The following is a 71,974-nucleotide window of genomic DNA, read 5'->3' as shown; positions in this document are numbered from 1 at the left end:
TGAGTTGGTCCCACCCTTTGCAGCTATTCTTCTGGGAAGGCTATCCACAAGGTTTAGGAGGGTGTCTATGGGAATGTTTGACCATTCTTCCAGAAGCACATTTGTGAGGTCAGGCACTGATGTCGGACAAGAAGGCCTGGCTCACAGTCTCCGCTCTAATTCATCCCAAAGGTGTACTATCAGGTTGAGGTCAGGACTTTGTGCAGGCCAGTCAAGTTTCTTCACCTCAAACTCACTCATCCACGTCTTTATGGACCTTGCTTTGGTGCGCAGTCATGTTGGAACAGGAAGGGGCCATCCTACTAAATAACAAATTAAATATAATATAAAATAAATTTGTAAAAATGGGACTACAATGTTATGTAAAACCAGAATAGATGATATATGTGTTCATCTATAAATGGCAAATGAAAAGGCATAAAATTAAAATAAATATATATATATATATATATATATACATACATACATATACACACACGTTCGGCAGAAAATGTTTTAATTATAACTCAAAAAAACACATGTAAACGCATATAGATTTCTATGTATTCAGCTGTTATCTATGAAAAATGTATGTCAATGTCAATATTATGTCCATGAGGTGACAGGGTTTGCATTTCAAAAATCCATTTTGTTTCAAGCATTGACACTGCTTGTCGTTTATGATTACCTCTCCAATGTGGGCGAATTAAATCTATGCCCATAAATTTCATCAGTGTGGGATCTCTATGATGATAATGTCTAAAATGTTTCGATAGGGAATGTTCTTTGAGTCCTATTTTAATATTATAGACATGTTCCCTAAGTCTGTCCCTTAACCTTCTAGTTGTTCTACCAATATATTGTTTCTGACATGGACACTTAAATAATAAACTACATGCATACTACTGCATGTGATAAGGGACTCCACATTATAAAGTTTGCCTGTGACACTGGATGTAAAATCGTTAATCGTTCTTTTCCAAATGCCATTACACTTACAAATCAAGCACTTATTACAAGGATAGAAGCCTTTCATTCCAAAAGAAAAAGAGATATTAGTTAGTGGATTTATGATGTTGGGTGCTATTTTGTGTCTCAGAGAGGGAGCTCTACGAAAAGCAACTTCAGGTTTATCAGGCAAACTATTACCCAGGACAGGATCATTTTTTAAAACTCCCCAGTTTTTTTCTGAGAATTCTAGTAACTTCTTTATATTGTACAAAACTAAATACTGCATTATTTATTTATCTTATTCACATTTGAGGATATAGGGGTTCATCCTTTAATGCTAGCTGCTTGAAAGAATTGTGCGTTCGCTTGCTACCTATTTATTATACTGTACAGGACTCTATTTACTAATTAGGTGACTTCTGAAGGGAATTGGTTCCACTAGATTTTAGTTAGGGGTATCAGAGTAATGGGGGCTGAATACAACTGCACGCCACAAATTTCAAATTTGTGTTGGTCTATCACATAAAATCCCAATAAAGTCATTTTTTTCTTCTTTTTAGAATCATTATTTGTAAATCTTGGTAAATGTTCAAATGTACTGGTAGTTGTAGTGGCAGAGTCTTTGGTCCTATCATTATTCTCCTTATTTCACATTGTTCATGATAGTTAGATTTAAATCTTTCCTTTTTATTAAGTTAAACTGTTATAGCCTACGTTTATTCATCTTTGAAATCACTATTTCACTTTTTTCTTAATGGGTCTTAACTCAGTTTTTCTTAATGGGTCAGTCCACTCAAAACTAACATTTAGGTTAAAGTGATATTAAAGTGTTACTAAACCCACAACAGTACAATCAGTCTGTATATGCAGTAAAGCAAGCTTGTTATACTCACTGTGGAACCTAAGGGGTTAATCCTCCGCATTGTGTAAAAAGGATGTTTGATCCTGTCTTCTCTGATCTTCCCCTTCTTCTACTGTCCCCAATCCACCTGCTGATAGTACAGAGCCTTGGGGGCAAACTGCGCATGCTCATTTTGGTGTGTATTGCTAGAGTTTTTTTTTTTCCATTGGGAGAGTGCATGCGATCAGCACAGAGCCAATTAGCACTGTCCAGAGGGTCAGGGGTTATGCAGCCTCATAGACAATCAGGGGAGAATGAAAACTTCTCCTACATGGTTTAACCAGTGCTCTGCTGGCCACTGATAGAAGTCACACAACTGCTCTAACTGCTGATGAGAAAAGGTATTTAGCCGTTTATATTTACTAAAATACTTGCATTTCCATGTTCTGTGTACTATGGGACACCAGATATAGTGAATGCAGGGTCCTGGGTTTAGTAACACTTTAAACCCTCAGTTTTTAAGCACTTTCAGCAGCTGATTTATTCATTCAGGGTCCTTTCACACGGCGCAGACCTATTTAGTGGATCTCTCCGCTGATCCCCGCTGAGCAAGCGGATGACAGGTCTGTGTCTGCTCTGCTGCTGCAGAGCAGACACAGAGCTGCTCACTCTCCTCAATTGGTAGTCAGGTAAAAATGGACTGCTTATCTGTTTCCATCCAACCCGTTCTGACTGACAGAAGGGGAATTAGATCCCCAACTGTGCATCAGATCAGATTGGATGTCGGCGGGTGTAAACGGACACATGTCCATTTACACCCGCCACTCTATAGAGGATAATAGAGGCTCCGATCTCATCTGCCTGAAAAACGGGCAGGCAGATCCGATCGGAATGTCCATTGGTAAGAGGCCTTACAAAGTACACAGCTTTATCTTTTAATTCTTGACTATGTTCCTGCTTGAGCTGGTGCCATGATTGCTTCCCCAGGTTTCCTGTTTCAGGGTGGTTCCCTTCACTTGCAGCATCCTGTGGATTTACCCGTCCATGCTGCGACTACAGCTGTGTCTCCTTATACCGTGTGCACCAATAGAAATACTCAACCCAATGCCGCCAAGGTATGCATCCCACAAAAGTGGAGAAGCACAGACCCATTTTCGATTGGATAGCAATGGTAAACAGTGGTACGTGGTAAACAAGATCAATGACATAGAACACTTGATGGCCACTACTCCCCACCTAGCCCCCCCCCCCTATCTCCCCCTCATCTCTTCCCTCCTCTGACCTCGCAACCGCACTGCCCCCCTCCACACCCAAGACCCCGCTTACCGTAACCCCACCAGCTCTGCACTCCTTCAGCCCCGCTACCACGGAGGAAGTCACCAGGGTCTTCTCAGAAGCCCACCTCACTACCTGCCCCCTGGACCCTATCCCCTCTCGACTCCTCCAGTCACCCCCCTCTTCCCTCATCTGCTCCCTCACCCACATCTTCAATCTCTCCCTCTCTACCGGCGTATTCCCCTCCCCCCTAAAGCATGCGCACATCACCCCCATACTCAAAAAGCCCTCCCTGGACCCCTCTGACCCAAACAACCTCAGACCCATCTCCCTGCTGCCACTCACTTCCAAACTCCTGGAGCGCTTAGTCTACAACCGCCTAAGCGCCCACCTAACTGACAACAACCTCCTTGATCCACTACAGTCCGGTTTCCGTCCCCTACACTCCACCGAAACCGCCCTCCTCAAAATCACCAACGACCTACTAACCGCCAAAGGCGACTACTCTGTCCTCCTCCTCCTGGACCTCTCCGCGGCCTTCGACACAGTTGACCACCCCCTCCTCCTTAATAAACTACTCTCCCTTGGCATCAGAGACACCGCTCTCTCCTGGTTCTCCTCTTACCTATCCCGACGCTCCTTCAGCGTTTCCTACAATGGTGCCACCTCCCCTTCCCTCCCTCTCTCTGTTGGGGTCCCCCAGGGCTCTGTCCTTGGACCCCTTCTCTTCTCCATCTACACCTCCTCCCTTGGCAAACTCATACACTCCCATGGCTTCAACTACCACCTCTATGCTGATGACACTCAAATTTACCTCTCCACCCCCCACCTCACCTCCACTTTCTCCGCCCGCATCACTCACCTCCTAAACGACATCTCTGACTGGATGTCGCTCCATTTCCTCAAACTCAACCTCTCCAAAACCAGGCTTCTCGTCTTCCCTCCTGCCCGCGCCCCCCCCCCCCCATCCTATCCATCACTACTAACATCACCACCATCAATCCCGCCCCGCAAGCCAAAGTCCTTGGAGTCATTCTGGACTCTAACCTCTCCTTCCAACCTCATGTCAAATCACTTACAAACACATGCAGACTCCACCTCCGCAAAATCGCCAAAATAAGCACCTTCCTTACCCCAGACACCGCTAAACTACTTGTACACTCCCTGATTATCTCACGCCTTGACTACTGCAACTCCCTCCTCACCGGCCTACCCCAGTGCAGGCTCTCCCCGCTTCAGACCATCCTCAACTCAGCGGCTAGACTCATCCACCTCACCACCCGCTCCACCTCTGCCACCCCCCTCTGCCTCTCCCTCCACTGGCTCCCTATCGCCCAACGCATCAAATTCAAACTACTCACCCTGACCTACAAAGCCATTCACAACACTGCCCCTAACTACCTCACCGACCTTATTCCCAAGTACCACCCTACCCGTACCCTTCGCTCTTCACGGGACCTCCTTCTATCTTGCTCCCTGGTCTCCTCCTCACACGCACGTCTGCAAGACTTCTCCAGGTCCTCCCCCATCCTCTGGAACTCACTACCCCAATCCATCAGACTGTCACCTTCCCTCCTCACCTTCAGGCGCTCCCTGAAAACCCACCTCTTCAGGGAAGCCTACCCCACCCTCACCTAACTGCTGCTCTCCTTCATTCCTCCTACCACTCCATCCCCCACAGACACTTCCTCCTGTACCACTACCCCCTCCCTCCTAGATTGTAAGCTCGAAAGAGTAGGGCCCTCTTACCCCTCGCGTGCTGTTTGTAGTTGCTGTAATGTTTCATGTATTGTCCCCCCCTCTATTGTACAGCGCTGAGCAAACCCTTTGGCGCTATATAAACTCAATGTAATGTAATGGCAGCTCTGAAACGTAAATATGAGCAGTTCCATAAAACATGGTATTACCGGCACCATTTCTATTAATGGTGGTACTATTAATGGTGGTACTATTAATGGTGGTACTATGCCTCATATCACACTACCCTGATCCCACGGGCCCCACAGTAGAGGTATACGAATGTTTCGTGTTCTCACAGATATCCTCTTAGTCCTCCCTATGGACTCCAGTTTCTCCCACCCAAAAAACCCCACTGGCCCTCCACAGTGCCTGCTGAATTGGCCAAATTTCAATCCATGTATGGCTATCTTTAGTCAACCTTTCTTACTAGGATTCATGTTACACCCAAAATTAGGGTGTAACATGAACCATGGTCATAGTCCGGACAATACCCTCCCCGACCTCTTTTCTCACTGAATCTGGATGTTTCCTCCCTGTAGCAGGCTTCTGTCATGTTTTGAATTTGGCACATCTGCATCATTCAGTCACAGAACCAGTCACAGGAATATGTACATGAAAAGACTACAAGTCTCATCTGTCACTATGGCAGAGGTACTCTTAGATCTCAATTTCTTTTTTTTTAAATCTGAGCCTTTAGTATCACTTTAATGGATGACAGGTAGAATGATGTCGCCACATATGTGCTATATTGATCAATCCTGAAGTACTGACTAATTTCTTGAGGTCCAAGAATGTCAAAATAGTACAGATATCCCCCAAATGACCACTTTTTGCAAAGTAGACAGTCCGACGTACTTCATAAGAGGCATGGCGAGTTTTTTTAAGTTGTTTTTTTTTGTCAGAATTTTTCGGAAAATTAAAAAATGAAAAACATTAATTTCACTATTTTTTTTTTACATACTGTCACCAGTGCAGTACAGCGTCATCATATAACTGGCATGGCGGTGATCAGGGACACTGACTGGTGACAGTATGAGAAAATATATATATATATATATTTTTTTTTTTTTTACCATAGTAATATTGTACTACTTTGGGGAAGTGATCAGTATTTTTTTTTTTTTTACACAATTTGCTTATAGCAAAGAATTACTTTGCTATAAGCAACCATTTACCTTAATACAGGCTTTTTTTTTTTTTGTGCTTATCTGTGATTTGGCCACAGCTAATCACATGACATGTGCATGTGATTAGCTGTGACCATTCACAGCTAGGCAGTAGTATACAATGGATGGCATGAATGAAGCCATCCATTGTATACAACTGTCATGTGACCTGCTGTGATCACAGCAGGTCACATGGTACCGGCAATGGGGGCCGGTACTCAGATCTGTCATCGGCCGTGTCCGAGGTACATGGCTGGTGACAGATTGCGCTGCTGCGCGGCTCTGCAAGAGCAAAAACTGCACATGCCAGGGAGTACGCCATATGGTGTCCACCCGGAAATCTACAGCATTTTGCCGGCCGCCAAATGGCTATTGGCTGGGCGGCTATTGGTTAAAGTGATCCTAAAGGCTCAGATTTGAAAAAAAAAAACAACAAACATGTTATACTTACCTGCTCTGTGTTGTGGTTTTGCACGGAGCAGCCCCAATCCTCCCCTTCTCAGGTCCCCCGCCGGCACCCCTGGCCCCTCCCTCCTGCCAAGTGCCCCCAGAGCAAACCCAAGCAGACTTGCTCCCAAGCCACCACTCTGTGTATCCATTCACACACAAAGCTGCAGCTTGGCCCTGCCCCCTCTCTCTCCTCATTGGCTCACTGGCTGTGATTGACAGCTAATGACTCCCACTGCTGCCAATAAGGAGAGAAACTCCCCGGAGAGCCAAGGCTGTCATACACATTGCTGGATCACGGTGGGGCTCAGGTAAGTATTGGGGGGCTGAGAGGGCTGATTTTTTTTTACCTTCATGCACAGAATGTCATGCCTGTATTTACAACCACTTAATTACTTCCGTCATCTCCACAACCGAAGGTCTGTATCTCAGTATGAGCCTGTGGCTGGAGGATGAGTCTGCAGGGACCTATGCATTATGGGTGCAAGGTTTTGCAGGCTTTACTGCAAAAATTAATAAATTTATTTATTTTTTTAACACCTGCCTGCCCGGGGTATAGTAGCTTGGGCTGGGCGGGACACTCCTCGTTGTGACTTGGTGTCATATGACATCCTGCCAAAAGGAGCCCCTCACATGGCGCGATCTGTCACTGGCTGTGTCCATGGGACATATCACTACAGTGGTCCGTAGCCAGTGTCATGTGACTGCTGTGACCAATCACAGCAAATCACATGTCAATTGTATACAAAGGATGGCTTTCTGTCATGCTATCCATTGTATACAATTGTGTTATTAGCTGTGTTTGGTCAAAGCAGTCACATGGTACAGACAGGGACAATCACAGCCCAAAAAAAGACTGAACGAATCGGTTTTATTCAGTAACAATGATTGCAAATATCAATTAAATACATTGATATTAGCAATCATAATGTGTAAAAACAAACAAAAATAAATCCTGATCACTTGCCCAGAGTCGTTCAATGTTACTATGGTAACATTGTATTGCTTTGGTCACAGTGTGCTGAAAAAAAATAATGTAATAAAACATACAAATATTTGAAAAAAAAAAATATTTTTTTTTACATACTGTCACCAGTCAGTGTCCCTGATCACCGCCACGCGAGTTATATAATAACTCTGTACTGGACTGGTGACCATATGTAAAAAAAAAAAAAAGTGATTTTTTTTTTAATTGTAACAAAAAATGACAACCTCCAAAAAACTCACCATGCCTCTTACTAAAATACCTTGGACTGTCTATTTTCCAAAAATGGTTAATTTGGGGGGTATTTGCACTATCCTGGTGTTTTCGGGCCTCAAGAAATGAGATGGGCCATCAGTACATCAGGACTGATCGATTGTCAGATCTATCTATCTATATATATATATATATATATATATACATACACCTTGGTTTGTGAACTCTATAACTTTCCTACAGACTAAATAATATACACTAATTTGGGTTATTTTCACCAAAGAAATCTAGCAGAATACAATTTGACCTAAATTCATGAAGAAAAGTTATTTATTTGCAAACTTTTATATCAGAAACTATGAAAAATGCGGGGTGTTTTTTCAAACGTTTCAGGCTTTCTTTATTTAGCAAAAAATTAAAAACTCACTGGTGATTAACCCCTTCCCGCCAGCGCCTCCCAGCCCTTTAGGAGTTTCAGAAGCCGGCAGGTGGGACGGGGTTTAGGGATCATGTGACCGCCGTGACGCATCGTCACGGCAGTCACATGATCGGGAAAGGTCCCGATCGAAAGAGCAGACCGAGACCTTTCCGTGAGTACCGGACGTGTGCTGAGAGCGCGCAGGGTGCACGTATGTTTTTGTTAATTGCACGCAAATGTGCGGCCGCTTGGCATCTAGGCCCAGACACCGGGAGGCTGCACATGAAGAGGTTAAATACCACCAAAAGAAAGCTCTATTTGTGTGAAAAAATTATAAAAAATTTTTATGGGTACAGTGTTGCATGACCGCACAATTGTCATTCAAAGTGTGACAGCGCTGAAAGCTGAAAATTGGCCTGGGCTGGAAGGGGGTAAAAGTGCCCGACATTGAAGTGGTTAATCAAAGTCAGTACATTTATGTTAAATACACACACACATTCTATGTATATATATATATATATATCTTTTACTGTACTCAGCCTCCTCCAAATTCCTCTTTTCTGCTGTTGATCCGAATTTTTATTAGAGGATGGCTACACTGGTTCTCCATGGTCCCACTGTATGTAGTAATGTAGACAATCACTTGCCTGACGAAGGGGCCCTGTGTGGCTCCAAAACATTGCCTTTTGTTTACCATGTGACAACGAAATAAAGCTTTGGACCCATATTGCGGAATCCTTGGTGGTGTGGTGACATTTCATCACTTCCCCTAAAGGAGGTTCAAGGGACCTTCATTACACTTAAGGCCTTGTTCACACAGGCATACTATGATGTGCAGCCAGGCGAGGGCCTGATTTACCTGCATGAGGATGTGCAGGCAGTCCCATTGATGTCTATTGGGATGTAGCGGATACATTGACACAGCTGTGACATCTGTACGGGTCCTGCACACAGTGTGCGTTGTAGCCGTGCACGTGCACAGATGTCAGATTGGGAGCAGTGGCTGTGTCCCAGTAGACATCAATGGGGCTGTCTGCCAAGGAATGCACAGAACACCCATGCACCAAGTTCATGGCCCAATGATACTACAGGTGTTGTATGATGCTATGGATGTATTTGGACACCTTCATAGCAGTCTAGGCACTGCCTGTTCTGCCTTTCTGTGAGGTAACATTACACAGTGCAGCTTTGTATCCCCCTCATGAACAAGGCCCCTGTCCTGGATATGGTGTGGAGGGAGTACAGTGAAGTAGTAGGGGGGTGCGCTGTGTAGGAATGGAGTACAGTTTAGTAGTGGGGGGGGGGTGCGCTGTGTAGGAATGGAGTACAGTGAAGTAGTAGGGGGGTGCGCTGTGTAAGAAAGGAGTGTGGTGTGTAGGGAGTACAGTGAAGTAGTGGGGGGGGGGTGCGCTGTGTAGTAATGGAGTACAGTGAAGTAGTAGGGGGTGCGCTGTGTATTAATGGAGTACAGTGAAGTATTGGGGGGGGGGGGTGCGCTGTGTAGGAATGGAGTACAGTGAAGTATTGGGGGGGGGGGTGCGCTGTGTAGTAATGGAGTACAGTGAAGTAGTAGGGGGTGCGCTGTGTAGGAATGGAGTACAGTGAAGTAGTAGGGGGGTGCGCTGTGTAGGAATAGAGTGTGGTGTGTAGGGAGTACAGTGAAGTAGTGGGGGGTGCGCTGTGTAGTAATGGAGTACAGTGAAGTAGTAGGGGGTGCACTGTGTAGTAATGGAGTACAGTGAAGTAGTAGGGGGTGCGCTGTGTAGTAATGGAGTACAATGGAGTAGTAAGGGGGGGTGCACTGTGTAGTAATGGAGTACAATGGAGTAGTAAGGGGGGGTGCACTGTGTAATAATGGAGTACAATAGAGTAGTAAGGGGGGTGCACTGTGTAGTAATGGAGTACAGTGAAGTAGTGGGGGGTGCACTGTGTAGTAATGGAGTACAGTGGAGTAGTAAGGGGGTGCACTGTGTAGTAATGGAGTACAGTGGAGTAGTAAGGGGGGTGCAGTGTAGTAATGGAGTACAGTGGAGTAGTAAGGGGGTGCACTGTGTAGTAATGGAGTACAGTGGAGTAGTAAGGGGGGTGCACTGTGTAGTAATGGAGTACAGTGGAGTAGTAAGGGGGGTGCTCTGTGTAGTAATGGAGTACAGTGGAGTAGTAAGGGGGGGTGCAGTGTAGTAATGGAGTACAGTGGAGCAGTAAGGGGGGGTGCACTGTGTAGTAATGGAGTACAGTGGAGTAGTGGGGGGTGCACTGTGTAGGAATGGAGTACAGTGTAGTAAGGAGGGTGCACTGAGTAGGAATGGAGTACAGTGGAGTAGTAAGGGGGGTGCACTATGTAGTAATGGAGTGCAGTGTAGTAAGGGGGTGCACTGTGTAAAAATGGAGTACAGTGGAGTAGTAAGGGGGAGTGCACTGTGTAGGAATGGAGTACAGTGAAGTATTGGAGAGGTGCACTGTGTAGGAATGGAGTACAGTGGAGTAGTAAGAGGGGTGCACTGTGTAGAAATGGAGTACAGTGTAGTAAGGAGGGGGGGGGGAGAGCACTGTGTAGGAATGGAGTACAGTGGGGCAGTGTGGGGGTGCACTGTGTAGTAATGGAGTACAGTGTAGTAAGGAGGGGGGGTGCACTCTGTAGGAATGGAGTACAGTGGGGTAGTAGGGGGTGCACTGTGTAGTAATGGATTACAGTGTAGAAAGGAGGGATGGGGGTGCACTGTGTAGAAATGGAGTACAGTGTAGTAAGGAGGGGGGGGGAGAGCACTGTGTAGGAATGGAGTACAGTGGGGTAGTGTGGGGATGCACTGTGTAGTAATGGAGTACAGTGTAGTAAGGAGGGGGGGGGGGGTGCACTGTGTAGGAATGGAGTACAGTGGGGTAGTAGGGGGTGCACTGTGTAGTAATGGATTACAGTGTAGTAAGGAGGGATGGGGGTGCAGTGTAGTAATGGAGTACAGTGTAGTAAGGAGGGATGGGGGTGCACTGTGTAGTAATGGATTACAGTGTAGTAAGGAGGGATGGGGGTGCACTGTGTAGGAATGGAGTACAGTGGGGTAGTAGGGGGTGCACTGTGTAGTAATGGAGTACAGTGGGGTAGTAGGGGGTGCACTGTGTAGGAATGGAGTACAGTGGGGTAGTAGGGGGTGCACTGTGTAGTAATGGAGTACAGTGGGGTAGTAGGGGGTGCACTGTGTAGTAATGGATTACAGTGTAGTAAGGAGGGATGGGGGTGCACTGTGTAGGAATGGAGGTAGCGGTGGGCAGGCTGGCACAGTGTAGCAGCGTCCTGTCAGCCCCCACGTCTCCTTTGTGTCTCCTCTACACACAGTCTGCTTGTGTCTCCCTCCTTGTAGTAGAGGTCTGCCCTCCTCCTCCTCCTTCTCCTCCATGTCAGTACAGCCAGTCTCCCTCCCTCCCCTCTCCCCAGTGCTGCAGCCTCCTCCTCCTCCTCCTCCTTGTGTCTGCCAGCTCCGGTGCCTAGCTAGCAGTGTGCCCCCCCTTCCCTCGGTGCCATTCTCTGGGGCTGGGCATCCCTGGATGCCCGAGGGACGGTCTGTACTCAGCGCACTGCGGTCTCCAGGGGGGCCGTGCAGCCACTGCAGCAGGTAAGAGCCACCCTCGTCTACTGCACGCTGCACCCTGCAGGGGGACACTGTGCCCGGGCTCCCCTCACACAGCCCGGCCTGGCTCTCCCTCCGATCCCATACCGCCATCTTGCCTGCCCTGCAAAGTGATCATGTCTGGGCTACAACTGCGTGTAGGGAGGGCTGGCCACAGCACAACATGGAGAGGAGGCACACTGACACCACGGAGAGGAGGCACACTGCACGCAGCATCTACCTGTACACAGCATCCTCCTGTACACAATGTAGCAGATGACAGGTGGACACTGTTGGCTTACACTCTGCAGGTTGGATTGGCTCCTGGCTGGGCATTTTATTATCTGCACCTGGATGTATTGCCTAGAAGGCAAAGAGTAGTAGCCCATAGCATCACATAACCTATAGTAACCTATAGCAACAGTTAGTAGCCCATAGCAACACATGATCTATAGCAACACTTAGTAGCCCATAGTAACACATAACCTATAGTAACAGTAACCCATAGTAACCTATAGCAACACTTTGTACATAGTAACTTTTAACAACACATAATAGCTTATAGCAACACATAGTAAACTGAAGCAACACTTAGTAGCCCATAGTAACTTATAGCAACACTTAGTAGCCCATAGTAACATATAGCAACACTTAGTAGCCCATAGCAACACATGATGATCTATAGAAACACTTAGTAGCCCATAGCAACACACAGTAAACTATAGCAACACCCAATAGCTCATAACAACACATAGTAAACTGATGCAACACTTAGTAGCCCATAGAAACACATACTAATCTATAGCAACACTTAGTAGTCCATAGTAACCTATAGCAACACTTAGTAGCCCATCGCAACACATGATGATCTATAGCAACACTTAGTAGCCCATAGCAACACATGGTGATCTATAGCAACACTTAGTAGCCCATACCAACAGATGATGATCTATAGCAACACTTAGTAGCCCATAGCAACACATAGTAACCTTTAGCAATACTTAGTAGCCCATAGTAACCTGTAGCAACACTTAGTAGCCTATCGCAACACATGATCTATAGCAACACTTAGTAGCTCATAGCAACACTTAGTATCCTACAGCAACACACAGTAACCCAGCAGAACATGCACAGCTATACCTGCCATGCATTACTGCACCTCCATGTAGAAGACAACCAGAGGGCTGCACACTGCTTTACATTGCATGTACAATTCAGGCTGCACCCTGTACCTTTACATTGCTTTCTCCTATACGCAGTGTAGCAGATCACATACAAGTGCAGACATATACACACTGATGGTTTGCAGTCTGCAGGTTGTATTAGCTCCTGGCTGTGTTTATTATTTGCAGCTGGATTTAGTGACCATATGGCAGAGAGCAGTAACCCATAGCAACACATGCTAACCTATAGGAACATGTAACCCATAGCAACACATGCTAACCTATAGGAACATGTAACCCATAGCAACACATGCTAACCTGTAGGAACATGTAACCCATAGCAACACATGCTAACCTGTAGGAACATGTAACCCATAGCAATACACAGTACCCCATTAGAGCATACACAGCTATGTCTGACATGTATCGCCATGTAGAAGGTAATCAGAGGACTGCACCCTGTAGCTTTCCATTGCATTGTCCCATATACACAATGTCGCAGATCACATGAAGTCTGCAGATCACATTGGCTCCTGGCCGGATGTATTGCCCATAAGGCAAAGAACAATAACCTATAGCAAAACATACACAGCTATGCCTGACATCCATTACTACACCCCCACATAGACGGCAATCATCAGATGTCTGCGTGCTGCTTTACATTGCATGTACAATTCATTCTGCACCCTGTAGCTTTACATTGCATTATCCCATACATGTTCCTTTACACAATGTATCAGATCACATGCAATTTGCAGGTTGTATTGGCTCCTGGCTGGAAGTATTGCCCATAAAGAGCAGTAACACAAAGTAACCTATAGCAAGCCATGGCAACATTTAGCAAGCTGTAGCGACACACCATAACCCAGCAGAACATACACAGCTATGCCCGACATCCATTACTGCACCTCCATGTAGAAGGCAATCATCAGAGGACTGCACGCTGCTTTACATTGCATGCACAATTCAGTGTGCACCCTGTACCTTTACATTGCACTGTCCCATACATGTCGCAGATCACATGCAGTCTGCAGGTTGTATTGTATCCTGGCTGGATGGATTGCCCATACGGCAAAGAGCAATAACCCACAGCAACACAATGTAGCAGATCATATACAAGTGCAGACAATTGCACACTGTTGATGTGAAATCTGCAGGTTGTATTGGTTCCTGGCTGTGCCTTTTGTTATTTGCACCTGGATGTAGTGCCTATAAGGCAAAGAGCAGTAACCCATAGCAACACTTAGTAACCCATAGCAACACACACAGTAACCCAGCAAAATATACACAGCTATGTCTAACACCCATTACTACACTCCCATGTAGAATCTGGTAATCATCAGATGGCTGCACGATGCTTTACATTGCATGCACAATTCAGTCTGCACCCTCTAGCTTTACGCTGCAGATCACATGCAGTCTGCAGGTTGTATTGGCTCCTGGCTGGATATATTGCCCATAAGGCAAAGAGCAGTAACCCATAGCAACACATAGTAACCTATAGTAAGCCATAGCAACACACAGTAACCCAGCAGAACATGCATTATTATACCTCCATGTAGAAGGTAATCAGAGGGCTGCACACTGATTTACATTTTTGCATGCACACTTCAGTTTGCACCTTGTAGCTTTACATTGCTTAACCCCACATATATTGCTTTACAGATCGCATGCAATGATCCTGTTGATTTGTAGTCTGCAGGTTGTATTGACTACTGCCTCTACCTTTTACAACTTGCACCTGGAGGTATTGCCCATAAGGCAAAGAGCAGTAACCCACAGCAACACATATTAGCTTATAAAAACACTTAGTAACCCATAGCAACACATCATAGCTCATAGTAACCCATAGCAACACATCATAGCTCATAGTAACACCAACCCATAGAAATACATGGTAACCCATAGCAATACATACTGGTAGATTTGCTAAAACTAGAGGGTACAAAACCTGGCGCAGCTGTGCATGGTAGCCAATCAGCTTCTAACTTCAGCTTGCTCAATGAAGCTTTGACAATAAAACCTGGAAGCTGATTGGTTTCTATGCAGAGCTGCACCATGCAGTTTTAGTAAATCAACCCCATAGTAGTCCATAATAACAGTTATTAACCCACAGCAACACATAGTAACCCATAGCAACGCTGAGCACACTGTAGCCCATAGCAGCACTTAGTAACCCATAGCAACACTGAGCACACTGTAGCCCATAGCAGCACTTAGTACCCCATAGCAACACTGAGCACACTGTAGCCCATAGCAGCACTTAGTAACCCATAGGCAACAATCTCTACAACTGCTGTGAACCCACATCAGGTGTCATCTGATTGCTCTGAGCTATAGGATTGCATTTTGAACTATTAAAATACATGTTTTAATATTGATACAGATTTCTCATTATACCTTTCTTGTAAATTGAATAGGATGTATGCAGTGATTTTTCAAGCAGTATTTATAATAACTTATTACAAATATTATCACCTTCAATAACAGTGATTATTAGCTACGCTTATATGCGAATACATTCCTATTGATAGGATTTAATGTATTCACATATAGGCGCCGCTAATAATCACTGTTATTGAAGGTGATAATATTTGTAATAAGTTTTGACATAGTATTTAAAGTGGCCGCTCATTGGATATAATAATATTTAAAATCATCATTTGGCATGATTGAGTGAGTAATTAGATATCATTTTTGGGTCACTCTATAAATTAAGAAGTATTTATAATAAACCTGCGTAGTAGTATAGCTGTAATTTTGCCCAAACTTGTTCATTTTCATGCAGGGCGTGTTCTTCATCGGCATGAGACAATTTTACATGATCCAGATTTTTACTCCTCCTCCTAACACCATGCCGATGACATAGCTGGTCAGCAGAACCCTATGGATATTCTCATCAGATGTATATTTTTAATAATAATGGCAGAAAATGATGTCCACCAATCAGGTCTAACCTTCCAACAGTGTTAGGGAATTTCTAGCAATGGGAGTTGATTTCTGATTTGGTGCCTTAGGTCACTGCAGTGAACACATTGCTGTGCTGTGCTAAAAATGGTGATTTACACCACAAACGTGTTTGATGCGTCAATATGACGTGAACATCGGGATCTGAATAGAATTGGTGTTTTCAGATGTTAGCCTTCACTAATCATTTGGTATATTAATATGTGTTTTTACAAGTATGTTACACTTTTTTAGGATCTACTGTATACAACACTGCTTGTTAGTCATGCAGGACTAGCTGTGGATCTGGAGGATGCGGTAATATGACACAGTACGGCTATTCTACTACTCCTAATGAATGAGGACCTTTGTCATGTCTGATTCTGATCCGGAGGGTCTAAAATGAACCACTACTGATTTCATCTTTCCACAACGATTATAAAAGTAGACAAAGGGATGTTATAAATATTTTATTCACTGAAAGAAAATCTGGCCTAATCTAATCAGTGTAAAGATATTAAAAATGAACTATAAGCTTTTAGGGCCCGTTCACACCATGTCTGCATCTGAATTGCACAGGAACGCAGTGCTTTTGCAATCTGCGGTGGGTGTTAGGCCGGCCATACATGGGTAGAAAATCGACCGATTTTTCGTCCGAAAATCGGACTAAAGAATAATTGGCCGATTTTCACTCTTTTAGTGGTTCCTCCCCTTTTTGGTGATTGGGCATGTTGGAAAATTCGTGAAAAATGACCGATTTTCGACTCTATGATCGTTTTTCCAAAAAGAATATGCACATGAGCCGTGACCTGGAAGGAACAGAAGTTTTGCTTGTTATATAGGGTGAACTTTATGACTTGATCGGCCAATTTTCGAAATCAGTGATGGCACCATCGGATTACCGAGCGAACAACGTTTCCGATTTTCGGACGAAAAATCATTCGGAATTCGAACCATGTATGGCCTGCATTAGTAAAAATGTAATGACACTCCAAACACAGGTTGCAAATACAGTACATTTGCCCACACCTGCCCGCAGGTTTGTACCATGCGATTCGGTTAAAGTATATTTTAGGACTGGTTCACACTGATGCGGTGTGGGAAACGCACAGAATTCGCTGCGAATCCCGCACCATATCAGTGTGAACTGGGCCCAAAACATACTCTCATTACATCAGAAATGCACTCCGTTCATGTGAACCACTGCTGGTGTCGGTGTTTTAACGACACCCCCCAAAATAGTTTGCAAAGCGCAGTGGGCTTGGCTGAATCGGATTGTGAACACCCATGTGATCCGATTCCAGTGTGGAAAAAAAGGGTTCTGCACCTTTCCCGTGGGTGTGTTGTACAATTTGAGCCATACAAAATGAATGGCTCAAATTGCACTGCAAAAGAATTGAATGTGATTTGAAGAGGAATCCCACAGTTTACTGCACCATACCAGTGTGAACCAGCTTCCCAAAAAGTAGTGCATGCACTACTTTTTCCACGGTGTGGTGCGATTTTAGCTCATTCAAAATTAATGGGCTTGAAATCGCAACGCACAGAGCCGTATATGAATCACACAGGAACGCACAGCGCATGCTCCAGGCATGGTGTGAACCGTCCCTTAGGGCTCATTCATACCAGATGGTATTTCCAGTGCAGCCCCAAAGCATAGACAAGGCAAAATACCTTCTTTTTAATGGTTTCAGTTCCATGCCACAGCAATGCATGCAATACTTTTTTCGGCAACCGGTTTTGTAGCGAACCACCACATCACAACTCCACTCTGGTGAATAGAACTTTATTGAAATGTCACGAGTAACATTTCAACAAATGTGTGAATTTTGAAGAAAAAAGTAAATAGTGCAGTGCACCAGGATTGGTGCGTTAGCATTGCGTGTTGGGAGCATACAGTAGTGGGCCTGCATTCAGGGCGGCTAGCTGGCGTAAACAGCCATTAGGAATAGATTGAATTTTACTGAGGTGTAGGGATATTGGTCAAAAAAAATATTTTCAGCTATGGCCGGTTCATACCATAGAAATGCGTCTCTGCGTGTACTTTTTTTTACATGTTTTTGATGTGTTCCGGTGCATTTTGTTCCTTCTTTTTTTTCTTCCCCTTAAATAAGGACATTTTGGTGCATTTAAGTGCGTTCGAGTACATTTTACCGCATTCCAGTACAGTTCAGTGCTGAAAAAATGCAGCATGTTCTACTTTTTTCTGGAACTGGAATGCACCAGAACTGACCACACTGTTGTGAACTATGCCATTTGAAACCATATCAGCTAAAATCTATGCATTTTCTGATGCAGAAAAAATTTACTTATAAATATATATATAAAAAACATATATAAGGTGCAGCGCTATAATAGCAAAAATGGCATACATAACATATTATAAATAAAGTGCAAATGTCAAATCACACTGTTTTTCAATTGAGTGAGATGAAAAGTCCCAAAATAAGGTCAAACGTGGGGATCCAATAGATCCTAGTAGGTGCGGGGGATAAGATTCGGTGTATCACACGGTGAATCTGGGGTAAAAATTGCGCACTCACCAGAAGTGCGTCAAAAAAGCGCATGTAAGATTTATCCTGTAGTATCGGATAGCGGTCATCAATTGCCAAGATAGGGACAGGGTCATACACCTTCCAATCGCAACTTGGGTTAAATACTTCAAATTTCATATACGTGTCTCAGGCGTGTCACCATCCGGGGTCCCCTTTTAGAGCAGATTCTGCAAGTGGGGACTGTCCTGTCTCTTCACTCTGCTCTTCCTGTCCCTCTGACCTCTGTCGCTCCTGGAATGCACATGGTGTGAACTGCTCTAAAAGTGAAACTAAAGTCCCAATACATGTCTTTCTTTTAATGGTCTGACCTTCCTCACTAGCATGACATCTTTTACTTGGCTTCTTCTGGGGGCCAGACTGCGGGTATCTTCATTGTGGGATGATGTCACTCCTGTGCAGGAGTTCAGTTATTCTGTCACACGGGCGCTGTACCAGAGTGTGAACTGAGCTGCACTTGCACAGCTCAGGGTACATTTCAAAGAAGACTCTGAGCAGGCGGGTAGTTTTATTTTATTGCAGAAGAGACATTGTGGTGGGTTTACTAAAGGCAAATAGACTGTGCACTTTGAAAGTTGCTCTAGAGCTTAGAAAATTAAGTGAAGCTTCACTTTGCTAAAAAAAAACAGCATTTTGCTTGCTTGTGATTGGATGATGGAAGTCAGCAGATCTTCATTTTCATTTACTAAGCTCTGGAGCAAATGCACTTGTAGAATGCAATTGTACTTCTAAAGTGCACAGTCTGTTTGCCTTTAATATATCAACCCCATTGCATGTCCCTTTCACAATAAAGATCTGCCTGCTCTCAGTCCTTAATATTGGAACTTTAGTTCTGCTTTAAGACTGTTAAGGTGGACTTCTGCTTTGTGCAAAACAGTAGCTAAATTATAGGGGCACTAGTTAATATAGAATGTACAAATTGCCTTTCAGTTACCCTTAGTGGGGTTGATTTACTAAAGGCACACAGACTGTTCTCTTTGCAAGGGAATGTTCCCTAAGTTTAGTAAATGTCTTGAAAATTCACTTTGCAAAGAATACTCAATATTTTTGTTTGTATGTGATTGGATGATGGAAGTCACCTCATTCACCAGGCTGAGGGAAAGTGCCCTTGCAAGCCTATTCGCCTTTAGTAAATTCAGTCAGGAAAAAATAGACTGTGTGGTACTCCAAACAATTAGATTAAAGTGGTTGTGAAGGTTCAAGGTTTTTTACCTTCGTGCATTCTATGCATGAAGGTAAAAAATCTTCTCTATGCAGCCCCCCCCAATACTCACCTAAGCCCTCTCTCGATCCAGCGATGTTCACTAGAGTCTCAGCAATCCCAGGACTCCCTTTCCTCATTGGCTGAGACAGTAGCAGGAGCCATTGGCTCCTGTTGCTGTCAATCACAGCCAGTGAGCCAATGAGAAGAGAGGGGGTGGGGTCGAACCGCGGCTCCGTGTGTGAATGAACACATGAAGCAGCGGGTGCCCCCCATAGCAAGCTGTTTGCTGTGGGGACACCCGACAGGAGGAAGGGGCCAGGAGTGCCGGTGGGGGGACCCGAGAAGAGGAGGATCCAGGCTGCTTTGTGTAAAACCACTGCACACAGCAGGTAAGCATGATGTGTTGTCATTTAAAAATAATTGAAGACTTTAGTATCACTTTATGGCAAGCCATAGATGATTTGATTTTCTTTCAATCCACCATGAGTGGAAGGGAAGAAAATCACTCAATTTCCCTATCAACACAGTCAGTGGGATGGGGGAATGCCTATAGCCACCAGCAGTAATTGCATGTAAAAAATGCATCAAGCTGGTTATACCCAAGTCAATTGATGGAACAACTTGGTTACAACCAGATTGCCCATAAATGGTTCGAATGGTTCAGCAGGATTCATCCATCTATGGCCAGTTTAAAACTTTCACTGATCTGACTACAGTGGGCCAATATTAGATTCCTGCTGTGGGTTATGCTACTTTACCAGCAACAACATTACCAAAATTTAACTCTGATATTCTGTGGCAGAGTGGCAAATTACCTTCTTCCAGGTCACTAAGGTGGCTTGAAAAGCCCCCTGGCAACCAGGACAATTTTATAGAGGTCCAGCTAATGAATGGGCAGATGGAGGTACAGCAGCAGGAAAGAGGGTAAGGGAATGCATGCGACTGGTGCACCCTAACTGGCCAAGCAATATCTCTTCTTGGTAGTGACTGACTTTCTGCAGGACTTTTATACAGTGATGGAGCGTCTTACATTAGTGATAATGGAAGACAGATTTCAGTATTTCTGCCAAGTGGTGAAGTGTCACTGGCGACAGAATCCCGTATCTGACACTACCCTAAAGTTGAGCTTGCCAGTCAAAAGCAGACACTGAGCTCATCAGTAATCTGATTTACAAATGTTAGCTTCCAGCTCTGAAATTAGAGCATTGGCATACAACCCTCTTCCCACATCCATCGCCAGGCATTAGAGAGGCTTGCATGGCAAAAGCCATGTGCCAGAATTCAGCTGAGCTCAAATCTAACATATGCATATTGAGCACTTTATAGTTCAGCACTGCCAGGAACTATGGAACCAACAAATACATGTAATGTTTACCTCTCAGTCTCTGCTTTTAGCTGCTATCCATGGCTTTAGGATAACAGCAGGGTTACCTACTCTAGTCATGCTATTGTTCATGCTCTACACACAGTCTCTTGTTTAGTTGTTATGTTAATGGAGTGGAGTAAGGGGAGCACATACCTCTGGCATTGGTCATATTTGATAAGAAAAATATGGTAAAATAATGCAGTCCAAGCACTGACTTATAGACAGGTGCAGGTGTTCCTCCACCCTGTAGGGGGCACTGTACCACTCTCCCAGGTTGAGAGGCGTTTGTTAAGGGAATCATCCCCTTATGAACTCCCATCAGTATTCTCAGGGAAGACAGCTGTCTGATTGGACACTGGCAGTCATCTTGACAAGGGACCTGATAAATAGGGTATCTTGCATTAGGTTCTGCAACTTCTGCAGTGTGAATACAACGCAGTAGGAGTGTTAGATTCCCTCAGACAGTGAGTACATTGCCATATTGGTACATCACAAACCTCCATCCCTACAGTGAATACCTCCTCTGGTATTACCAGCCAGAGCCTGATAATAAGCCATGGGGAGGTCAAAGACCAAGGAACTACCACGGACCTGAAAATTAGTGAGGGCTGAAAGATAGACAGTTGATAGCTTACAGTACTTATAGAGCAGGGGTCTCCAAACTTTCTAAACAAAGGTCCAATTCACTGTCCTACAGACTTTAGAGGGGCCGGACTGTGGCCACTGGGAGTAGAAAAGGTCCTGTCAGTGGGAAAAAAAAAAAAATGCCTCAGCTTTGATGTCAGTGGGAGGAATTGTGCCCCATCATTGGTGTCAGTGGGAGGAATTGTGCCCATGGTTGGTGTCAGTGGGAGGAATTGTGCCCCATCGTTGGTGTCAGTGAGCCCCATTTTTGTTGGTGTCATTGGGAGGAATTCTGCCCCATCATTGATGTCAGTGGGAGGAAATATGCGCCACTGATTATGAATGGATAAAATAGTGCCCCAAGGGCCAGATAGAAGCAAGCAAACGGTCAAATCTGGTCACTGAGCCGCAGTTTAAAGATCACTGTTGTAGAGCCATCTCTATGGAAGTCTAAACAAAATGTCCCAAATCCAGGTTCTATGTGTGAGCTCTGTCATTTAAAAGCCATTGTTTTTAATTTTTAGGGACTCTTTAATGACTGGCATAGTACCACTGGACTGGCGTAAGGCCAATGTGGTGCCAATATTTAAAAAAGGATGAAAATCTTTGCAGAGTAATTATAGACTTGTTAGTTTAACTTCTATAGTTGGGAAGATACTGGAGAGTTTAATAAAAGACCACATAGATGAGTTATTGCTGGAAAAAAATATTTTAAGCAACAGATTCATTAAAGACAGAAGTTGTCAAACAAATCTGATTTTGCAAAAGCGTTTGACACAGTTCCCCACACACGGCTAATGTGTAAGGTAAAGTCTATGGGCTTGGAAAAATCCGTATGTAAATGGATAGAAAACTGGCTAAAAGATGGTATTCAGAGAGTAGTGGTTAATGATTCATACTCTGAATGGTCTAGGGTTGTCAGTGGTGTACCCCAAGGTTCAGTGTTGGGACCCTTACTGTTTAATATATTTATAAATGATATAGGGTCTGGGATTAAAAATCCCATTTCAGTCTTTGCAGATGTCACCAAGCTGTGCAGTGGAATAACGTCCTTACAGGATGTCTCTAATTTACAAGCCAACCTCAATGCACTGTTTAATTGGGCAACTATGTGGCAAATGAGGTTTAATGTTGATAAATGTAAGGTTATGCATTAGGGGGCTAAGAATATGCATGGATCATACATACTAGGGGGGGGTACAACTGGGGGTATCAATGGTGGAGAAGGATCTGGGAGTTCTGGTAGATCACAAGCTTAATAATGGCATGCAATGCCAAGCTGCGGTTTCTAAAGCAAGCAAAATCCTCTCTTGTATTAAAAGAGGTATAGACTCCAGAGAGAGAGATATCATATTACCCCGGTACAAATCATTAGTAGGACCTCATCTGGAATATGCAGTTCAATTTTGGGCACCAATTCACAAAAAGAACATTGGGGAACTGGAGAAAGTACAGAGAAGGGCAACTAAACTGATACAAGGCATGGAGGAGATCATTTATGAGGAAAGATTAGAGGAACTGAATTTATTCTCTCTTGAGAAGAGGAGATTAAGGGGGGATATGATCACCATGTATAAATACATCAGTGGTTCATATAGTGAACTCAGTGTAGCGCTATTCACCCTGAGATCACCACGTCTGGAGGAAAGGAAATTTAATCTCCAAACACGGAAAGGTTTCTTCACAGTGAGAGCTGTGAAAATGTGGAATAGACTCCCTCAAGAGTTGGTTCTGGCCAGCTCAGTGGATTGCTGTAGGAAAGTCCTGGATTCTCTCTTGGATACACAGAATATAACTGGATACTAACATTTATAGGTAAATTTGATCCAGGGAATATCCGATTGCCTCTTGGGGGATCAGGAAGGAAATTTTTTTTCCCAGCAGGAGCAAATTGGATAATGCTTTTCTGGGGTTTTTTTGCCTTCCTCTGGATCAACTGTGGGTATAGGATTATAACTTTTTTTTATGGTTGAACTGGATGGAATTTAGACTTTTTTCAGCCAAGCTGACTATGTAACTATGATGCACAAGCCTCACAAGTCCAAAAAAACCTTCCATTACCTCCTTTGAATGAGCCAAATCCTCCTTTGTGTCTTACATGCTCCCCCTCCCAGACACTGCAGCTCACAGTGGGAGGGTTTCAGCAACTGAGGAAGTGTTGTCAATCAAGAAATCAGTTGACAGGACAAGGTGTGACCAAGTGTTGATTGACAAGCTACAAGCTTGTCAGTCAGCAGTGACAATGATAATAGCCACAACCCGTGCAGCATCATCTCATCCCTCTGTAGTGCGAGCAGGCTCATCCTCCATAAGAGTGGACACACTCCTTTGTATTCAGGAGCAGTGCAGCATTGTTGCCACACCATCAGAGGAAGCTGCATTTAGGGAGGCTTCACTGGCAGACTCAACAGATATTTGTGGGACTTTGCAGGAAGTTTAAACGAAAATGATAAGCACAAATGCGCTTCTTATTCTGTGCTGCGGCGCATGTATTTTTAAAAATAGATTAAAAAGCACTATGCCTGAATTCCCAGGATCTACCATCTCTGCTTTTGACAGTGCAGTAATGGGTAGTAGTTGGGCCAGGATCAGACAACACTTTCCTTCAAAGCTACCATTAGTCTGGCATGCTCTTATCCATTAAACATGCATGTTTAGAGTGCCTTGGAGTCACTGCCTCTGCTTGTTTGCAACAACTGAGCTTAAAGTATAACTAAGGGCAAAACGTTTTTTTTTTAGTTTTGGATAGAGTGAAGATGGATTAGAACCTCTGTCAGTTTTTATTGCTGTCTGTGCTCCATTAAGGGGGTTCAGCTTCTCTGTCCTGTTTACCATTATCATTGAAAGTAAAAGAAAATACAATATTTTGGGTTGTCCCCAGCAAAGTAATAGAGGGGAAATCTAATGAGGACACTAGTTCTGGTAACCTGGGGGCCCCACGGAATTCCCTTAATTTGCAGAGATTTCCTATCACTTCCCGTTTGGCAATGGGACAGGAAGTGAAGGGAAAGCTCCGCAATGTGACACAGATGGCTAAAATGAAAAAAAAAAAAAGTTTTGCCTACAGTTCTACTTTAATCAACCAGAAGTATCAGCTAGTTTTGTTCAGGTCACTTTAGATATTCCATACTGAGCCTCAAGCTGGTCATAGAGACAGTCTTAACAGATTCCTCCATCCACAATAAAGAGCACAGATGGGTGAATCTCCCTTAGGCCTGGTTCACACCTATGCAGGTTGCAGCCGATGCATTTTCCAGGTACCTTTGTGTTTTTTTTTCCACATACGTTTTTATGGAAACCAAAAATGGAAACCAAAAATGGAACAAAAAATGCAACCTGATGCGGGAAAAAAAAGTCTGTGACCCTTCCCCAAAAATGCATCAGTGGAAAATGGACAGATGTGAACATGACCCATAGGAAATCATGTTAAATGGACTGTAGTGCATTTCTGCAAAACTGAAAACACACTGAAAATTGCATTGGTGTGAACCAGGCCTAACTGGCTATTTGTATTCTGACAGTCGACACCCACAGCTGTCTGAATACCTGAACAGTGACTGCAAATGATTTGCTGCTGTTTGGCTGCCGAATTCTCTTCTGACTCCTTTGATCTTCAGATTGAAGTTTCTCAAGTGGTGCCATCATGGTCACCCATGAATTGAATTTCGTCAGGAAACAGGAGAAATTTGATTTGTGTAAAGCCAGCTTAAGGGGCTTACTGTGCTGTAGTTGAAGATACTATAGGAGTCACTGGTTTTACGTTTCACATTCATATTTTTGGTTAGAACATCTCATTAAAGCTGAACTCCAGGCAAGTACCAAACTGGCAACTGTACCTACCAAAGGATTTGAAATTACAATCTATTGATCCAGTTCCCTTAGCTAGCTACTTGGTCTCTACTATGGCAGTAGCACACTTTTGTCAGAAACATACCCCAGCCTGCTGATTGGACCATGAAGGAGCAGCAGCACATACACTATATTGCCAAAAGTATTGGGACGCCTGGACATGAACATGAACTTTAATGGCATCCCAGTCTTAGTCCGTAGGGTTCAATATTGAGTTGGCCCACCCTTTGTAGCTATAACAGCTTCAACTCTTCTGGAAATGCTGTCCACAAATTTTAGGAGTGTGTCTATGGGAATGTTTGACCATTCTTCCAGAAGCGCATTTGTGGGGTCAGGCACTGATGTCGGATGAGAAGGCCTGGCTCATGGTCTAATTCATCCCAAAGGTGTTCTATTGGGGGTGAGGTCAGGACTCTGTGCAGGCCAGTCAAGTTCCTCCACCCCAAACATCCATGTCTTTATGGACCTTGCTTTGTGCACTGGTGCGCACTCATGTTGGAACAGGAAGGGGCCATCCTCAAACTATTCCTACAAAGGTGGGAGCATGAAATTGTCCAAAATGTCTTGGTATGCTGACTTCTTAAGAGTTCCCTTCACTGGAACTAAGGGGCCAAGCCCAACCCCTGAAAAGCAACCCCACACCATAATCCCCCCTCCTCCAAACTTTACACTTGGCACAGTGCAGTCAGGCAAGTTCCAATCTCCTGGCAACCTCCAAACCCAGACATGTCCATCGGATTGCCAGACAGAGAACATGTTTCTACTGCTCTAGAGTCCAGTGGTGTTAGATCGTATCTAGACTGATGCACTGTCAGATCTCTAATAAGAAAAGTTGCAGTGTCAGCATCCCTTTAGAAGTAATAGACCCTTAGAGAGTATCTCACCAAAAATTACATTTTCTAGTGCAGAGGATGTCTAAAACGTGAATTGTATCTTAGTTCAGAGTTCTTCACACAAGCAGAAAATGACGTTTCCGGGGAAGGTCTGTACGCCAACTGTGTACAGAATGCCTCCTGGTTGCCATGTTGCATTGACTTTTGCAGAAAATTACAGCAGCTGAAGATTGAAACAGAAAGGTCATTTGTAAGAACAATAAATTACAGTATGACTTCTGTAGAAATTATTTATGCTATATTGTTATTTTTTTATTTGCTGCATTTTTTCCATGGAAGTGGAGTTACCCTTTAAAGACATAGCTCTTGCATAATTCTTGATTTCAGCCATTATATCAGCAAAGTGGATATATGTCATGATTTACCTGACTATTTCTTATACCGTATAAAATATTTGAAGTTGTAAACTATGTTATATTAGGTATAAAAAGTCAGGATAGTTAAGTAGAATGCCAAACAACCATCTAAATACCTATAAAAAAGTAGTTTTACCTGGTAAAGGATATGTGGTTGTGGCAAGCAATTCTTGTGATCCACACACCAGTGCTATTCAGTAAGGTCACTTTGCTACTTTTTGGTTCCTATGACAGCTTTATTGCTTCTTCTCATTTCTTCAAAAATGCTTAACTAGGCACTATATGCAGTGTGTAAAACAACATTTAAAATTAACTTTTATTATTGATTTCAAAGCTTTTGCAGATATAAAGGTAAACCTACAGTGCTGTGAAAGAGTATTCATCCCCTTCTTCATTTTGTTTGTATATTTGTCACATTTAAATGATTAAGATCATCCAACACATTTTAATATTACACAAAGATAACCCGGGTAATTACAAAATTCAGTTTTTAAATTATGATTTTATTTATTAAGGAAAAGAAGCTATCACAAACCTGCCTGACCCTGTGTGAAAAAGTAATTGCCCCCTAAACCTAATAACTGGTTGTGCCACCCCTTGAGGCAACAACTGCAAGCAAGCGCTGTAGAAAACGTTTGGCCCACTCTTCTTTGCAGAATTGTTTTAATTTAGCAACATTGGAGGGTTTTCGACAATAAACAGCATCTCTATTGGATTTGGATTTAAGTCCGGACTTTAACTAGGCCACTCCAGAACCTTACATTTTTTTGAGCCATTCAGAGGTGGACTTTCTGGAGTGTTTCGGATCATTGTCCTGCTGCATAACCCAAGTGCGCTTGAGCTTGAGGTCACAAACTGATAGTTGGACATTCTCCTTCAGGATTTTCTGGTAGAGCGCAGAATTCATGGTTTTATCAATTATGGCAAGTTGTCATCACATTACCACCACCATGTTTCACTTTTGGTATGTTAATTTTACACCAGATGTAACGGGACGCACACCGTCTAATAAGTCCACAGAATATTTACCTAAAAGTCTTTGGGATAATCAACATGTTTTTGGCAAATGTGAGACCAGCCTTTGTGTTCTTTTTGGTTAGCAATGGCTTTCGCCTTGGAACTCTCCCATGGATGCCATTTTTTATCTTTCTTACTGTTAAATCATGAATACTGACCTTAACTGAGGCAAGTGAGGCCTGCAGTTCTTTAGATGTTGTTCTGGGTTCTTTTATGACCTCCTGGATAAGTCATCATTGTGCTCATGAAGTAATTTTGGTAGGCCATCTACTCCTGGGAAGGTTCTCCACTGTTCCAAGTTTTCTCTATTTGTGGATAATGGCTCTCACTGTGGTTCTCTGGAGTTTGAAAGCCTTAGAAATGGCTTTGTAACCCTTTCCAGACTGATACGTGTCCTTTACTTTGTTTCTTATATGTTTTGGAGTTTCTTTAGATCTCAACATGATGTGTTGCTTATTGAGATCTTATAGCCTGCTTAACTTTGTCAGACAGCTTCTATTTAAGTGAAATTTACCTTTCAAAAAAATGTGGTTAAAGTGGTTGTAACCCTAAAAAAAAAGTTCCTGGTCCTTTAAAGCATGATAAATAGCACAGTGCTTTTGTAGTGTCATTTTTCCCAATACATGTTTTAAAATACCAAAGAAAAACCCCACTAGGATATAGCACCTCAAAGGCTAATAAGCAGTATACATTTATTAAAGGATGTAACGGTTAAACAATACATAACATATATTCAAACAATGCACGTAACCCGTTCCTATCCATCCCCTGTGTGCCGACTTGGATTCAAACATGGACATTGTTACATACTGAAGGGCACTGCATCATCCGGCTACTGAGAGTATATGCACGGACTTTGGTTGGTTCCACATGGTGAGATCATTTCATACTTATCACTGTATGAGTGCAGGATTCTACGCAACAGTTCATAGCCATACAGAGTCAATCAGCTACCTGACTGATAGGCTGGACCTGTATTATTATTATTATTATTCAAGATTTATATAGCGCCAACAGTTTGCTCAGCGCTTTACAATATAACAGGAGACAATACAGCAACAATACAGTTCAATACAAGAGGGTTAGGAGGGCCCAGCTCCTTGGAGCTTACAATCTAGGAGATGCTTGTCAGATGACCAATAGACAGGCTCTGGTGATGTTTATGAGGAGATAGAGCATAGCGGCATACCTACTACAGTCATGAACTGAGTTACACTTCATTGGAGAAACCAAGGTTGTCCCTTTCAGCTGCTCTCCCCTTTCGTGGTGGAACTACACCTTGTGCATTCATTTTATGCATGCAAATTGGGACTTCTCCTGTCAGCTGTATTCTATGTCCTGATATATTTGTCGTTATAGGCACAGCTACAGAGGGACTCTACGGGGAAGCATATCCACCTGCACAGGATAGGGGGACTTTAGGGATCGTAGAGAGAGGTGGATGGTTAGTCCTTGGTGCCCTAGCTCAGGGAGGAGGGGGGGCCCATAGGGCTGCTGGGGTTGCCCTGGGAGGGGGGGAGGACTGTTTTTGGACATTGTTGGGGGGTTGGTCGGGGGGGTAGGGGGCTGGGAGATGAATAGGAATGGGGTACATGCATTGTTTGATTATATGATATATTTTGTTTAGTTGTTACGTCCTTAATAAAATTATACTGCTTATTAGCCTTTGAGGTGCTATATCCTTTTGTGGGGTTTTTCTTTAGTAGTGCATTAGTTTTGGATGCACCTCTCCTTCTATTAAGGGTTTAGGCATTGGCAGGTATACCATTCCTGGGACAGGCCACTGGCCGTGGGGGTTTTACATAAATGTTTTAAAATACTTGGTTGATTCTGCTTGTTCCTGTGTTCCCCTGTGTACTGACTGGCTGCTGATCCATGATAGTGCGGTTAGTTTACATCCCTCCATCATCCAGCTGTGTGTTCAGAATCTCTGTATCTCACTCTCTCCCCCTCCCTTCCTGACTGTTGTTTCCGTAGTCAGTGTTGTGAGCACGACAGTCACATTATCGGGAAAGGTCCCGATCGAAAGAGGAGATCGGGACCTTTCCGTGAGTACCGGACACGCGCTCTCAGCACGTATGTCTTTTTTTAATAGAACGCAAATGTGCGGCTGCTCGGCGTCTAGGCCCAGACGCCGGGAGGCCGCACATTTGCGTTCGGCCGGCGTGAAGAGGTTAAATTGATAATGCTAAATACCTTCTTGCACAGCGCCTCTGTGTGGTCATGTGATCTTCCTCTGCTAGCTCGCATACGTCAGAGGGGAATCTCAGTCCTTCCCGCTGTACTGCTTAGATTGGGAAGGAGAGTGGAGGGAGGACACGACAGCACAGCGGAGCTATGGAAGAAGGTATTTAGCATTAAAATTAAAAAAAATAAAATGTACTTTATATCTTCCTAAAACAGAGGGGATACAAGTAATTTATTAATGTGACTTTACAACCACTTTAATCACAGTTAATTCTTGATTTAGCAGGTGGGGGGATTACTTTTTCGCATAGGGCCAGACAGGTTTGGACTGATTTTTTTAACTTAATAAATGAAATCATCATTTAAAAACTGCATTTTGTATTTACTCGGGTTATCTTCGTGTAATAACATTTGTTTCATAATCTGAATCATTAAAGTGTGACAAATAGGCAAAAAAAATAAAAAATCAGGAAGGGGGCAAATACTTTTCCATTTTTGTGTATGTATTTTCAACTTTGTTTTGTTGTTTGCCATTTTTCCACTATAAAGAAGACTCATGTATCACATTATATCCAGTGTGTTATGGAGGCAGTTGTGTAAATGTATACTTAAATTAAGCCTGTGGTTATTGTAATGGCCCTAAATTGGTAATATAGATGAAACACAATCATCTAGAGACCAAAGTTTTCTAAAGTGCCCAAAGAATCTTAAGACCAGTGGCATTGTATTGTGCAAATAACTTGTAGGATTTTGTTTCTTCACCTTACTTCTCAAGCTTACCTGGTCTGTCATTACATTATCATAACAGGAAGGAAGGAGAAGATTGTTGCAAGTAGCCCCTTTCTAGATGAGAGTTGAAGAGATGAAGTTCTGTATTTGGGACTCTTGGGGTGCTCTAGATCTTTGCATGCTTGAACGTCATCCATTTTAACTGCTACAGAATGTATTTTAAATTACATCCCTGCTCAGAAAATGCAGCATTTTGAAATCTCTTTAGCAGGCCATTCCCTTGCTGTGGCCACTTTTTGACTTGCCCAAACTATGTGTTGTTCTTATTGACCTAAGAAGTCAACAATTTGAGGCACCTCTAAATACACTGCCTGCTTTAGGTAACTGGCCATAATAATTTTTTTGCATAATGTATAATTAAATAAAGGCCTGTTAACTTCTTTTCAGCAAAATGTTCCTCTCTCTATCCTTAGAATTCTCCTAGAGAGGCAGATACATAATCATTAATCCTGGCAAAATTCAGCAGGAAGAAGCAATTGCCACAGATTTTTCCATCTAGGACTCCTGATATTCCTACTGATGAAAAAAAAATGACGCTACAGCCCTCCATAATGAAGCAACTTAAAAGAAAGAGGAAAAGTAACTTTAGCGTGCAGGAAACGCAGACCTTACTAACAGAAATCAAAAAAAGGAGGGACGTCATATTTTCAAAACAGCTAAACACCACAATTAATGAGATGAAGCGTAAGGCCTGGGAAGAAATTGCTGAATGTGTAAATGCACTGGGCGAGGGGGAGCAGAGAACTGGAACGGAGGTCAAAAGAAGATATCTAGATTGGAGGTCCCTTATAAAAAGAAAGAGCCTAAATTCAGATGTGAAACTTGGAGGCTCTGGAATGCACCTTCCATTATCTGACCTAGATTCCATCATTGATGACACCGATGACAAACCTAGTGTGTTAATCAGTGAGTCCAGTTTAGAGTGGAAAAATGTATCGGATGTCCGAGATGCGAGTGATTCAACGGCTGAAATCAAGGTCGAAGAGGAAGAACATCAAAATTTCGAAGTAAGAATATCTACTTTCAGTTTTTCTTTTCTGTCTCTATACCTTTTATCTTTTCTAATTTCTTTGTGTTGTGTCTACTAATAACTCTGATAGACCCTTTTTTGCTAACAGCTAGATCTTTGTGTAACATAATTATCCATGACTGGCCTGGAATCACCAGTGAAATATCCAAGCTCTAGTCCTAACACTTCTGTAGACCTTCTGTGTACGACCGGAAAACTACATTGACCTCTTCTGGCATTACAGGGTACTAGCTGGAAAAAGAGAATGTCACATCCTTGCTTGGGAATCCAGTTCAACTCCCGTCAAAATAGAATTGCGTATAATCAGACGCCTAGTGATGAGCAGGTATGTGACCCTTAATGTTAGAGAGATCAATGAGCTCTGCTACGGCTTAGCTAAGAACGATCAGGCCAGGCAAAGGTGCATTTTTATGAAATTTTGGTTTGTAAGTACTACAACTGTTACCCATTTGTCTGTCAAGAAGTAAACAACTGCCTTAGATTCCAGGGTACTTAAGATCCTGAGCATCAACAACCAGCACTGCCTCAGAGCTTTGAACAAACATACATCTACTGTTGTGCAGTTTCTATTTTCCTAGTGTATATCGCAAAAATTATAGCTAGGGTCTATTATAGTCTAAACTTTTATGGCTGATCTCTCTCTTTCCTTATTCTTGTCCATAATAGTTAACAATTATATGAAAAGTGGTCATTGCTCTTAAATGCAGTCACAGAATTTGGGGTTGTGCGTTGGTAGCAAAAACTTTTCAAATGACAGCTTAAAAGTATATTTTAGTCTGTCATTCTTGCTTTGAGTTCCCTCTTCAACAGTGGCCATGGCTACAGAGAGTGTCCTATTGCTTAGACATAAATATTCTTTCTGTACCTCATTCAGTATTAGACTTTTGAAACATAACAGCAAAAAGAGAATTTGGGGGAAAAAAACAGCCGTGTGCAAAAGAAAGATTTACTAATTCCAAATTTATTAAATCGTTGTGTTATTGATTTCTGAATTATTTTTATTGACAAAGCAGGAACATCACTTCTCTTTTCAGGTGCATCACTAGGTGTTGATTATAATGTGGAGAACAATCCTCTCCTCCTCTACTATCCTATGGTATAAATATGGTAATGATATGAGCTTTGCATACCAACCTAATAGCCAACTTCATGGATCAAGCAAGACTACCTTGGAGTACTACTGTGAATCTGTCAAGTAATTTGTTAGTAATTCTATACAAGAACAACAAATCCTGGTTTCTGGTGCACAGACTGTATGAACAATCCTCTCATGGAGGTGAATGTAGAAACATGTATTGTAGTACTTAAAGCAGAACTACAGCTAATATTAAGGCCTCATGCACACAGGACGTTTAGAAAATGTTTTTCCTCTTGGCAGGAGCATTTTGGCAGAAACACCTAAAGCTTGTAAAAGTGTCTAACGCTTTTACAAGTGTTTAGGCGTGTTTACAGGCATCAAGCGCTTGGGCATTAATTCATTTAATTGGCCAGAATAATAATTATTTCTGATCATTGAAGTGAATTGACACTCAAGTGCTAAACACATCTAGTGTTAACATGCATTTAGAGCCATTTACATGTATCATGTGTTTTTTCTGCCAAAACGCTGCTGCTCCTTGACTCACTGTCCTGGGTTTTTTTCCCTGTCTCTAAAAGTCCTGCTAAAGTCTACAAGTCTATGTATGCATGGATACATAGGCTAACATGGAGGGGCGATTGGAACCAGGGAAATAAAAACGCCTGACGCCCCTAAAAATGGCTGTAAAAACGTCCTGTGTGCATGAGGTTTAATACTTGAATCTGTCTTTATATCAGCTTCTTGTTATTCCCTGTTCAGACTTTAAATGGTAGGAGTAACATGGCTCTGTTGTTTTGCACAGTGTTATCAGCCTAACTCTGTGAAGATGCTTGTAGGAGGGAGGGCACAGGGATTGTCCACCTTCCTTATTTTTCTGATCAGCAGCCCAGAAAGAAAGGTGACTTAAGCTTGTCATAGATGGATTAAAATTTGTCAGTGTCAGCAGGGACTGGCCGAATTTTGATCCATCTATGGCCATTCCCAGTCAACCAAAGTTTATCATTAGATCGACTTCTGTTGAACGGGACTGTTGGAAAACTGTTGTTGATCAGCGGTTGCAGCCGCTGAGCAGTGTATTCGGACAGTAGAGGAGCCTCACTGCTAAAATACCAATGCCACAGCAGGGGGGAGGCTTCCTCCATCCACCTTGCATATGTGGTTGGGGGAATTTGTTTGTTTGTTTTTTTTGACAAATTTCCAGCAACAGAATTGATAAAAACTGCAGAGAAAATTGAAGGAAACTTGTACTGAGAAAGTATGGAGGTTGGATCTCCTCCTGAGAATGCCAAGTGGCTGTAATGCAGATCCAGTGGCTTCATTATCTTTTAAGCCACTGACCCAGAATAGGTTTGAAGATGAGTTCTGACTTCATTCTGACTTTGCTGATCTGCATACCCATTCTGCGTCTGTGACCTGGGTCTACTGAAGTGAAAAATAAGTAACTATATTTTTCAGAATGACATCTCGATATGCTTTCGGCACCTAAAGTAGCACACTTGAGGAATAACATACCTCTGTTAATGGATCTACGTAGGGTCACTTGCATTTTTTACTGAAATATTGGCGGCTGACTTCAGGGCTTCAGATGATCCATAAGCTATGTCCTAGAGGTGCAGTTTACCGGGTACATATTGGTGCTTGTTCCCATAGGAATGATAGACCCTTTTTAGCTCTATAGAGGAATGCAACTATTATTAATGCACAGTATCAGACGGGGCAAACACTTCTATGCAGCTCATCATTTGTTGAATTATCCCTAATAAGCTTCTACTGGCCCCATATACAAAAACAAACCAGATGAAGATCAGATATTGAATGCCAGAGATGTAAATACCATGGATGTTTGGTCATTGGATGTCCTTACAGTTTTTCTATTTAGACGATGTTAAATGGTTTTAATTTAATTTTGACTTTTATTAATGCATATCTAAATTGGAAAGTATGTGGTATTTCACCATGTATTTGTTCAGTTTAACACAAGTCCAAATGTACTTCTTACTCCTATCAATATGTATTGTAATCTTTACAATACAGGCTTTAAGACTTTCTATAATGTGTAAAAGTTGGTGGGTTTTGTAAAACAGAGCAGTTATATGAGATGAAACAGGAGCCACCAAAGCAGTTGAAGTTAATTATGTAATCATTCCTTGTATAGACCAAAGCTGACCTAGGCAGGCATACAGAACCCCATGTCCCAGAAAAATGCCACTCTGGTTAACCTCTAGCATGTTGAGATAAGTTAGAGGCTTCAGGGTCCTAGTAAACTGGTTGCCAGTTATCAAACTATCACAGAATAAGTTGGATCCTCTTTGTTACCTAGAAGTAGAAAAAAGCTGACAGTGAGGCACAGCCTTTTCTACTGTTTGGTATTCTGTCTTCAAATAAGCATAGTCGAAGAACAAGTAGAAGGTCAGAGCAGGCAGAAAGCATAAACTAAAAACAGTCTTGATTTGTGATTGGAGGCAACCAGAAGCTGTGGATTCTAAAAATGAGATGAGAGGCAGATACTAGAATACAAACCGAGTTGTAAACTGCAAGCCAGACCTAAAGTTAACAAGTGCAATGTGGCTGGACAATAATGAGAGACCTTTGCCAATTGCTATGTGTTCCGCTCTTAATTTATACCCTACTGTTTGAGGTCAGGAGTAAGGCTCTATCATAACCCCAACGCTATGCTAAATGTCATCTACCAAATGGCAAGGAAGAGGATCTAGACACAGAAGGTTTTGAATACCTTAGGGAAACATCAAGGGCTACACAGCTGAAAGCTGATTATTAAAGAGTACATAAACTGGCTTAACCACCTCAGTACTGCCAAATAGTTAAAACAAGTGGGCTAACGTTTCTGGAGGGCAATTTTTTAAATGGAGCTGCAGAAAACACACACAGGCGGCCAGTGCCAGTATTTACATTTGAGATCCCTTCACTTCTCCGTTGCCATTTTTTGCTTCCTTGTGGAACCTTAATGTAAGTAACACTGCTCCCACCAAACACCAACAAAAGAGGGGCACATTGAGCAACAAGGGGGTACACTTAGCAGCAAAGAGGTACATAGGGCATATTACCTGTAAAGAGGGCACATTGACCACCAGTGTTTTGGAGAAAAACATCACTGATCACCAACAGTTATGGGGAACTAATCACTGATCACCAATCATTTAAGGGGGATTAATCCATGACCACCGAAATATGTAAGTTCTTCTGTGCATTACATAGTCCTGACCATTGTACGTGACTGCTGCACTATATATGCTCTGCTACCTAAACTGGAATTTTTTTCCTGGCACTCTTGGGCGTCAAGAAATGTGATACACCGTCAAAAAATCTGGATTTTTTCCTGAAAATATTTTTTCCTTTATATTATTATTATTATACAGGATTTATATAGCGCCAACAGTTTGCGCAGCGCTTTACAATATAAGGGAGACAGTACAATTACAATACATTTCAGTACAGAAAGAATAGGAGGGAATAAAAAATAGGAATAGAAAAAAAGGAAAAGAGAACAGTGGTTAATTAAACTATCACAGCACTGAAAAATGAAACAAGGGCTGGTAATGAAGGGGTATATACAGACTAGTACTCAAGTAGTTAAAAAAAATCAGTTTGCAAAACATTTTCATTTTCGCCCTTCTCAATGTTGGTAGTTCAGTAGCATCTGAAGCACTGTTCATGGTGAATTATTTGGCTATGCCAACTGCACTTGCTTACTGCAAGGTATTGTTTTTACATTTAGGCACTAATGTTAATTGTAGTTGCTAATATCAATACTGTATAATAATTTTACAGTTAAAGTGCTATATTTAAGATCACTTATTTCTTTTTTTTTTCAACTATGACCTGTGAATTTGCATTCTTCAACTCAGTTTTAAATTTTTTTATAACGATATTTTTCTATTCAGTTCTTTATTTGAATTTTATTATAAAATAAATACAAATATATATATATATATATAATAAACTAAAATATGAATGCTATTTTTGAGAGCTAATGTTATTCACAGGACAATGCAACCTAAATGTGTTCCACTGTAGTGTAAACTGGCTCCACTTGTAAGCCTGTTTTTTAAGTGATATTATTATTATTATACAATATTTATAAAGCGACAATAGTTCACTCAGCGCTGTACATTACAAAGGGGGACAGAACATGTGACAGAACAATACCAATACAATGCAAAACATGAGGGGATTGAGGGCCCTGCTCTTTTGAGCTATATTATCCTGATTGTACACAAAGTGGAAGATTTACTAGAACTGAAGCACTCAGAATCTGGTGCAGCTGTGCGTGGTAGCCAATAAGCTTCTAACTTCAGCTTGTTCAATTGAGCTTTGACAATAACACCTGGAAGCTGATTGGTTTTGGTGCTGAGCTGCACCAGATTTTACACTATGCAGTTTTAGTAAATAAGCCCCAAAATGTTTCAATGGTATTATTCTGGGATTTCCAGGTCACTATTACTTTTTTGTTTCTGAAAACTTTTTATTTCTTTCATTCAGTAAAATTATTTTTTTTAAACCTATTTGTGCAAATGATTGCGTAGTCAAAGAATACTGTAGTGCCTAGTTACAATATTCCCTAACTTTACATCCTGCCTGATAGTGGTAGTGGTAGTGAAATCCTGTAGTTGGCTAACAACTTTGTCTCTGCTGCACTGAAATATCAGGAGAGGGGTAGACGCAGCAGTTAGCTTGTATGAAAGAGAAACTTTGTTTTTTTTGGATACACTTTATGTTTAAATCACTTGCTGAATTTAATCTTTAAGCCAGTTTTGAATCTGGTCAGTGAGTGAGAAAGTAATAAAGCCTTTAGATGACTCCAAGAAGAAATTATAAATGGCACCCTTCATACTTCCTCAGTACAGGTTCCTTGGAATACAAATGTGATAAACACATATCCTGCTTGAATTTTCTTATCTGACAGTGTTCTGAAGTTTAATCTGCTTATATTTTATTTTACCTTCCCTAGTCCCACTCTCACCAATGCGCTGATTACATTTCATTTTTAAATGAAACCTTTCCATTTTCATTACTTACCTTATTTTAGACTCATTGATATTATCACTGGGCCTCTGTGCTTCTCAGCGCAATGCAGGCAGCTGGTTGGAGGGGCCAGCAGGTTGCTATACACACTTTTCCGAAAGCCACCATGGCACCCTGCCACAGTACAAGCCTTTGGCCCTGATGCAAGAAGTGAGCTGGCTCTTTGGAGGAATTACGCAAACATCACAATGTCTTTACTTGTCTTCACTGTTAGAAATTAATTTAGGAAAATTTTGCCGTTCTGTTCCTTCTAATTTTCTCATCACTGCAGTCGAAAATGAACGTCCATTTGACTCCACTATGGATTCAAAAATCAAATAAACATGACCTGAAATGAAAGTTGTTTAACCAAATTCTTCTAGCGTATGGCCACTTTAAGACTGTGGAAGAAATGGTTAGATGATGCTAGATATCCTCCAGCCAGGAAATGAGGCAGGCTATATCTGACTTGCTGGGGCTTCTAATAAACAGTTGGAGAACTCACAATCTTCAGTGAATTCTGAGTAAGCAATCTTAGTACAGGAGAGGACCCTGTACAACTGTGCAAGACTGAAGGTAAGGCTGGAGATCAGTGTTAACTTTAAAGTAGAACTATAGGCAAAACTTTATTTTTTCATTTTGGATAGAGTAAGGGAGTGTTATAACCCGTCAGATTTATTTTTGCCGTCTGCATCCCATTGCAGTGATGTTCCCTTCAATTTCTGTCCATAGCCAAACAGGAAGTAAGAGCAAATCCCTGCAAATTAAGGGAATTCCTTGGAGACCCCCAGGGCACCACAACTAGTGTCCCCATTGGAAGATTTCCCCTAAATTTTCTGGGGACAACCCAAAATTTGGGATTTTCTTTTACTTTCACAGTCAATGATAATGATAAACAGGACTAACAGAGAGGGTGAATCTCCTTAACGGGGGTACAGACAGCAATAAAAATTGACAGGTATTCTAATCCCTCTCCAATCTATCCAAAACTAAAAAAAAAGGATTGCCTTTAGTTATACTTTAAGAATACATCCATAAGCAAATTGCAAACCAGGCACACAAATATTAAAGGATAAGGATATTTCTCAATACATTTTGTGTTCATACTGCAGGCCTATCATAATGAAACTTGGATACTATGTTTTTTATTACATTTTCACCTTTCTGTATAAAATATTTTCTTTGTTTCACATATAGTTTGAGATGGAAGAGGATGAAATGTTGTCTGCGGTCTTACCTGACTCTAGAGAAGAAAACGATCTTCCTGAGGAATTTCCCAGAATTGAGGAGTTTGGCACCCTGAGTTCTATAGCCAGAATCCCATACAAGGATTCCCACCTGCTCATAACACTAGAGAAGCAGAAGCTGGAGTTGGAAAGACAACGATTAAGCATCGAAGCTGAAAGGCTCCAAGTGGAAAAAGAAAGACTTCAAATTGAAAGAGAGCGTTTGCGACACTTAGACATGGAGCATGAGAGACTACAAGTTGAAAAAGAGCGTCTGCAAATTGAACGAGAAAAGCTGAGGCTCCAAGTCATGCACGCTGAAAAAGCCAACATGGAGAATGATTTTGCACCAGCAGAAAAAACAGTTTTGCAGCCCTTGGACATAGAAGCAGAAAAATTAAAACTGGAAAGGGAGCACCTGCAACTAGAGAAGGAGAGGCTTCAGCTCTTAAAATTTGAGTCTGAGAAGCTTCATATAGAGAAGGAGCGTCTGCAGGTCGAGAAAGAGCGCCTACGAATTCAAAGAGAAGGAGGGCACCTGCAATAAAAGAGCAATTTGTCATAGAATTACATTAGTTTTCTAGTGACTTTGTTTAGCATTGTCTTTGTTGCTTAGTCTGTAGACTTTGATCTTTGTTTGTCAACCAAGAAAGCCTTATGCAGGTACGTTCCTTTGGTGTTGTTGACAGATATAGTTTACTGTGTAGCCAAACGGTGAACTTGGAACACCGTAGTGTGTAGCGTGCAGCCAAATGGTGTTCTTAAATTCTATGATGTGCCTGCATATATGTGTTAGACTGCTTGCACAACTAGACTGTTCTGATTCCCACACTGCTCTTCTAGTAATAATACCAGCTAGAACCACATATTAAAGACCAGGTCCGGCCAAAATTATGTTTCACTTTTCTGTAAACAATGGCAAATGGAACTTTTTCGATTACTTCTTGTGTCCCCCAGATAGCCCCCACCAGAAAATTAGAAAAATGTGGCTCATAACAGGCCAATTGCAGACAATAGAACTCCACATACATACCACTGGTGCCACACAAACAGAATCTGGGTGTTTTGGGGCATAGCTTGTCATGTATATGAGGATTGAAGACACTTCTATTGTACAGTTTAATTATAAAGTTCCTTCTCAGACCAGCAACTATAACAAAAACAAAAATATTCTCATTCACTATAGTGTCTACTACCAAGTATGTACAGGTCATGGAGTTTTATACAGCAGACCAAATGTGTCCTCTTTGGGCTTAGGTGGCTATTTTGAGAGAGAACTGTAATTTGTTGCGGGATCTCTCAGAAAGTAGTATTCATAGCATGGAAAGACCCAGGCTAACCAAGTAAGAGAGACTATGCTGATAGGCTCCCATGAGATAATGCACATTCGCACTTTCACCCACATCCACCCATAAAAACAAGATCTCCAGAGACTTTCTATGTTGACAGTTGACATTAGCAAATTGTTGGCACATTGGTGCTACGTAGAAGGACAATAAATAATGAGTACAAATATACATACCTGTACTGATATGGCTCTATTGACAAAAATCTAGTCATTAAAATGACACTGTCACTTGAACCAAAGAAGCTGCTGACCATTATAAAGTGTAGACACCTAGAGGTACACATACCTGTAACAGCTTTTTAGTCTTCCCATTGTGCCCGTATGCTGGGCTGTTTTTATAAGGCAAAGCTCTGATATACAATGTCTCAGCATTTGGGTGGAAGGGAAAGAATGGTAGATACTGAAGATGTGTGCAGACACCTCTGGTTTACACTTCACCCCATTAGCAGCTTTGACAGAGTCAGTTTAAGGTATACCAGGACCATAGGGAGGCATAATTGCCAATAAAATATTTGAATATTTTCTCAAATGCATTAAATGCAGATGGTTATTTTTGATAACAGCAATCCTACTGTACAATTTTAAGTTTTAACAATTCTTTCTCATTAATAGAATGTATGCTAAAGACTTGTATTTGTGTGTTATAAAATATTTTCATATCAGGTTAACTTGTTTTAAAGTACACCTTTTTTATGATTGATATTAACCTTTTGGAACAGGCCACAAAGGTTAGTTTTAAATATGAACTTTATCATATATTAGTTTCCTGTGCAGACTGTTTAAAGGAGACCTTAAGTGCTTTCCTCTAAGGCATGTAGAGGTTGCAGGACCATGGATGGAGGCTGGATCCCTCCTCCAAATCCAGGGATCCAACCAACTGGAAAAGAAAGAATGTTATGCTATTCTTTTTAAATATTCCTGAAGTCCTTGAAAAGTAGAATTTTTGCTGTAATTTAAAGATAAACCAAAAATGCTTTACCATCAAGAAAAAAATTGAAGGTTATATTTATTTTGGCAAGAAAGTGAACAATAGCACTTCTTGGGGTCATGGATACTTAATACATTACCCCCCATTATTTATTTTTCCTTTGATAACATGGTGCAGTAGGGTAGAGCAGCCCCTAATATACTATCACAGATCAGCTTCTAACAGTTTAACTGTCAAAGATGTAAGTGGATCCTCTAGACTGACACAAAGCTTCTGGCTGTCTTACAATCTAAGGGCTCATTCACACCATGGTGCAGACATCAGTTTTTCTGCACGCGTTCTGCAAGAGCACAACAAAATCATTTGTTTTCTAAGTGCCCTGTTCATACCACAACACTAGTATCACCTGCAGATTTTTTGCTCAGGAATCGGCAACATGTATAAAATTAATTACAGCACGCATGAAAACTGATGTCTCTGAAAGTGAAATCTGCGTCAGTTTCCATCAGTTTTTTGGCACATATGGTGTAAACGAGGCCTAAGAGTAGAGGCATCTCAACAGACCTTAATAAGTGGATTTGTGGGGGTTTTTTTATGCTACTATATCTATAAATGAAAGGATAAGCTAGGACTTTGTAACACTGAGGGGCCACTGAACTCTGAAACTATTATCTTATTTACTGTATCTTTCTCTTTCAGCCCTTGATTTGGTTCCCAGCAGTTCCAGAAGTGTCAGTGGATCCTCGCTAATTTTTGGTGGCTCCTAGCACCATCTATGGTTGCAGCAGAACGCAAGAAGTAACCTTTTCCAAGCAACCATTCTTAAGTGAACAGTATTCATTGTTAACTAGGCGTGAGGATTTGTCCATTTAAAATTGGTAATGGTGCTCCCAGTGCTACTAGGAACTGCAAGAGGTGTCCTAGTAGACTTTGGGTGTTGGAATTAGCTACAGAGAAGATACCCTAAATCCAGCTGTATCAGAGAAGGCAGAAATAGTATTAGACCTCGTACATACTTGCATGACAGTAAGCCGGTATGTGTTCATAATACCTGCCAAATACACACAAGTGCCATAACCTTAAAGAGTGTTGGGAACCAAATGAGCAGTTGACAAATACTTTGTAAATCTTTCTCTACTCATTGGTAGTATAGTGAAGAAAGCCTGCAATGTCTGTTGTCATTGTTCCTTCAGACCTTGTTCTCTTTTTTAACGTGGACCTAAAGTGTTTGATAAAGTATGCATTTTTTAATTAGTCACCCAGCTAACTATCCTAATAGTGCTTCCAATTTATTTTGTCCAAAAATTATTTTTCTACAGCAAAGGAGGGCAATCACATGGGGTACCATGTGACTATCTTAATCCAGGCAAAGGACGTTAGGATTATGATGTGTCTGTGTAGGTAGAACTGCCGGGCTAGTAACTCTTTATCTCACAAAACTGAGGTTTCAGTCTTAAAGTATAAACTATCTGTATTTAGGTGACCGGTCTGATTATTAGACAGCCAAAGTATCTACAGAATTTTGCTTCAGTGACCTTGACATGTAGCCAGGGTAAGTTTTGTGTGTGTATGGAACTGTGGCTGGCTTAACAACATTGAAACATGCAAGAAAGGGAGGATTCATCTGCATGGCTCCATGACTGCCATGTTTGTGGAATCAATAGGCTGGCATCTCATACAGGAAGATGAATCTAGTTGAAGCACAGGGTGGTGGTGATGGTGGTGGTGGTGATGTGGTTTGTGTAAATGTGAGTGCCCACAACACCCTATGTAGTAATACTTTTTTAACAATTTCACCTGCAGACTTCAGACCCATTTAAAAGCCTCCCCAAAGCGAACTACAGGAAAAACTTTAAAATAAAATATTACAACCAGTATCTTCTGGTAATTAGATGCATGTTTCAAGGTTTAATTCTATGATAATTTTGTTAAACTGATAAAAGCTGATTTCTGATTGGTAGCAGCAAAGCAATGCTTTTTTGACTGTTATAAAGCTCTGTATGTGTGGGATCAGGCTAATCTGGTACTGGATTTTCTTATAGAAAAGATGTATAGTGAAAGGTACAGGTAGCTGTTGGCTTCCATACTTTAAGTTATGTTTTAGTCTGTTTCAAAGTATTTTAATATTAATTCCAGACTACTTGGACATCTAGGTAGATAAGCTTTTGCAACAGTGAATAGCTTAACTGTCTAAACCATGAAATCTGTGTGTCATTTGTTGCTAAATGGATACAAATTTTCACCAAAACATGCCACCATGATAGGTGTTTTGCATTCAGTAAACATAAGCTGTTATGGGTGCAGTATTCCATGTAGTAAGTAAAAAATATATATATACATATATATTTGTTATTTAGAGCACTAAACCTTTGTGGTTTTGTAGTTACTACACTCTTCAAGCTGTGAATTTATTCTCATCTGTAGATTACCATGCAGAAAGATAGATGCAAGCTTACTAACATGGAATGTTCAGTAACAATGTGCACCTTTCTGTTTAGAAAAAATGCATAAAATACATATATATTTAAAAAATATATACAACATGCCTGGACAATGTTGTTTGTGATTTTTGAGAAAGATGTACAATAAATGAATAATCTTACTGGTCTCTGCATGCATTTTTCCTGTGTTTCCTTGAGGTGTACTTTCTGCACAGGTCGTTGCTACTGTTGAAGCTAACGCAGCACACTTTCTATGGTAGTAGTAGCTGCCATTGTTAACCACTTCCTAAAATGCTGGTTGCCTGACTGCATCTGGCATCACTGCTTTTGAGTCACACATTTGAAATAGACATACAGCAATTGAGAATCAAAGAGGTTGATTTACTAAATCTGGAGAGTGCAAAATCAGCTGCTGCTGTGCATAGTAGCCAATCAGCTTCTAACTTCAGCGTGTTCAATTAAGCTTTGACAATAAAAATCTAAGCTGATTGGGTTCTATGCACAGCTGCACCAAATTTTGCACTCTTCAGATTTAGTAAATTAACCAACAAAGTGTTGATTTCCTTTAGTCCTGCAATGAGATCAAGAAATTGACAGAATAATCAAAATTGCACCATTATTTAATTAACAAAAAGAGGTAATACCTACCTGCTCTGTGCAATGATATTGCACATAATGGTCACTTTCCTCCACTTCTGCAAGTCCCATGCCAGCACTGTCAGCTTCTCCCTTCTCTGGGTGCCTCCTATAGCAAGCTGGGTGCTAAGGAGGCACCCGTGCATGTGTACTCAATAGACACACACAGCTTAGGTAAGCCACATCTCCACCCCCTCACTGCAGTAGTTTAACTGACAGCACCAGGAGCCTTTTGCTGCCCTGCCCTCAATGTCTCATGTGAAAGCAGCAAGTGAAGGGTGCGATGTTGGAATCAGAGACATCACTGAGAAGGAGTGAGGTACATGTTTAGAAAAGGAGGTAGGAGGACAGATAGTGGGGTGTTTTTTTTACCTTAATGCAGAGAATACATTAAGGTAAAAAAACATTAAAATTTTATAATCACTTTAACCACTTGCCTACCGGGCACTTATACCCCCTTCCTGTCCAGGCCAATTTTCAGCTTTCAGCACTATCGCACTTTGAATGACAATTGCGTGGTCATGCAACATTGTACCTATATGAAATGTTTAATCATTTTTTTTCACACAAATAGAGCTTTCTTTTGGTGGTATTTAATCGCCATTGGGTGTTTTATTTTTGTGCTGTAAACAAAAAAAGAGCAAAAAAAAAAGTTTTTCTTTGTTTCTATTATAAAATTTTGCAAACAGGTAATTTTTCTCCTTCACTGATGTGCATTGCTGAGGCTGCACTGATAGGCAGCACTGATGGGCAGTGATAGGCAGCACTGATTGGCAATGATAGACAGCACTTATGGGCACTGATGAAGTGGCACGGATAGGCAGCACTGATGGGCACTGATAAGCGGCATTGATGAGCTGGCACTGATGGGCACTGATAGGTGGTAGTGATGGGCAGCACTGATGAGTGGCACTGACTGATGGCACTGCTGGACACTGCTGGGTGGCACTGCTGGGCAGCACTGATGGGTGGCACTTCTGGGCACAGGTGGGCGGCACTGCTGGGTGCAGGAGGGTGGCACTGCGGGGCACAGGTGGGTGGCACTGCTGGGTAGCACTGATGGGCACTGCTGGGTGACACTGATGGGCACAGGTGGGTGGCACTAATGGGCACTGATCATCAGCGCACTGATCATCAGTGCCGATCACTTCTGTGACAATTGCCAGTTATCGGCAGTATGACAACCGACAACTGTATTTACCTGGTAATCTGCTGTGTCATTGGACATAGCTGATCACGTGGTAAAAGGCCGCTGTGATTGGCTGTTTACCGTATCGTGATCAGCTGTGTCCGCAGTACACAGCGATCAGTGGCAGCACCGGGTGCGCGCCGCTGTGGTCACGCAGGGGGCGTGTTCTGGGAGGATGTCCATGGACGCCCTCCCATAACTAGACAACCGTGCTGTAGCACGGTCAGGAACTTTTTAATTAACAAATTTGGGTAGAATGTGTTTTCAAAGTGAAAACAATGTGCATGTTGGTCAAGTGTGCTTTTTTTATTTGAAAAGCTATAATAGGAAAAAGTTGTTTACAGTTTCACATTTAAAGTCTCCCACAGTACACAGAACATGGAAATGCAATTATTTTAGTAAATATAAACTGCTGAACACCTTTTCTCATCAGCAGTATATAGCAGTCTTGTTACTTGTATCAGTGTCCAGCCGAGCACTGGTTAAAGCTTGTAGGAGGAGTTTTCATTTTGCTCTAGGAGGATACAGAACCCCTGACCTTTGTCTGGACAGTGCTGATTGGCCCTGTGCTAATCACGTGCACCCTCCCAAGAAAAAAAACAACTCTAGCAATACACATCAAACTAAGCATGTGCAAAGTGACTCCACATGAAATGTCTTAAGAGATAAGGGGGACACTGGAAGAAGGGGAGGATCAGAGAAGTTGGGATCAAACAGCGTTTTTACACAATGCAGAGGATTAACCCTTTAGGTTCCACAGTGAGTATAACAAGCATGCTTTACTGCATATACAGATTGGTTTTACTGTTGTGGGTTTAGTTTTAAAACAGGGTGCTTCTATGTTTCAATGTGTTTGGTGCATGCTGGGCTGCCTAATAGGAAATTCCAAAGCTAGCTCTGTACTTATCTTTGCTTGGAAAAGAGGGTGGGGTGTCTCTCCTCTTAGTCATTCTGCTGGGTGAGTGTGTAATATCCAGGTTTTTTCAACTAGCAATCCAAAATCAAGGAGTATCAAACTCATAAAAGTGGATAAAATGTAAAGATTTCTATCCAAAATTTGCTATTATTTTTTTAATTTTCTCCTGAACGCAATGTAGGAATGCTTTAAAAAAAATTTTTTTTTTTAACGTTGAAACAGTCTTTGTTGAAATTTGCATGAACAAAACAGTAAAAAAAATAGTGAAACATCACAAAGTATAGCAATGGCTGAAAGTTATAGTTATGCTCAAAAGTTTGCATAGCCTTGGAGAATTGGTAATATACAGTATGTACCATTTTTAAAGAAAACATGAGTGAGCAGGCAAAACACATTTCTTTTATTTCTTATGGGATTCATATTCAACTGTAGGTGATAATAGAATGGTACAATCATAAAACAAAATATTGCAACAAGTAAACAATCAAAATGATATCTGTTCAAAGGTCTGCATATTCTTAGTTCTTAATACTGTTTATTGCCCCCTTCAACATCAATGACAGCGTGCAGTCTTTTGTAATAGTTGTCTATGAGGCCCCGAATTCTTACAGGTGATGATAGCTGCCCATTTGTCTTGGGCATACCTCCAGTTGGGCATACCTCCAAAATACCTCCAGTTCATGCAAAGTCTTTGGTCATCTTGCATGAACTGCACATTTGAGATCTCCCCAGAGTAGCTCGGTGATATTAAGGTCAGGAGACCTTCAACTTTTTCTGCTACAACCACTGGAGGGTCAACTTGGCCTTGTGCTTAGGGTCATTGTCATGCTGGAAAGTCCAAGAGCTTCCAGTGCTCAGCTTTTATGCAAAAGAATGCAAACTGCCAGTATTTCATGATAACATGCTGCATTCATCTTGCTCAGACACCCCCAAAACATCAGTGAGCCACCACCATGCTTTACAGTGGGGATGGTATTCTTGTTGTTAAAGGCCTTGTTGACTCCTTTCCAAACATAACACTTATAGTTGTGACCATAAAGCTCTTTTTTGTTCTGTTCTCTCCAGATTACAGTGTGCTAGAAGCTGTTAGGCTTGTCAAGGTGTTGTCAGGCATATTGTGGCATTGGCAAAGTAAAGGCTTCTTTCTGGCAACTCAACCATGCAGCTCATTTGTGTGCAAGTGTTGTCGTATTGTACTCCTTGAAACAACCACGCTGTCTTTTTCCAGAGCAGCCTGTATTTCTCCTGAGGTTACCTGCGGGTTCTTCTTTGTATCCCAAACAATTCTTCTAGCAGTTGTGGCTGCAATCTTTCTTGGTCTACCAGACCTTGGCTTGGTATCAAGAAATCCTCGAATTTTCCACTTTTTAATTAGTGATTGAACATTACTGGCTTGCATATTCAAGGCTTTTGATATCTTTTGCTGTCCTTTTCCATCTTTATAAAGTTCCATTACCTTGTTATGTAGGTCTTTTGACAGTTCTTTTCTGCTCCCCATGGATCAGTATCTAGCCTGCTCAGTGCATCCAAACTCACTATCTATACACAGACACTAATTGCAGATGTGGGAAATTAACCTTTAATTGCCATTTTACCTGTGTGTGTCACCTTGTGTGTCTGTACCATGGGCAAACATTCCAGTGTATGGAAACTTTTGATCAGGGCCATTTGGGTGATTTCTGTAATCATTATCATTTAAAAAGGAGCCAAACATGATGTGATAATAAATGGCTTCATATGACCGCTATCCTTAACCACTTGCCTACCAGGCACTTATACCCCCTTCCTTACCAGGCCAATTTTCAGCGCTGCCGCACTTTGATTGACAATTGTGCGGTCATGCAACATTGTACCCATATGAAATTTTGATCATTTTTTTCTCACAAATAGAGCTTTCTTTTGGTGGTATTTAATCGCCACTGGGCGCTTTACTTTTTGCGCTATAAATAAAAAAAATGCAAAAAATTTGAAGAAAAAAAAATTTTTCTTTGTTTCTATTATAAAATTTTTCAAACAGGTATTTTTTCTCCTTCACTGATGTGCGTTGATGAGGCAGCACTGATGGGCACTGATAGGCGGCACTGATGGGCACTGATAGGCAGCACTAAAGGGCACTGATAGGCAGTACTAATGAGGTGGCACGGATAGGCAGCACTGATAGACAGCACTAATGAGGTGTCACGGATAGGCGGCACTAATATGCAGCACTGATAGGCGGCACTGATAGGTGACACTGATGGTGGGTACTGATAGACGGCACTGACTGGCATCACTGCTGGGCACTGACTGGCGGCACTGACTGGCACAACCCCTGGGCACTGACTGGCAGCACTGCTGGGCTGCACTGGTGGGTGGCACTGGTGGGCAGCACTGGTGGGTGGCACTGGTGGGCACAGATGGGTGGCACTTCTGGGCACAGGTAGGTGGCACTTCTGGGCACAGGTGCGTGACACTGCAGAGTGGCACAGGTGGGTGCACTGCTGGGCACAGGTGGGTGCACTGCTGGGCACAGGTGGGTGATATGCTGGGCACAGGTGGGCGGAGCTAGTGGGCGCACTGCTGGGCACAGCTGGGCGGAACTTGCGGGTGGCACTGCTGGGCACCGATCATCAGGGCACTGATCATCAGTGTCCTGATGATCGGTGCCGATCCCCGCTGTGACAACTGCCGGTTCTCGGCAGTACTTTCCTCACGATCTGACAGCGTGAGGAAAGTGCAGCCGAGAACCGGCACTTGCATTTCCCTGTGATCAGCGTGTCATTGGACACCGCTGATCATGTGGTAAAAGGCCGCTGGGATCGGCCTTTTACCACATCACGTGATCAGCTGTGTCCGTAGGACACAGCGATCACGGAGATCGCCGGGTGCGCGCCCCCTGGGGCGCGCAGGAGAGCGCGTTCTGGGGGGACGTCATATGACGTCCACCCAGAACTGGCCGGCCGCAGTGAAGCTGTCATTCGGCTATCTGCGGTCGGCTACTAGTTAAAGAAAAGAAATTTTTTTGGCATGATCAGTAATATTTTCAATATCAATGGAAAAACTGCATGATTTCTGCCAGGGTATGAAAACTATTGAGCACAACTGTATACAAATACAGAAAAATGGGAAACAATCTGGGGCTGTGTACACAAAAAGAAATTTGGGCAAATTCAATCTTAAGTACATACAATTGGCTTAGCGTATCAGGCACAGGGGCATGGAGTGAATGTATATTCAGTGATAGTGAACTCATATTAGGGTACTACTATACTGTAACATAAGTGGCACTACCAGGTGCGTAGAAAAGGAAAACAATGGGTAGGGCACGAGGAACAATATACCTACAAATCAAGGTGTAACTCACAGAGACCCCTACTACACCAAAGCAAGTTCTCAGGGCTAATTCACAAATGGCTCCAAACATCTATCCCAGAGTTTATTATACTTGGCAAGGCATCCTCTGTGAGTACATATTAGCTTCTTATATGAGAGTAGCATTAGTTTCTGTTACCCAGGACTGGAATGTGGGAGGAAGAGTCTGTATCCAGTTTCAGGCTGTTTGTTTTCTGGCACTGAACAGGGTTTCCTGTAAGAATATTATTATGTACTAGTCAGTGTCGGGGTCTGAAAAGAGCATAAAAACACATTGTATAGGGTCCAGCATCAGAGGCGAGCCCATTTGGCCAATTTGGTCATGTAAAAAGTTAACCACTTGGGTCCAGTAGCCTTGAATCACGGGACAAACCCATATTAGATTATAAAAGTATCCACTAGCTGTGGAGCAGTGAGGACACTGGGGGGCTATGAGAGAGGCAGTTTGTAGACATACGGATGGAGTCAAATAGGCCCTATGCAAAATATACAAGTATGTAACTCTATTGGACAGTTTAGGGGAAACTAGTTTATAATTGTCCAAGACTTCATCCTGCTCTCCATCCTCCAGACCCCCCACATCCACTTCCCAGCTTGTTTTTAGATGGCATGTTGTCTTAATGGCTAATGGTGAAAGAAGGCTATAGTAAAAAGTGGAAGTTAGTTTTTTGGGATCAGTACTACAAACGACCTCCAATAAAGAGATCAGGTTCAACCTTAGGTATGCATCAGGAATCTGGGTATGGAGAGCGTGGCGGTGCTGAAGATGGAATACCATGAAGTTGGGAAGGGAAAACGTTTCCTTAGCTCCTGAAATGTTTTGAGACCTGTGCTAGACAACCCATGATGTAATTAGATTATGCCTCTGGATGTCCACATGCCAACATCAGGTAGGGATAATAATTCATGTAACTGTTTGTTATGCCAGAGGGGCATATGGAAATGGAAGGCAGGGGCACTAATTTTACATGACACCAGCTCCCACACTCTCTGATGGTGATAAACCATACATTTGTAGTCATAAACTTCCTGTAAGCCACACACTCCAGGCAGAATGATCTACAGAGTGTAAGAGGCAAAAGGCGCCATGGATGAGCACACCAAAGTGAGGTATTGCATCATATCTATCTTGTCCGAATGGTAAAAGTGGGACAGCTGTGCTGCTAAATAATATAGATGAAAGTCTGGTAAGGCCTCTTTCCCACAGGGTTGGGTTCTTAAGAGTTCGCAAAGGTAGCTTATGATGACTATTGCCCCAAAAAAGTTGTTAAGAATGGAGTCCTTCGTCTTGAGAAATTCAAGCAGTGGTTATATGGGTGAGTGCCAGAGGATGTATAACATTTTTGGCAGTAAGATCATCTTAATTAGGTTAAGTCTGCTCCTAAAAGAAGGTGGGCCCGAATCTGCGTTTTGGTTTTAAGTAAGGGGTTCCAGATTCAAGGACACATAAACCACAGGTAAACAGGTAATACGCACTTCTAAATATTGGATGGAACTGAGCATAGCTAGAAGGAGAGATGCCTGTTTGATGGAGTGAGCATAAAGGTCTATTGGGAGAATCTGAAAAATGTATATTTTAATTTTTGTTTTTTTCAATTTACATAATGCAAAATGAGTGAACAGATGAAAAATATATTTTTAGTGTCATTACCCTTTGGCTTCAAACCAGAATCAATTTTTACACTTGCACAAAGTCATGGATTTTGCAGGATTACAGTCAGATAAACAGGTAATACGCACTTCTAAATATTGGATGGAACTGAGCATAGCTAGAAGGAGAGATGCCTGTTTGATGGAGTGACCATAAAGGTCTATTGGGAGAATCTGAAAAATGTATATTTTAATTTTTGTTTTTTCAATTTACAAAATGCAAAATGAGTGAACAGATGAAAAATATATTTGGTGTCACTACCCTTTGGCTTCAAACCAGCATCAATTCTTACACTTGCACAAAGTCATGGATTTTGCAGGATTACAGTCAGGTGTATTATAAACCATTTTTACATAGCAGGTACTAATGATCATCAGCTTAATATGTAGGTTGAAACAATCATTATATAAAACAGAAACAGCTTTGTAGAAGGCTTAAAACTGGATGAAAACCAGCAAAATTCTGCTACTAAGCTGAAGTGCAGCAACAAGGCACAAGGTAGATATACTGCATCAGCAAGGTCTCTCCCAGGCAAAGACTTCAAAGTGAACTGCGGTTTTAAGATGTGCTGTTCAAGCTTTTTTAGAAGAAGCACGAAGAAATGGGCCAAGTTGAGGACCGTAGACAAAGTGGTCGACCAAAGAAACAGTGCAGCTGATGAAAGTCACATCATGCTTACTTCTCTTTGGATATCAGAAGGGAAGATGTCCAGCAGTGCCATCAGCACAGAACTGGCAGAAACCAGTGGGACCCAGGTACACTCATCTACTGTCTGGAGATGTCTGGCAAGAAGTGGTCTTCATGGAAGAATTGCTGTCAAAAAGCCATACGTCCAAAGTGGAAACAAGGCTAAGCAAATCAACTATGCATGAAAACAGAGAACCTGGGGTGCAGAAAAAAATAGTAGCAGGTGCGCTGAACTGATGAGTCAAAGTTTGAAATATTTGGCTGTAGCAGGAGGCAGTTTGTTCACCAAAGGGCTAGAAAGTGGTACAATAATTAGTGTCTGCAGGCAACAGTGAAGCATGGTGGAGGTTCCTTGTTTGAGTTGGAGATTTGGTCACAATTAATGGTGTCTTCAATGCTGAGAAATACAGGCAGATGCTTATCCATCATGCCATACCACTAGGGAGATGTGTGATTGGCCCCAAATGTATTCTACAGCAGGACAATGACCCCAAACATACAGCCACAACATGTCTCCTGCTCAGGCATACAACATGCGGCCTGTCTGGCAAAAGCAAAATTCTTGGCCACAATGTCTGAATTCTTTGGAAAAAACTTGGCACTTTTAGAACCTTCAGTTTCCAAAGGCCAGAAATGTAATATGTATTCTGTTCACCTTGATCTTTTTTCAGGATTAAGAAGTTGAGAATATTATGGAGTAAAGTCTTGAGGACCCTGATTTTGTAGCATAGGGTGCAAATGCAGCTTCATGCCAATTGCACTCAACTGTGGACATGCTAATTGACACTAGTCTTTGCCTAACAGCAAAGCCTCACAGCGTAAACAAGCCCCTGTGAGTACTAAAAAACTGGCTGAAAAAGTCCAGAAAGATATTTTCAATGCATGCACAGATTGGCTGTGCACTATATGAGGACTAGCCGAATCATGAAAGGGTATTCTCTCCTTCTAAGCTTTTTGCTGAGATTTATCCCATAGAAAAGGATGTTAAAAGAAATTGACTGTTCTGGAGGTAGATCCTACCACTTCAATTCTCAATAAACATCTTTTTAAGGAAGATGTTTCCTCTTTTAAGGATTCTATTAATAGGCATCTGAAAGCCCTTCTAAAGGCCTTCTTTGCTCCTGCAAGTCCTGCCTGTAGCCCAGATACTGATGTTATGTCCATTTGGCAGACTATTGTTAACTGGACAGGACATCTAAATAAAGAACATCTTTCAGGACCCTGCTCTCTTAGAACACTTACAGCTGAAGCCAGCAGCCTTGTTGTTTTTTTGACACAATAGAAAATTTTATTCACCGCATCTCTCTAATGCCCCTTATTGTTTTGCATATGTGCAGGATTTTGTGGGTAAAAGCTTGGTCTGCTGAACCTGCTTGTAAAAAGCACTTTCTAAACATTGCTTTTGATGGTGAACACTTAATTGGGTAATCCCTTAATAAATTCATCAAGGAAATCACTTGGGGAAAGGTGCTTTTACCCATAAGATAAAGCCTAAACTTTTCTACTCCTACTGCTATTACTTTGTCTCAGCAAAAGGGTTGCTTTCACGCTCTCCAGATGTCTATTTTGAAACCAAGGCTTAGCACCTCTTTTTCTCACAAGTCTTGAACTCCCAAGTCTATTAAGCTTGCCCAAAGGTCCTCACATTGAAGGGGCACCCGCACATTTAGGATTAAAGTGATATATGTTGGCATTTCACCAGTCTGGATCCAAGACGTTCTGAAACTCTGACTCCAGCCTGTCATTTAAACGGGTAAAAAATAGTTTGTTTCGCTGCCCCTTCTTTTTGTCTTGCAATCTGCCAGCTCCAGATCAAAAGAAGGCAGATTGAGATGACCACCTTGCACCAACTGGTTGTACTAGTTCTTTTTGAAGAAAAGTTTCAAGGTTTTTATTCAAATCTCTTTCCATTCCCAAATACACATCAAGGCATCTACAGAATACTAGAATTAAAATCTATAAAAAGGTTTCTCTGTGTACCAGAACTTTGGATGGAATCAAAGAAAACTGTCTATGCTACTCTTAAGACAAGGGGAATCTCTGGCACCAGTAGACATACAAGATGCTGATCTACACATCCCCATTTCCCCCTCATATCAACGCTTTCTGCATTTTGCCATGGAAGATCAACACTTCCAATTTGTAGTACTACCATTCAGGCCCTTCTCTGCATTCTGAGTGTTCACAAAAGTGCTTGCCCCTCTTCCAGCTCTTCTACGAACCAAGGGCTTTCATGTCACAGGTTACCTGGATAACCCCCTACTGAAAGACTCCCTAGCAACAACCTTAGCTAATAACATGCAAAGGACAATACAGTTTCTTCAAACTTTTGGCTCGATAATTGATTTTCCAAAGTCTGTTCTCCAGCTCTTACACCTTAGACTACCTAGGTCTAATTTTAGACACAGTTTAAGACAGAACCTTGCTTCCTTAGGAGAAAGTTGCTCCCTTTGCTAAAAAGCACCCCTAAGTCTGCTTCTGGATGAGGGTTCTGGGCTTAAAGGTAGCCTCCTTTGAGGCAGTTCCTTTGCCCAGTTTCACTCCAGACCTCTTCAATCCAACATACTCTCAATGTGAAACAAGCAAATCCAATCCCTGGATTGTCCATTGCTGCCATCCAACCAGACAAAGCTTTCTCTGGCATGGTGGATCTCCAATTCTGCTTTGAAATTTGAAAAGTCATTCTTTCACATGACCTGGAAGGGGGTGACTATGGAAAATCCAATTCCTACAAGATTTACCATTGCACATGGAGGGCTGACTTTGCCCAGGGCAACGACTACATCTGAGTCCAAGGGAATACTTTTATTCATTTTGGCCTTCCTTCAGTTTAGTCTTGACCAGTGTGTGGCTGTGAGTACCTTTAACCTCCCTGGCGGTATTCCCGAGTGTAGCTCGGGTTTAATTATCAGTGCCAAAAGCGGTAACCCCGAGCTACACTCGGCATTATCCTGCAGCTTTGCTCCGGGATCCCTGTTTCACCTACCTTGTCATGTGCTCCTGCGATGTCCCCCCTGCAGCGTCCCCGGGCATCTCCTCCGCCCGATGCCGGCATCCGTCTTCCGGGTTCCGGTCCCTGCAAGCGTCGGGACGTATGGTGGCCGGAACCGGTGGGAAATTTAAAAATTTTAAAAAGTGACTTTCACAAAATACACTAAAATCACATAGTAAAACAGTACTGTTTGAAAGCATTTCACATACATTTTGTCCCTAGTGCTTTGTCCTGTGCCCTGCCTGCATTTTTACCGTTCTTTCTGCCTTGAAACTGAGAAATGTCCATGGCATCCAAAAAGCGTCCCTTTAGGTCAAAAGTGGTTTTAGACTAACTAGAGAACAGCGATAGTAAATCAGAACCACTTGCAGAATTGAGTGATAATGATTCGTGGGGAAATTCGTCATCAGACACTGAAAACGATTTTGAGACTAAGCTCAGTGATGTGCGAACTTGGCGCTATATTTCAAATTTCAATGTTTTTGGTTTGAATATATTATTGAATTAAATGTATTATTATTATATTATTATTTTTTATGATTATTATATTATAATTTATGTTTTCATGTTTCCAATTTTATCATACCTGGGATATTTACTAGACTCTTGTTCAGACAGATTTCAGTGAGTTATTCCTAAAAATTACAGGCCTGCAATAAAAAAACGACATATTTACATGCAAAAAAATGTACCGCTTTGAGCACAGAAATATTGACATAATCAGACCGCTAGGGAGGTTAAGGGACTGATTTATGCCTTATTAATTTTTTCTAGACACATCAATTACTTATCAATATTTTTCTTCAGAGAGTTGCTCATATAATCCAACCTCCTGTGATCTGTAATCTCTGTAATCTGGTGCTCTCTGTTCTTCAATGACCCCCCCATTTGAACTGATTAGAGACATTTAATTGGAAGACTCACTTGTAAAATTGCCTTTCCGGCGGGCATTACAACTGTTAGGCGTGTTTTGAAGTTGGCAGCTGTTTCTTGTAAGGAGACTTTTCTTGTTTTACACAAGGTCAAGGTGGTTGAGACCAATATCTTCCCACCTAAAGTGGTATCTTCTTTCTATCTCAAGGAGTACATTGTTCTTCCTTCTCTTTGTCCTGCCCCAAAACATGACAAGGTAATTGACACAGAGTTCCTCCTTTCCCTATCAGAGCCCATTTTAACAGGGCTATTGGTGTTTCTGGGGTTTTTTAGCATCAAGCATCTCCTCCCTGATTTCCAAGCCCACGACCTGATGCCCTGATCACACATTCTACAAGTTATACTAGATGGATGTTCAGGCCTCAGTTGGTGCGAGCTTCAGCCACAGGTGCTTCAAGTTGTTATTGAAGTATTTTATTTTGTTTTTTAACCCTTGTTTTCTTGTAGGTATCTTAGCATCTCTGTTTGTTATGTTGTTGCCCACCCCACAGTTTATTGGATTGGTATGTACGATTAAGATAATAGGAATTTTGACTTTCCAGTAAATTCCTTGGGCTCCATGTACACTGCAGCTGATAAACTCAAGTTTAGGAGCTTTTCTGCATTTTTTTCAGCAGCCCCTGAACTCTCCCTAATGTTTTCCTATGTGTCCATGTACACATAGTCGTTTACAGTCATTTACAGGCAGTTGAGTTTACAGTTGTTTTTTGAACGTACCAAACTTGCGTTCAGGAGTAGATTTTATTAGTGTTTCAAACGCTTGTAAACGCGTGTAAACGCAGCTAACCGCGTTTATAAGCATTTGCGTTTGGAATTTTTTTTAACTCTTTCATTTCCAGATGCTGTCCAGAGCCTTTTTTCATCGTGGAAAAATGCATATAAAGCATTTTCCCGGTACTCAAATGGGCCTGGTACACCATACTTCGAGGTTTCGCATGAAAAAAAATATGTTAGACATTTCTGCAATAATATCTGCACAGAAATGAGCTGGAACACATCCAAACACCACAAAAAAAAAAAAAAAAAGCCAATCTCAACAAATACTGCTTTCTCTGCTTCTGCTCTTTCTATTTCTCTCAAAATGTCTGAAATAGTTAATTTTGTATTGCTTTCCAGTGCATTCTGGGCATTTAGGAAGGTCTCCTGAGCTTATCTTTAAATAACGCTTCTAAACGCAAAAGCTCACAAACGCGTTATGCAAACGTGGCTAAACAGACATTTTTTAACCTACATTTTCCAGCAGTCAGTTTCCATCGTTCAGAAGTGTCCCGTGTACATGGAGCCTTATCCTGAAGTACAACATAGAACACAAACCTCTCCTCTCTGTGTGTGTTGGTCATTTCTTCTTGCTAAAAAGTCACGTTGAGTGGCCACATTATATTAATACATTCTAGGGGTGGCCCTAGCAAGTTATTTGCTAGTGTCCAGTCATTTGAAGGTAGCCTGCATATGACCCTTGGCCTTTGAATACAGGTTCTGCATTCTATACTGAACGCCAATATAAGGTATTTACATGTAAGTCAAAATATCTATTTTTTCCATATGACAAACTTGTATTGTGGTAATTTAAATCATGAAAAATGAATATACAATGCCAATTTTATATGTGTGTTCAGGTATATCACCTTTATCTATCTCCTTGTCAAATACTGTATGCAGAAAAAATCAATAATTTCCATTTACTTACTTTTTCACAAGACTGTAAAAAGGCAACACTTTTCATGTGTTTATTTTTTGACATGACTGTAAATATAGGTATATTTAAATACACACATACCTGGGAACTTACAGGAACTCTCCCAGCAATGCCAGCTTTTCACCATGGGGGGATGTAAGCAAAGTGGAAAGTGACACGGCAGCAGGGGAGTAAATGTGTTACCAACAAATATTTATTATATTGATATTTTTTAATATATATGTGGTTTTTGGAAGGTGAGCTTGTATCCACTGCAAAAGAAGCAGCCTTGGATGTCTGTATATTGGAGGAGAGAACTGGAGGTACAGTGATGGAACAGCAATGCACTACTCAGCATTCTTGTCAGTGATGAGTGGTCAGTGTCCTAGTGACATGTTGTGATGGAGGTGCTCTGTGCTTTTCTCACTTGTCCACCTGTTGCATTTGTTGCTGTTCCTTCTGTTCTCTATAATCCTACTGCATAGCTGTTGTTGCTTCTGTTTTTATTTCCTTTCCTGAAGTCATGTAGCTTACTGCACCCCAGGTCTCATCTGTGTTCTCGCACAAGGACACCCACCCCATTTATCTTTTCAGGTAGGTTGTGGGTGTGGCTGAGAACACACTGAGAACACACCTCCCAATTGCTCTATGACTTAATATTTTATAACCGTTTATACTATAATTAGTATACAAATAAAATCACTGCGCTAAAGATATATTATTATTATTAATAAAAGTAATAATAATAAATTAGCAGCCAGCACAAAATATAGGATACCGTAGGATACAGTATACAATGTATATGTATACACACCAGTGCAGCTTTACAGTGAAATAAATACAAATAAATCATATCAAAACACATATAGATCACAAAGTCCATAGTGTCATAAGTGATAATACTGTTCATATTTAACAACAATCTATGGTGAATTAGTGATAAACCATATGAAGCAAGTGCACAGTGAACTCTCCAATTGTTCACTAATATATGTGAAATGTCACGTGTCCTCCACCAGCCACACTCTGAGGCTTACCGAACTCATGTGATTCTCTCATGAAAAGTCAGACTGCATTTGTTGTAACCATAGACATAGACATCACAGGGCTGCACAACTAACAGCACGGGTTTCCTCTTCATCTCCTTCACAGCATAAAACATAAAAAAAGAGCAAGAAACCACTCCCAATAGTGTAAACCGCATACGCGGTGATGTCACAGCTTCTGGCTTTTGCTAACACGTTTTTTTCATACATTCCATCACTAGGGGCATGGAGTGTGGCAGGTTGAGGACACGTGGCATTACCCATATATTAGTGAACACGTGGAGAGTTTGTTTGATTTATAAGAACAGTATTATCACTTATGCAATTATAGATTTTGTGATCTATATGTGTTTTGATATGATTTAATTGTATTTATTTCACTGTAGCGCTGCACTGATGTGTCTATAACCATGCTACAATTGCCCATTATACAGTTAAACTAGTTTGTGTTCCTGACATATTGTATTGTTCTAGTCCCTTTTATCTGCCTTGCCTTTTGTCCATGACTTTCTGGTCACCCTAGATTTGATAACCCGCTTGACCTGACCCCACTGGAATGCTTCCTAACCTGATCTTTGCTTAATAATGACTACCCTCTGCTCAACCCATGTGGTCTAAACATTTGGCTCATTACCCCTCTCAATGACCTTGTCTACCTTCTTCGACTACTCTCACTCTTGCTCCTCACTACCTCATTCTGGTTTGTCTCTTTTTCTTTATCTCTAACCTTTCCCTAGACTACTCCACAGAAGAACCCCGTGTGCCACGTAATGCTGCCAGCAAAGTAATCATGTGGTTCGCTGTCCAAGGAAACAAGGTGAAAGCCTGGTAACTCTATTTTTAGCATTCATGTCCGAGCAACTGATAAATACTCTTTTGCTGATCCTCAGCTTGCCCCTGGTCCCTTGGCTATTCAGGATTACTACACCTGCAAAGTACACAGGACAGCTCTGGATTTGTGACAGTATCAACCAGACACTGTTTCCATTTAGATATAACAAAATACTTTCAGTTTATAGGTTAAAATATATCAAATAAGAGAAGTTTCAAGTAAAGGTTTAAATACACTTTAATCTTTTCACTGTTGGATCAATTTTTTACACACGGTAAAATGCACATTTGTAATAGAAACACAGTTACATCTTTTGAGGCACTGTAAGAACTTCTGGACCGCATAATTAGCCAGTTCTGCAGGCTACATCCTGCAGTGTCCAATGGTCCAAAGGGGGTACCTGAGACTCAGCCCCATCCTTGGTAGAAACGGATCACTTTACTCATCACTGGAGGTCTTCTAGGTCTGTTTACTATTTGAGGTGGCAGGGCACTGAATTCTTTTTGTGGTAGAGCACTGTCAGTGGAAGCATAAGAACTGTTTTTGCTCTGGAGCACTATCTGTGGAGGCACAAGATTTATTCTGTTTTAGGACTGATTAAGCACTTAAAGTCTTTATTTACACATGTGATTTTTAATCTGCTGCCATTGGTCTGCCAAGCTTACCCAAATTGTCTTACTAGCAAGTTGAAAAGATGATTGTACAATCGATGGCAGAGTTTTAGGGTTCAGAAAGTGATCACAGGGGGCACACAGGGACCAAGCTGAAGAAGAGTCAAACAATTACACATCCATAATTTACAACCAGGAGTCAAATACCTTCCACAAAGATTTCCAAACTAACTTACAAAGTTTTGAAACAAATCTACAAGAGGGCACCCAAGGGAATGAACCTGAGGTAGTACTGGCTTCAATGGGTTGGCCTTGCATAGAACAATAATTTGTGTAGTAAACCAGTTGGATCATAAATCATTGTTTTAATGCTTATAGTAAACCTTATGCCTATATAAGGACAACCATGAGAAAATTGTAAATATTAAAAGTACCTTTTGTAGATCAACTCAAAATGTTGAAATTAAATTCTAATAGTAATGTCCTCCTTTTAAATAAGCACAAGATCAAATGTTCTCACATTTATCCAGTAGAAGCATTATATAGTTCAATGGCTATTCACATCAACATCTGTCAGGAGGCTACTATTAAATTCTCACCACAAAAGTTAGAGACATCCAATACACAAGGCAACCCACATGGCTCTGGCAAGATGGCCACCAGAGACGCTGGTTTTATATACCCCCCGCCCCTCCGGCTTCTGACATCACTGTAAGGACACAGACATAATTGGCCATATTGCGCATGCATCGGAATGGGCTGAAGTAGACTGAATCCACAGGGTCCTAATGCGAGAATGAATCTCGCATTCTGGACACAGGGAACAGCGTTTCCTATTGATCGATAGATATCAGAGCACTTTACATATATATTGCACATTCACATCAGTCCCTAACCCTCAAGGAGCGTACATACATAGACACACTAGGGCCAATTTAGACAAGATCTAATTCACCTACCAGCATGTCTTTGGAGTGTGGGAGGAAACCCACGCAGGCACAGGGAGAACATGCAAACTCCGGGCAGGTGGTGCCGTGGTTGGGATTTAAACCGACGACCACAGTACTGCCAGGCGGAAGTGCTAACCATTTAGCCACTGTGCTGCCCATATATCCAATGTGTCTCAAGTTGCAACAAATGCTGATCCACACTCCCTCCACGCATATGTGGGGGGATGTTTTCTAAAATGTTAAATTTGATCATACCTAAATCAAAATTGTGATAAAGACCTACTTGGTGACTAATTGGAGTTTTCATTTTTCACTTTTTAATAAACGATACATAATCTCTAATTCGTTTGAAAAACGAACGTTTGGTTTTGCTTTTATAAAAACATCCACAATGACATTTCATTATATAGACAACTCCCGAGGTTTGGCAGGTTACTCTGTGTTTTAACACATGAACATTTCCATTAGGAAGCAAAGCCTGTTGACCAGGTAACACAAAACTGCAAAAATTGCATGTTCTGCAGGAAAATAAGCCGGCCTGTAGTTTGCTAGTTTTTTCTTTAGAGGTGTAGTGACTTTTTCCTAAGCAGTCTTTAAGAGAATGTGAATGTTCAAAAGTGATTTCTGGATAGCGTTTAACATAATTTTGAATAGTTGGATCAGCTGATAGCAATGGGCAATATTTATTAATATTATGCCTCACCTGTTTGTTGTTTTGAAAACTTGGTAAATATTCTAACAGATTGTGAGTCTTTAGGAGTTTTCGGTGAGAAAATCAAAGAACTATGATTTTGTTGTTTGGCTCGAGAGAAAATAATGGAATTGAGGCTATAGGTGTACATTCAACATACCATTTTTAAATTTGACTAATTCTACTAATTCAGCCTCATATTGTTGGGTAAGTGTGAAAATCATCCCTAAGAAACATTGTTGTGAATTGTGTTCCCAGACCAACTTGGGAGTTTTGTTAGATCTTTTCAAGTTGAGAAAATTTTGATTTCGCAGTCTCCATGGAACAGTTTTGTTATCCATATATTTATCAAAATAGTTTTTATGCAAAAAATCCAAACTTTTTTCTCTAACATGCCTTGTAACCTAATAAAAGATTTAGCAATGTCAGCTTCTTTAATACCAGAAGTATCCTGAGACTGCTGAATCTGTGTCATAAACCCCTCCTATGCATTGGTAGAATGGTAATATTATCCAGATAAAAGTGATGTTAATGCAATAAACTTGAAACTGTTTCACACGTAGACATTCATTTTTAAAAAACATAACATTTTCTTTAAACCACAAATTAGCTTGCCGACAGCTGTACACTAAACTAATGGTGTGCTTGAACACCTTCCATATGTTTATAGGTTAATATTGTAGGTTCTCGGCAATAACAAACTGCACCTGCATCCCATTTTCTTTAGATAGACATATAGAGCAGTTAAGGGATTTTAAGTGTACTACACATCCTTAGAAAAAATTAAGTCATAGAAGATTTCTATAGAAGTATCTTTAAAATTGAAATAACATTTATTAGGTTACAAGATATAATATCTTACTTCATGAAAGATGAACGTGCACAAATGTACATGACAAATAAATTGTTACAGCAGTCCATAGATTTTCAATAGTCTCAATATGTTTCACCCATCGGGGCTTCTTCAGGGAAATGACCGCTGCTTATTCCAGAACTACATACATAAATATACAGAAAATGACAAAACATATACAATCAAAACAATATACATGACAATACATATATTTTTAATATTTTTATCTGGTGCCTTCGGTCTTCCAAGCTTACCCACATTTTTTTCACTAGCAAGTTGAAAAGATGATTGTACAAATGATGGCAGAGGTTTGGGGTCCACAGGGGACACACAGGGACTAAGCTGAAGAAGAATCAAACAATTACACATCCATTGTTTTGGGTTTATAGTGAGGGATGTTTGTAGGAAAGGATCCTCTTAACAGTATAGACTCATGTTTGTGCAGGTTGTTTTCCATCTTTTTATATTGGATGTGAAACTGGGTAGTGAAGCGAATAGGTTGTGTGGTATTGTTAGTGATCAGATCTATGGGTTTAAGAATGGGTTTATTGCAGTAGGATTTGAAAGCTTCTTGTACAAGGGATGCAGGATATCCCTTTTCCAGGAATTTTTTGGCAAGAGCTTTGCCATGTGTCTGGTAGTCCTCCTTCCTAGTGCAATTGCTCCGAAGCCGGCAGTACTGACTTTTGGGAATGTTATTTACCCACCTTGGATGATGGCAACTGCTGTAATGTATATATGAATTGCTAGCTGTAGGTTTAACATCATTTTTGGTAAAGATTTTATTCCCATCATGGCAAAGTTCCAAATCCAAGAAGGCTAGGGTGTTGGGGTCTTGACATAGCTGAAAGAAAGTCCCAGATGGTTGTGATTGCAATGTTGTACAAAAGCATCCACAATGTGGGGTGGGCTGTCCTATATGATAACTATATCATCAAAGTATCTGACGTAGTATACAATATGGGCGGTGAAAGGGTTGTTATTTGTGATGTAAAGGTCCTCCCAATATCCCATCGCTAGATAGGCATAATTGGGGGCAAAATTTGCCCCCATAACTGTGCCATTTTTTTTAAGAAAGTAGGTGCCCTCAAATTCAAAGTAATTATGTTGTAAGCAAAAACAGGTGGCTTCAAGCCTGAACTGGGCCTGTCTGGGATTCATCAGACTGGTGAGAAGCTGCTGAAATGCAGGGTAGTGCGTTTTTGAAACATTTTGCATTTTTATTCTGCCCAGCAACAAAAAAATTCCACTGTAACAAAAACAAACAACTGAACAAATCGCAAAATGTGGTAAAAACGTGTCAAAAACGCGTGTAGAAAAATGCAAAACAAACTGCAAAAAGCACTGGAGAAAGCATCAAACGCAAAATGCATACATGTGAACCAAGCCTTAATCCTGTTTCATTAAATGGTTTACTAATCTATTGCACTTAGCTGGCGCCTCCTTCTCTCTCCCTCTTCTTGCATTATTTAGAGCTGCAATACTCTAAAGCAGGAGTGGGCAACTGTGGCTCTCCAGCTGTTGTAGAACTACAAGTCCCATAAGGCATTGCAAAACTGACAGTTACAAGCATGACTCCCAAAGGCAGAGGCATGACGGGACTTGTAGTTCACCAACAGCTGGAGGGCCACAGTTGCCCACCCTGGCTCTAAAGGATGGCAGCCACTACCTGACCTTCAGCATTTAAAGGACTCATATGTGTCCTCACAGCCATTTGACTACTACTGTATGTTTTATATTTAGTTTAGATAATATATATCTGTGTGCCAAAATCACCCTTATTTGTCTCCTATTCTGTGTACCTTTGGTCTTGTTTACATTTGCTTCAAAATATGGCATTTGACAGGCTTTTTTTTTAAAGCGCTCTGAATGCCAATCAAAACACCTTTCACTAAATAAAATGGTTAGCTTACAGTCCTGCTCACACTGTTGCATTTGCTTTAAGAAGAGAAATAATGTGGCACTACTACCATAAAAAATCCTTTACAAATTAACATAATAAATTGCATAAATGAATAGGTAAAATAATAAACATAAGTGAATAAAAAATCAATAAACTATATGTAAACCGTGATAAATGACAGTGATAAATTCACTCACACAATGCCACTGTGCCACGTGCAACAGATGCCAATCAATCAGTCCAAAATATGGGACCAAACAATAATAAACATAAGTGAAGTGCAAGTTACCCGTGATTTCCCAAGGACTAATAGATTGGGCATTTTTGGTGCATTTTCTGAAAGAGCACCAAAGATGCAGCATGCAGGACTTGTGGTGTGCTTTCAGATAATGTACCAAAATCGCCTGAACTAATAGACGTCTACTGGAGAGTGTAAACATTCCTTTAGGGTTATGAAGGTGCTCGTTCACAGATACAGTGCATTGAGTAAGTGTTGTCATCCTAGAACAGGAACTGTGTTAATTGCAGGATTACCAGGTGAAAATAAAGAGAACAAAATCTGAAAAAAGAAAACTACTGCATTCACCACATCTAAGTACTAGCAAGCTGCAATATATCACATTTCTGTTCTTGGGATTAGATCTACTTCAATTTTGGGTCAGAGCTGGTCCTTGTTAGGTTCATAGCACCATAGAAGCCCATAGATGATGCCTTTTTTTTATTCAGCCAGTGGATTGCATGAAAAAAAATGACCTGGTTTCCCCCATCTGCTTCAACTGTTTGGATGGGGAACCAGGTCTTTTCAACCCACTGTGCCTTTGTATACTGACCACAGGGAGACTTCCCCTCCTACTGAATGCATTGATCAGCACTGACCTCTGTGACCAAGTCCCGGAGGGCTGGGCGAAACACATCAGAGGACGTGGTCAGTATGGTGACTGAGGCCATTCCTCAACATTGGATTTCTGGGGTCAGTTGAGCAGAATCCATCCCTTCAATTGACATTGGAATCGCTTGGACTCATGCTTCCCTCTTCTCACTTGCTGGTGGGGTGATCCTTTTCCTTCCATCCATAGCTTGGAGCTGCATTGTAAGGTTTACTTTTCATGATCAGCATTGCTAGCTATAGCCAACAGAACTGATAGAGTGGCAAAAATCCATCAGGGCAGTTGTACATACGTCGATCGGTAGACTGACTTCTGTACAAATACCCTGCCTTTACTTGGATCAAATTTGGCCAGTCCCTGCTGAACCAATTGAATTGTGATTCATGTATGGTTGGCTTTACTCTGCTGCCTTTTGCTATGTTACCATCAAAAGGTGATATTTTATCAATGCCGGCTGTTGATGTGTGTACTTAATCAGATAACATCAATTTACTATTTACTGCTTATCAGCATGGGAAAAAAACTGATTATACAGGAATTACACAGAAAAAATACGTTTGTTTATGGCAAACATTATTTTGGCTGTTAAGGGCTTATTAACACCAGGATTAGCATAACCATCATTAATCTGTTTACTGAACAACATCATTTGTCATGTTATTTGCTTTCCTGAATGGAACATTCTAATAATTTACATCAAATTAAATGAATACTGTGATAATTAAACTGTCAGAGATGGGTGATTTTTTTTTCTAATTTTGTGCGTGTTGGGTAAATGGTTGTAGCAATTAACCAAGCGGAGGAACTAGCCTTTTCAAAGAGTTCTCAAACACACTGCTGCTTACACAAATTTACCTCCTGTTTTGTGGCAAGAGTAATTTAAAGGTTCAGTCCACCTAAAATTAATATTTTTTTGCGTGAAAACAAAACATCAAAGTGTTTTCAATAAAATTCTATTGGGTTTTAATAAAAGTGGATTGCAAAGCAAAGGTAAAATTATCAGGTAAAACATAAAAGAGCATGAAGTAAATATACAACAATCATGTTATTTTAATTATAGAGAAAGGAAAAAGTTTATCATTAATTACATAGAGATTAGTTAGGAACTATTAAAAAAAAAGGTTTTGGTATAATGTAAACACATTTTAATTCAAAAGGAAAGGAGACATTGGTGTTGATTTACTAACACTGAAGAGTGCAAAATCAAGGCATAGGAGGAAGGAACCTAAGGGTCAAATATCCTCCCCTCAGACTTCAAGGTAGGCCTAAAAATCCAGACCTTACAATCTAAGTGAAAAAAAAGATGCAAACACAAGTGCAGGTAACACCTAAAGTAAATATTGATAAACTGAACACCCATTGGCCTCTAACCTCTTGGAGAATCAATCAGTGAATAGGGTGTAACCTTCCGGGAATTACAAAAGAAATAGTGGCATTAAAAATGCACAATGTATATAGTTAACCAGAGAATAGATGGAGAACATTATAATTCAGCTCTGCAAAAGATCCAAAAATAAAAGGGGGAAAAAGGGGGGGGGGGAGGCAAGAAGGAGTTGAAACGAGAACATCAAAAACACTTAAACCTGGGTTATGAGTCTTCTGAAGTTATAGCAAGGTAAAACTGCCTGTTGGCATAGCAGGATGGGCATATTGAATCCAAGGAGTCCATATTTTGAGGAATCTCTTGTGGCTATCAGAAAGAATGCTAGAGAGTCTTTTCGTTAACCAGGAAAAATCTACACGGCTATGGACTTCCATGAAGGATGTGAATTGTTGTTTCAAAGCTTTTGCTAAAGTTTGTTTAGCTGCCAATAGTATGTAGCCAGCTTGAATTGGTGTTTTGTGAGGCCCGAGGGCTTCAGTGCAGAAGAACATGCCATGGATCTTTTGGGAAGGGACGAGCTAATAATGATTGCAAGAGTTTAAGGACCTTTGACCAGAGCTGGGAGAGCATGGGGCATGTCCACCATATGCGTAGGACATCTCTTGGAGTAGTGCAGCCACAGAAGCAGGTACCGGTGGCAGATGTGTGTAGGTGTGCTAGATGGGACGAGACCAAATACCACCTCATAACAGTTTTAAAGGCTGATTCCATTGTAAGAATATTGATAGAACATGAGGTCAGGATTGTCCAGATTTGTGTCCAGGAGCCCATATCTTTGGAGCTTTTAAGATCTTTTTCCCACCTGGAAATGTAAGTGTGGTTGTTGGGATTCCAGATGTTAGTCAACTGCCAGTAGAGAATGGAAATAAGTTTAGGGAAGAAGGGCATCCGGTGGCAAATGTTTTCATATAGGGACAATCAGGTCGCCGGGTCTTTGTCAGTAAGCACTGAAGTCACTCAGTGTTTAATTTGTAAAAATCAGAAAAGCTCGGTATGAGGGGCTTAGTATTTGTCCCTTACTTCTGTCCAGGTGTAAACAGAATGACCAGTGAGGAACGAGTGGACCTATTGAAGTTTGTGGGAAACCCACCAATGAAAGGCACTGGCGGACTTGAGGCCAGTAGGAAACAAAGGATTGCCCAAAAGGGGAAGAAGTGGTAGGTGAGGGGAGATCAGACCACTTGAGTATTTGGTAGAATTCCAAATGCGTAATGAGTGGGCCATTAGAAGGCTGAGAGTCGTGGGCCTACATCATGGGAGAAGCTATAAAAATGAACAAGGGGAGACCAGGGAAGAGAGTGCTTCCAAGGAGACCCTTATGGGAGCCTGCTGAGCTGCATATAGGGAGGTCAAGGGTGCGATTTGAGCCGCCACATAGTACTTGGAGAAGTTGGGAACCCCTAATCCCCTGTTTCTGGTGTATGAGCATGGTGTATTTGGCAAACCGGGGTTTCTTATTAGCCCAAATAAAGCATAAATATAATTTTGAAATAACTTTAAGGCTGATGAAGGGACTGCAACGAGGAGAGTACGGAATAGGTATAGGAGCTTCGGAAGAATAGTCATCTTCACTGCGTTAATCTGCCAATCCACGAGAGGGGATGGTGAGACCAAGAAATGAGTAAGGTTTTAAGAGAACAGAAAATTGGGATGTAATTGGCCTCATAGGATTTAGTGAGGTTAATCCTGAGTTATTCCAAGTGGGTAGCAGGCCAAGCAAAATGATAGTTTTGTTTTAATAAATTAATCTCCACCTCAGGGAGTGAGACATTAAGTGCCATTGATTTGGCCTCATTTACTACTAGGCCAGAAATATTGGAAAAACAGGTAAGAATAGAAAGAAAGGTAGGTAGTGTAACGTGTGGCTGAGTCAAGGTCAGAAGCAAGTTGTCTGCAAATGCACTAACCTTGAAAGATTTTTGAATGGCCATGACCCCTTTAATATCCGGATTAGATTTGATAAGGTGTAAGAGGGGCTCTAGGGCCAAAATGAAAAGTATAGGAGAAAGGGGGCACCCCCGATGGAGCCATTGTTTTTTTATTGGCTGGGGAAGGGGGGAGAAGCCAGCTATAACAGGGGCTAGCAATAATTGCATGATCAATAAACATGGGTACATTCAGCCTGCTCATACATGGTTCAAATCTTGGCTGGTTCCTGTTGAACCTGCCGAGATTCGAACCATCTATGGCTAGCTTAACTCAGCTAAATACATTTGAGGTTCTTCAAAACAAAAGATATGCAATGTCTTCCAGTTTGTTTTCTTCAGAATATAGCCACATATCATAAGAAAGGCCTGTTGTCTGCTGCCAGCTTGCAGTAGAGAAGGACTCTTGCCCTCTCTATCCATATCCAGGTGTGTGACGTCCCACATCATGAGGCCCTGGAGATAATTATAATGTCAATGCTAATTAAATTACATTCACCACTATCATCCAAAAATAGAGGTCATTCGCTGTACAGTTTTGCTTCCTGTATCTTGTTTCCACTTCTAGAGCATTTTGCCTCCTTGCATGCTGGGAGTTGGGAAATTTCACTTTTATGTGGACAACCTCCTCTGTTTGCTTGCTGCAGGGGAGCTTTCAGTCCTGATTCACAGGTGTGAAGATCATGATGTCACTGCCTTGACTCTCCACCTTGTCCAATCAGAGGACATTTTGCATTTTTTTTATGAATTCTAAGTGGTCATCCATGACCCAGGCACAAAATAGCCTGGGTACAATATGCCTGACAACATCTTGACAGGCCTCACTGGGCTTTTTTGTGGCATTGGTGCAGTAAAGGATTCTCTCTGGCAACTCAACCAATTTTTGTTCAAGTATCATCATAGTGTGCTCCTTGAAACAACCACACTGTCTTTTTCCACAGTAGCCCGTATTTCTCCTGAGGTTACCTGTGGGTTTTTCTTTGTATCCCGAACAATTCTGGCAGTTGTGGCTACAATCTTTTTTTTTCTACTTGACCTTGGCTTGGTATCAGGAGATCTCCAAACGTTCCACTTCTTAATTAATGATTGAACAGTACTGACTGCCATATTCAAGGCTTTGGATATCTTTTTATATTCTTTTCCATCTTTATAAAGTTCTATTACCTTGTTATGCAGGTCTTTTGACAGTTTTGCTGCCCATGGCTCAGTATCTAGCCTGCTTGGTGCATCCACGTGATTGACTATTTATACACACACACTAATTGCAGTTTGAAAAGCCACAGATGTTTGGATTTAACCTTTCATTGCCATTTTAACCCGTGTGTGTCACCTTGTGTGTCTGTACCAAGGCCAAACATTCCAGGGTATGTAAACTTGTGATCAGGGCCATTTGGGTGATTTCTGTTATCATTATGATTTGAAACGGAGCCAAACAACTCTGTGATAATAAATGGCTTCACATGATCACTATTATTAAATAAAAGACAGTTTTTGGCATGCTCAGTCATATTTTCAATATAAATGCCAAAATGTCATGATTTCTGCCGGGGTATGAGGTGATTGGACCTTGAAGAAGGGGACATGCCCCGAAAGCTTGTCCTGAAAAGTTGTTTGTTAGTGCAAATAAAAAAAAGTATCACAGACAGTACTCAAGTGTTTTTGCCCAGATATGCAAATATTGAGCACAACTGTACATTAACCCCTTTATGCCGACGTAACACAAATATGCGACCTCACAAAACTGTGTTTTTTTCCGTCGTGCATACCTGTGCATACCTGTCTTTGTGCAGGGAGCGAACCGCACAGCGCGCTCCCAGTACTAAGACTGGGGTGTCACTGAGAGTCCAGAGTCCCATTCTAGCAATTGGGATTCCCAATTCTGGGTCACATGATCGCTGATAGATCAGTCACTGTGAAGCCCGCCCCCCTGTGTTTTTTTTCTCTCTGAATGGAGGAGAGAGATACATTGTATCTCTCTCTCTCTTTGCAGAGAGAAAAAAAACAACTGTTTGTAAAAAAAAGATAGATAAATGAATAAATAATAAAAAATAAAAGAAAAAATACCTAGATCAAGGAAAAATTAAACAAAAAACAAAAATGCGCACTATTGTTACTGAGCTGTAGTATGGGTACAAACAACAAATAACATACACATATATGGTATCGCTGCGATCATCAAGAGCTGGAAAATTTATTTTGGGTTGTTCTTTGGTGGTAAGTTATGGTAGTAACAAGAAACACACAGCTAAATTTAAAAAAAAAAAAATCAGGAGATATCCATTACCATTTACAATCAAATGAAAACCCAATTTGTCCTGAAAAACGCGGTATAATCCACCTGGATGTACAATGTAGTTGTGATGATATGTACGGTTTTACTAACACATGTCAACGTTGTAAAATTTTACTTAGGCTTTAAGATTTGTTTTACCCTTAGACGTGAAGGGGTTAAATGACACCAAACTCTGGTTTAAGGAAACAAGTCTGGTCAAATATGTATACTTAACTAAAAAAAAGTCCCTTCTATTGCTTTCAGCCTCCTCCAAATCTCCAAATTCCTTTTATTTATTGTTGTGATATGACTTCCTCTTAGAGGGTGGCTACGCTCATACTCCATGGCCCCACTGCATGTAGGAATGTAGCCACCCTCTTTTGCTCACTGCTGAGATGGACTGCGGACTAAGGGATGTGCATTGTGCATAGAGCAGTGCACATGGCCGCAACTAACAAAACAGAAGTGAGAAGGAAAAGAAGAGGTCTGGGAGTTCACATAGGCTGTTACAAAGAGAAAGAAAGACACAGTAAAGAACATATTCATGAAAAATAGATGTCAGGACCATTAGGCAAAAAATCTGTATGGATCAGGGCTTTCTTCTCAGAAAAAAAGGTGCAGGAACTCCCCCTTCTGAGCTGCTACCCACCTCCCAGTACCACCCCTTTTATAAATATAGAACCAAGTATCATTTTGTGTTGCTAAGTAATTTGTATGGAAATTCTTAATGATAACAAGAAACGCAGTAAATTAGATCCCCCAGAGCCAGCAGCAAAAGGCCCTCCCCAGCAAGAATAGACCCCCCCAGCAACAATGGACACCAGGAACAATGGACCCCTGGCAACAACAACAGATTTCCCAGCACCCAGCATCAGTAGACTCTCCAACAGCCAGCAACAATAGACCCCTCCCTCAACAGTAGATCCTTTTCAGCAACAATTGACCTTCCAACAA

The 71,974-nt window shown here is 41.5% G+C and overlaps 1 protein-coding gene across 3 annotated transcripts; it reads left to right on the top strand.

Annotated features, from left to right (window-relative positions):
• The first annotated feature begins 11,412 nt into the window (after positions 1-11,412).
• On the top strand, positions 11,413-43,797 carry MSANTD4 (Myb/SANT DNA binding domain containing 4 with coiled-coils). 3 transcript variants are annotated; one of them, XR_016314184.1, is made up of 5 exons: positions 11,415-11,623; positions 30,977-31,570; positions 31,817-31,918; positions 38,891-39,582; positions 41,895-43,797. XR_016314184.1 is itself a non-coding variant. In XM_089687290.1 (4 exons), exons 2-4 carry the CDS (start codon positions 31,094-31,096, stop codon positions 39,464-39,466), a joined length of 1,155 nt encoding a protein of 384 aa, XP_089543416.1. In that variant the 5' UTR covers positions 11,415-11,623; positions 30,977-31,093; the 3' UTR covers positions 39,467-43,797. The 3 variants fall into 3 exon arrangements, 2 of the variants coding, with proteins under 2 accessions (XP_089543417.1, XP_089543416.1); XM_089687290.1 differs by having other exon boundaries at positions 38,891-43,797; XM_089687291.1 differs by lacking the exon at positions 31,817-31,918 and having other exon boundaries at positions 11,413-11,623; positions 38,891-43,797.
• The last annotated feature ends 28,177 nt before the right edge of the window (positions 43,798-71,974 follow it).

The sequence above is a fragment of the Staurois parvus genome, unplaced genomic scaffold (assembly GCF_062004578.1).
Source record: "Staurois parvus isolate SC_StPar_1 unplaced genomic scaffold, SC_StPar_1.0 ptg000422l, whole genome shotgun sequence".
Classification (NCBI taxonomy): domain Eukaryota; kingdom Metazoa; phylum Chordata; class Amphibia; order Anura; family Ranidae; genus Staurois; species Staurois parvus.
Note: the sequence above shows the minus strand (reverse complement) of the source record. Positions and strands in the feature narration are given on the sequence as shown.

Coding starts and splice junctions, on each gene's coding strand:
- MSANTD4 (XM_089687290.1), top strand. CDS start 31,094: ATGACGCTACAGCCCTCCATAATGAAGCAACTTAAAAGAAAGAGGAAA. Junction 31,571..31,816: donor AAGAACATCAAAATTTCGAA/GTAAGAATATCT, acceptor CTGGCATTACAG/GGTACTAGCTGGAAAAAGAG. Junction 31,919..38,890: donor AGACGCCTAGTGATGAGCAG/GTATGTGACCCT, acceptor TTTCACATATAG/TTTGAGATGGAAGAGGATGA.